The following is a 72,089-nucleotide window of genomic DNA, read 5'->3' on the forward strand; positions in this document are numbered from 1 at the left end:
CCATTTAAGCAAGGTTCTAAAATGAGTTGATAGATCTTTAAGGTGATAAAACATTATTATTCAACAACCAAAGCCATGTGTTTTTTTGTTGTTGTTGTTGTTGTTGTTGGATATAATTATTTGTATGTTGCATTATAGTGAATATTTGCCCACAAGGCCATTGTAAATTTCAAATACTTTTATTCTCTCTTTGATTTTCTTTAATAAATTTGGAAACAGAAACATGCTTTAGTGGAAAAAAAAAGGAAAAGGAAAGTTTAATTAAAAAATCTAAATCTTGACAATACACCTAAAGTGCTCATTTAAAATTTTTTCTTTATTATGTACTTAACTTGAAACTATATGGGACAGAAATCCTTAAAGCCTGCAAGTTACATGTGATTTTCAAGAATATCTGCGAAATAGATACATATTTTTTTTTTATCATTTGGTTTCGCTCTTTCTGTACATCATTTGTTTTTATCCTTGACTTATCTGGTGTTTGCTTAAATTGATAAACTGTCATCATATCTTAAAACTTTTAGTTGTATTTTGCGAAATTATATCATTTTTCAGAACACTATTTGAAAGTATGCTGAGCTTTTGTTTCCGAAGAGAGCAGTAAGAATTGTTTCGTTATAGCAGGCATCATAATGCTAACCATTATCTGCAATTAGACAAGACTCCCAATAGGCAAACGAGGTAGGCACATGTATGCTTGAGGAGTTTTGCTGAGATTGATAGGGTTTCCATCCAATCGAATATCCTCTAGCGCCTTACGGATATAAGTCAAATTTTTAACGTTGCAGAAAGTATCTTCATGCATCTCCAAAATGTTGTTATTCTAAAAGAGATGATAATAAATTATAAGACAAAATATAACATATGCCTAGTATTGATTAATAACATAGTGCATTTTGCCTCACCCCCATTTTTATTCTTTTGTTCTTTCTCTTATCCAAAAATGCTTGTTAGGGATCATTATGCATTGAACACTTTCTAGACAGTGGGGATTAAATCATTGAAGCACAAAGTAGACATGTGCTTGCCCTAATGGAGCTTACATTTCAGTAATAGAAATGTAAAATAAGAAAGCGAGAAAACAAATTTAAAGAAAATGTTATATCTAAAAATGATGAGTAGGGAAAAGGAAGGGTGGTCACTGTGGAAAGTCATCTTAAGAGGTAGCAATGGAGCTGAGAATGGAAAGAGCCAAGGTAGGAATATTGCAGGGAGAGAGAACACCATGTTCAATCTGAGTAATTACCATGGAATGTTCAAGAATGGGAAAAAAGTCAAAATGGCTGAAGTCAATAAAGTGAGGGAGAGAGTGAGCAAATCTTAGGGAGATACGCAGGGCCCAGAAATATGTATTTAAAAATAGCTTTATTGGATATATTTTACATAACGTAAAATTCATTCACTTTAAGTGTGTGGTTCAGTGGTTTTTAAGATAGTCATGGAGCTATACAACCATCACCATAATTTAATTTAGAACACTTTAAACATCCCCCCAAATCCCATAGATGTTAGCAATTACTTCCCCCCCACCCCCCACCATTTTTCTCTATCTCTAGCCCCTGATGACTTCTAATCTACTTTTTGTTTTTATGGATGTTCCTACTTTGATATTTTATGTAAATCAAATCACATATCATCCTCTGTGACTGGGTCCTCTCATGTCCAATTGTATTTTTAAGGTTTATGTATTTTGTACCGTGTATCGGCACTTGTTTATTGCCTGGTAATATTCCATTGTGTGGACATAACCACATTTTTACCATTCATCAGTTACAGAAATTTGGATCGTTCATACTTTTGGCTTTTATGAATAATGCTTCTATGAACATTTGCATACAAGTTTTGTGTTGACAGATGTTTTCAGTTCTCCTGGATATATGCCTGGGAGTTGAATGGTGGGTCATACAGTGACTCTATGTTTAACATTTCAAGGAGGTATTGGACTGTTTTCCAAAGTAGCTGCACCATTTTAGATTCCCACCAACAATGTATGAGTGTTCCAATTTTCTCTGCATCCTAACCAACACTTGTAATTATCTGTCTTTTTTATTTTTGCTGACCAAGTGGATGTGAAGTGGTACCTCATTGTGGTTGAGTTCATTGCTAGTGTATTGAGCAATTGATATTTTATATTGATTTTATCACCTGCCACGTTGCTGAACTCATTTAAGTTCATTTTTTTTAATTTTTTTAAACGTTTATTTATTTTTGAGACAGAGAGAGACAGAGCATGAGTGGGGGAGGGTCAGAGAGAGAGGGAGACACGGAATCCGAAACAGGCTCCAGGCTCCGAGCGGTCAGCACAGAGCCCGACGCGGGGCTTGAACTCACGGACCGCGAGATAATGACCTGAGCCGAAGTCGGACGCTTAACTGACTGAGCCACCCAGGCGCCCTGAACTCATTTAAGTTCAAATGGTTTAGTAGATTACTTTGACTTTCTGTATAAAAGATCTATGGATCAATTTGGGGATTATTTCCATCTTAATATTAAGTCTTCCAAACAATGAATATGGGCTATCTTTCCTTCATTTAGATCTATTTTTCCTCAGATAAAATTACATACATTGAAGGTTTACAGCATAATGTTTTGATACATGTATACATGGTGAAATGATTACCACAATCAAGCTAATTAACGTTTCCATCACCTCATATGGTTACCTTTATATGTGTTTTTGGTAAGAACACTTAAGATCCACTACTGTCAACAAATTTCAAGTACACAGTATAGTATTCTTAACTATAGTCACCATGCTGTATTCCATTATATCTCCAGAACTTAATACATTCTGAATAACTAAAACTTTTTATTCTTTGACTAACATGTTCCCATATCCCCCAGCCCCCAAGCCCTGGCAACCACCATTCTACTCTCTTCTTTGAGTTAGACTTTTTTAGATTCTACATGTGACGTCTTATAATATGTGTCTTTCTGTGTCTGACTTATTTCCCTCAGCATAATGTTCTCACCCATGTTGTTGTAAATGGCAGATTTTTTTTTCTTTTTTGAATTTTTTCTTTTTTTTTTAAGTGTATTTATTTATTTATTTTGAGAGAAAGAGAGAGCGAGCTGGAGGGACAGAGAGAGAGAGAGAGAGAAAGAGAGAGAATCCCAAGCAGGCTGAGCACTGTCAGCAGAATCCGATGCAGGGCTCAAACTCATGAACCGTGAGATCATGACCTGAGCCAAAATCAAATTGGAGGCTTCACCGACTGAGCCACCCAGGTGCCTGGTGAATTTTTTTTCTTTTTTAAAGAATTAATAATTACCCATTGTATACATATACCAAAATTTCTTCATCCATTCGTCCATTGAGAGACACCTAGGTTGCTTCCATATCTTGACAATTGTTAATAATGCTGCAGTGACCTTGAAAGTGCAGATACCTCTTTGAGATACTGATTTAGTTTCTCCCTTGAATATATATCTGGAAATGGGATTGATTGCTGGATCATATGGTAGTTCTGTTTAACTTTTTGAAGAACCTCCATACCATTTTCTAGAATGCCTGTACCCCTTACATTTGCACCAATAGCAGACAAGGGTTCCCTTTTTTCCACATCCTTGTCAACACTTGTTATCTTTGGTCTTTTTGATAATAGCCATTCAACAAGGTGACATCTCACTTTGGCTTTGATTTGCATTTCCCTTATGATTAGTGATGTTGAGCATCTTTGCATATACCTGTTGGCTATTTGTATGTTTCCTTTTAAGAAATGCCTATTTAGGTACTTGGCCAATATAGTCGATATTTTATTGAGTTATTTGAGTTTGTGCATATATTTTGGATACTAACCCCTTATCAGATGTATAGTTTGTAGATATCTTCTTTCATTCTATAGATTATCTCCTCATTGTTTCCTTTGCTGTGCAGAAGTCTTTCAACAATATGTATTCCATCTATATATTTTGTACTTTTTTATGAAAATTATTCTTAGGTGCTTTATTATTTTGTGATTAATATAAAATGGAATTGTTTTCTTAAATTCATTTTCAAATTGTTCATTTATAGTGTATACATATACAATTAATATTTGTATATTGATTTTGTTACCTACTACCTTGCTTAAATCATTTATTGGATTTCTTTTTTAACTCATTGTTAATTAAGGAAAATGTTGTTAAATGTCCACATATTTGTAAAATTTCCCGATTTCCTTTGTTATTGATTTCTATTTTAATTCCATTATACTCAGATGTACTTTGCATAATTTCAATTCTTTTCAATTTGTTGTGGCCAGTTTTGTGGCCTACCATATGATCTATCCAGGGAAATGTTCGTTGAGCACTTGAGAACCATGTATATTTTGCTGTTGTTGGGTAGAATGTTCTGTAGGTGACTGTTAAGTCTGGTTGATTTATAGATCAACCAGATGCTGCTAAGATCTTCTTGAACTGTTTCCTAGTTGATCTTATGAGAGGCATTCTACCCATTATTAAAAGTGAAGTATTGAAGATCCAACTTCTTGTTGAATTGTCTATTTCTACCTTCACTTCTATTCATGCTTCACACAATTTGAGGCATACTGTTTATAATCATTATAATAATGTAATAATGATTAATAATAATAGATAGGAATATATAATTATACATTGTTAGGTGCATATATGTTGATAATCATTTTATCATTCTGTTGAATTGACCCTCTTCTCATTACAAAGTGTCCATCAGGAATAACAGATTTGGTGCCTATGTGCTATACTATTTTCTTTGATAGGTAATAGGTACCTGCTGTTAATAATAATTGTGCCTCACATGTAAGAACTTACCGTGTTCCTATAACTGTGGTGCAGGGAGGTTCAGCTATTTTATCCAATCTTTAGACAGTGTTGGGAGTAGAATTTCATCCTGGGGAATCTGCTTTTGCCAGAGCCTTCATTCTTAATTACTATATATATATATATGTATATATATGTATATATATATATATATACACACACATATATATATATATATATATATACACACATATATATATTTGGCAAACATTTGAAATGAATCAAAATTGGAGATTTTTATATAAGCATTAAAAATAAATACAAATGGAAAACAATGTAAATTAAAATAGTTAGGCGTGTGTAGGTGGCTCTCTTCAAGCGTCTGACTTCAGCTCAGGTCAAGATCTCGTGGTTCGTGGGTTTGAGCCTCGCATTGGGCTCTACCCTGGTAGTGTGAAACCTGCTTTGGATTCTCTCTCTACCTGTCTCTCTGTCTCTTCCCCACTTGCATCCTCTGTCTCTCAAAAAAAAAAAAAACAACTTAAAGAAAAACAGCTATATACTGCATGTTGATAAGGTGGTCATGAGAAGAGAAATGTTTTAAAGGGTGCACTTAATGATGCCCTTTTAAACCTTAGAGTAGGGTATGTGAAGCCAATTACTTTTTATTTTTTAATGTCATATTGTATATACAAATCCATTGTGTTTGAATGCAACATCAGAGACCCATTTACTTTGTAGGGTCAGTATTATCACAGACAACAGTAATAATCTCTTAATCCAGAGAGATGGAAGTCTGTCATCCCTCAGCAGAGAGGAATGTCCTAGGATTGAATTTAATTCAATACATAAAACCTAAAATCAAAAGCTAAAATTGACATTTTTTTTCCTCCTGAAAGCCAGGAATTAAATTAAAAATTTCTTTCCGCCTTTTTCTCTTCCATTTCTAATTCTCACACATTTCTTCAGGAGATAAAGGTTTTGATTTTTTTTTTCAAAAGTAATTTCATGTGCCAGAAAGGTGTATTAGGATTTAATAAAGACTGAAAATCTTTAGAGACTATGGTTATCAGAAATAAATCAGTATAGACAGAAGCATGAATATACAAAGACCTTGCACTCAGATAGAGAGTGAGAGAGTGAATAAAGGGAGAAGAAGAAGAAAAATGGTGACTGTGTGTCAACAGGACATTATAAACAGTTTTTGCATCCCAGCTTCCTCCTCTTTGCTTTTGTTTTCCATGGAGCTATTGAGTGTACCTTACTAGTAGAAGCTTACCTGGAGGTGAAGGGCCCGTAGGTTTTCTGGGAGTGGCAGAGGGATGTGGTCCAAATTGTTATCGGTGAGGTAGAGATGATGGAGATCATACATATCCTGTAAACATTCCAAATGTAGGGACTTAGTGGAAATTAGCGGTGCCACAGTTGTATTTTCCATTCCCTGTTCTTTCAACTACTTGTAAAATAACACATGCCCGTCCAGGTCTTGTTTTGCAAGGGTGAGGCAGATTAGTTCTCTAGTTGCTAGACAATTCAAATGAGTTTTGTAAGAATTAACTGTAAACAAATCTTTCTTGATGAAAGCGTAAAGTGTTTCTGGATCTGTAGGAAGAACCTTGCTTTGTGCACTCTAACTTCTTCAGTTTAAGCAAGGCAGTGTCTTCCCATGGAAGATCTTCTGCAATAAGGTTTTGAAGATTTGGGTAAGGCGTAGGAAGAAGGTCCTTTATTTTTTATGGATAGAGAAAAGAGTTTCTCTCCAACAATATCCTATTCTTTCTAGTTCAAATAACAGGAAATGGGCAGTGTAACAAGATAAAAAACAAAAAACAAAAAACATTTAGACAATAAGAGGTCTACTCTAGCCAAATACTACAGAATAAACCGTGACTCACCATCACCCATGCCAACAAAAGCTGAATGGGGAGACTGAACTTTGACCCTTGGCAGACTACATACAATAAGGTGTCCTAACTCCAATGCCTACCAGGGTAACGTTATGGGAGAGCTAGTGGAGAAATGGAACTTTCGCCATTGCTTAGTGCTAATGGGTCCACACAGCTCTCTGTACTCTCCCTGGGAATAACATGGTGTCTCTTCAAGTAGTATTTTAAATTTGTTTGTTTGGCATAGATTTAGAAGAGCAGCTTGAACAAAGAGAGGGTAAGAAAGCTGGTTGGTGAGTGTTCTCATACTCTATGCTGTTATTCTAGCCTCAGACTTGCTTCTTTCATTTAGAAAATAAAATTTCTAAGATTAACTGAATCCATCCTTTTTACAAGGTGATTTAGAAGACTTCTCTATTCAACGCACCTCCCTCACCCTGCACAAGCAGTTATCCTTTAAGCCATGTAAAATATTCGCCTTGAGCGGAGTTCCTGGGAAATACAAATTGTCTGGCTTACACCATTTCTAGGTGAGCCTTGTAGACTGGTGTTCCAGGGAGCCACCAACTCCTTATTCTCACTCTGCTTTCTGTTCTTGTTGTTTGACTAGCCTCAGAACTTACCAGAACACAATGTTTCCCCAAAACTTGATAAGTAGTACTTAGAGGTTTTGTTTGTTTGTTTGTTGTTTTGTTTTGTTTTTAGTAGTTAAAAGTCTCATAAAATTGACACTTTCCTTATGGAAATAAAAAAGCTAGTCAATGACAGCAAATGAGGTGGAAAGATTAAAGTCTTCCATATCCAAACTTAAAACTCACTTTAAACGCTTCTTGCTTTATTCCTTTCCTCCCCAGCCTATTGTTGCTAATATCAATAAATGTCAAAGTGTTTGGCAATTCTGGGAGCTGCCTTATTTTGTTGTCACGCAGGACAAGCTCTCGGAGTTGAGGTAGCTTTCTGAATGCATCCTCATCAATCTCAGATATTAGATTTGATGTCAGATCAATTCTTTTTAAGTCATCTAGAAGGAAAAATGAAAGAAGTAGTTAAATAGTGTTGAATATGTTGTGCTCGCATAAAAATATGAATATAAATTAACAATGAATTTAATTATCAATGGACAATTAATAAAATAATTATTTCTAACTACTTACATACAAATTTAATTGCTTCCACCCAGTGCTATACATACTTTTTTATACACTTATAAGTAAGCATAACTTTAGGGGTGCCTGGGTGGCTCAGTCGGTTCAGCTGTGGCTTTGGCTCAGGTCATGATTTGTGGTTTGTGAGTTCCGGTCCCGCATCAGTCTCTGTACTGACAGCTCAGAGCCTTGATCCTGCTTTGGATTCTGTGTCTCACTCTCTCTTTCTGCCCCTGCCCCTCCCTGACTTGCACTCTGTCCTCTCTCTCTCTCTCTTTCAAAACTAAATAAACATTAAAAAATTTAAAAAAAAAAGCATAACTTTAACAAAAGTATTGACACATTATATTTAAGATAACTTGTGCTTTCCCTATATTCTTCATAAGCTTTGTCTAGATTTTACCATTTAAAAGGTTTTCCTCACTGATGCCAGATTGCTGTATTTTCTAATAGTCATAGATACATTAGCATTAAAATACAAAGGCATTAAAAAGAAATTCTCAAATGATCAAACCACTTTATAAAGACACTTTATAAAACACTTTATAAAGTTTTGTAAAAACTTTTCTAAGTTGCCAAAATTATTAAGTCAGAATGTAGGCTTTTATGCATCAATCGTAAAGCAACTGTGCTTTAATGGGAGTCTATTCAAACAACCCAAATCCTAGTAAATATATGACCATGACATTTTACTCAATGTCATAACATGATAATGAATTTTAGCCTATAAAATGTACACACTTATGATTCTATTTCTTGAAAATAGCTCATTTGAAAATATCAACTATGTAGTTTCACAATGACCTTTAATTCTTCATCATTTTTAATATAATTAAAAATACCTTCAAATATTTAAATAAGAAAAGAGTTGTTTATGGGCCAATTTTCATATCCAAGGTTCATTTTTAGTACCAACATTTTATAGTGCAAAAATTTTGGAAAAGTCTGTAAAGAAGAAATGGTATTAATGCTGTCATCCATACTTAGGCTTGCAAAATCGTTTTTGTTGATCTTTTTAATTCTGTTGAAGCGGGAATAGAAATAAGCGGTGTTCTTGGGCAGCGGTGGAATAGCATCAAGTTCATGGTCATCACAGTATACGGTGGTACTTATACATGTACACAGAAGGCAGGTTGGAAAGTCTACAAGGTAGAGGCAAATAATTATGTGTAAGTAACAAAAGCAATTTCCAAGAAATAATGTGATTAGATGTTTGTTAAATAATATTAGGGTCTCATATAGACTACCCTGGGATATTTCATATTTTATCACAGTTTTCTATAAATAGAAATTAAAGTCAAACGTACCAAGGAAAGCTGCCATGATAATTAGTATATTCTTTGTAATGTTGTAAATTTTATTTCAAATTACTGAGTGGATAAAGTGTGGTTGTTGCTTTTATGCTTATTAGAAATTCTCTTTTCGAATGTAAATAGTAAGACTGTGGTTTTCATAAAGTTAAAACATCACACATAATATTTTTATTAAGTCTTTGGTTTAATAATTAAACACCTCACTGAAACAAAATCTGCTTCAAGAAAAATGACAGAGTAATGATCATTAATATTAATTCATTCAATATATTTATTGAATTCTTTCTATGTAAATGACACTATGCTAGCTGGTGAAATAGTGAGGAGCACGAGGTGACACAGTTCTATTTTATGATCTTCTGTGTAAGATCATACATGTTTAATTTCCCTGCTGAAAACTTTCTGCTGGATACTTACGTTTCCCTCTATTGTGTGCGTATCTGCATGTTTTTATTTGTAGAATGCTCTACTACTCCTTAGAATGTTAGCTATGTGGTAAGAATATAATGTATTCATTTGAAGTATTGGCTTAGGATGTTAATCACACAAATAAATAAAATGGTAACTGTGAAAAATGTCATGAAATATATGAGCATAAAATAGGGGAATCTGACTCAGTCTGACAGTCATGGTTCTCTGAGGAGGTGATAACTGAGTTGAGATCTGCAAGAACAGAAGGAGTTAACCATGCAAGTGGGAGGAAAGAGTACCCAGGCAGAGGAAGCAGCATTTGCAAAGGCCCTTCACTTTGGAGGGACTAAAAGATGGTCCATGTGTCTATAGCACAGACTACATTGAAATGTATGGGGCAGACCATGCAGAGGCCTTATAGGCTGTGCTATTACAGGTTTTGTTCCTTATCCTAAGGATGGGCAGGTCATTACATGATCAGATTTGCACAGATTAAGAAAACACTCTGCTTGAAGTTGTCGTAGAAGACTGAGGGAGGGCAAGTGGACAGAGTGGAGATGACTTGCTGTCTAGATAAAAGATGATAGTTGCTTGGTTGGGGTCATGGTGACATGTTGAAAAGGCAACATATCCAAAAGGTATTTGTGAAGCTGCGTTATGTCTCAACATATTGATCTATATTTCTCTATCACATGTGCGCACACACACACACACACACACACCCCTCCTTCACTCTCTGTTTAGGGGTCATGTAGAGGACAGTGAGCTTCAAAGGAAGATAGAAATGCAATGACCAGAAGGAAAGGAGCAAGATAAGATGGGGAGATATTATGGAGGCCAAATGGAGAGAGAGAGTTTAAAGGAAAAGGGAATAGAAAACATTCTAAAGCTGCTGAGATGTCAGGTAATTTAAGGACTGAAAATGTCTTTTGGGTTAGTTACTACGGTGGTTATATACAACTTCAGTAAGAGCTACAGAGTGATGGGGCTAGAAGCCAGATTAACAGCCAATTGAGGAGGGAGTTGAGGGTGAGGAAGTAGTTACAGCAGATATAGACAATGCTAGTGAGATGTTTAACTGTGAAGGAGGAAAGAGAGATGGTGATAAGTATAAGCAAATATATATGCAGTGTGTAAATTGACTGAAGCAGGAGAAATTTGTAGAAAGAGATCCAAAGTAGAATTTGAAGATCAAAAGGATCCTGAGAGGGCGGTAAGACATGGACTCAAAGCCACAGTGGGCAAGATCGCATCCTGTATTTGAGAGGACAGACAGTCTATCTGTTGGGAAAGGAGGACAGGGAGATAAGGTGCGTGCAAGTCCATGTAGGTAAAGATTACATCTCAAAACAGAAAGACCAAGAGCTGCTCACCAGAAGATTGCATTTTCTCTGTTGAGCAAGAGGCTTGGCTCTCTGATGAGCTTGAAGAAAAAAGGGAGGAGGAGGAGAAGGGTGGTTAAGATGTGAGATGAATGGAGAATGTGAAATAGCCATGAGCGAAACTAGACGAAAGTGATGGAAGAGCTTCCTTGCAATCGCTCAGTGATCAGTTCATCCCAGTTTAGCTGGGACTTTCCTGGTGTTAGCCTTGAAACCCCCCCACTATGGGACGCCTCACTCCCAGGCAGACCCGGACATTTGGTTGCCTTCGCGGAGGGATCTACTTGTGGTTTGTGATTAAGAATTATTAGTGCGCTTACTAAGGTCTTATTGTTATCATTAAGTAGGGAAATTATTTACAATAACAGCTCTGGGAATGAAAACTATTTTAGGAATGGAAATCTAGGAAAGAAAATTTAAGGGGAACTATAAAATATTGAACACTTGCTAATTTTCAATTCATTATAAATTAATATTTACCACATATTTATCTTTTTAAAATAAGTATTTGATTCTTCTATATTTTCATTGCCTTGCTAATTTAGCAGTAATTGCTTAAGGTAATTTATATATATTCACACCAGTTATATTTTAATTCTAGCTTTTCCACTCACAACCCAAGCTTATTTTATATGGCTTCAGAAAATTATTTTTAGAAATTTGTATTCATAGTAAAAAAATATGATATTTTGATTATTAATGCTCTAAATAGTTCCTTCCAAGCTATTTAGCTATGATGCATGTATAAGATTTAAATTTAATTTTAAAGTTTAGAATTTCTGGTGCTGATTTTTCTGTGGAAATTAAAATGTGAATTAAAATTTTAACTTCATCGCTTCTCAGCCTTTTGGCTAAGGTCAAGTGTAAAATTTTAACATCATTACTCACCCTCAGACTACTTTGCAGATAATTTTTTTTTCTAAAGCCATATATTTTTTTTATGGGTTCAAACCTGACATTATTGAGCCATAATTTCAAAAACTAAACACAATTTTCAAAATCTAAAGCTTTTGAAAAGATTGGGCGTTATGTTTTTCTGTTGTTCCTGGCTTGGCTGAAAGACCTGAGTATAGGTAACAGTGCCAGATCAGTCAACGTCTGACGGATCTGAAATAACTTAAAAGTGAGTAACGTTCTATGTATGTTTAATTTCCCTGCTGAAAACTTTCTGCTGGATACTTACGTTTCCCTCTATCGTGTGCGTATCTGCATGTTTTTATTTGTAGCGTGCTCTACTACTCCTTAGAATGTTAGCTATGTGGTAAGAATATAATGTATTCACTTGAAGTATTGGCTTAGGCTATAGGGGTCGCTATTTGCATTTCAGCACAGCTAAGTACCACGGCCATGATCTTGCACAACTTTTATCCTATGTTGGAGTTTTAGTTGTCCTATTTGTAAAGCGGAAATAATAATACTTAGTACAGAGTATCATTCTGACTCTTCAAAGGGTTGATATACATAAAATGTTTTAGCGGTTGGCGTATAGGCAGCATTTTACAAAAGACAATCTTTTACATCACTTACTGGTGAACAGTTAAAACCCGGTAGAGGCAGAGAGTAGGTTGATGCCTACCAGGGGCTGGGGAGTTGCTGCTCAACACATGTAAATTTTCGCTTATGCAAAATAAGTCAGCTGTTGAGGTCTGCTGTACAACATAGTGCCCATAGTTAGCAAACCTGTATTGTACACTGAAATATTTGTTGAGAATTTTAAAAAATAAGCTCTTTTATCAATAGTGGAGTAACGAGAATAACATTTATTATGTTACTGTGGGTCAGGCACTAAATTCATTCATTCAATTCTTACAACAACTCTATGAAGAAAGTTGTATTATTTGTTATCCCACATTTTGGATGAGGAAACTAAGGCAAAATATAGTGAATGTCTTGCTCAAGATTGTGTTCCCAGCAAGTCCCAAAGCTGGGATTTGAATGCGCTCCCCTGCTTTCTCTCTCAGTATGTTCTGTACAGCCTTTTGTCATATTACCTATTACACATTATTGCCTCTCCATTTGTTTACACGTCTGTCTCCCTGTACTAGAGAAAAATATCCATGAAAACAGCAGTCCGTTTTAAGATAAGTTTCGTAGCTCCAGAAGTTTCAGTCCAGAGACACTCTCTGTACTAAATAAACCTTTGCAATGGGAACTCTGCTCATTTTTGTACACCCCCTCACTATGCCATTCTCTCTGTGTGAAACTATTCTGGTGGGAGTCCACTTGAGTGCCTCCAAGGGTGACACGGACGAATTCTAACAAGAAACATAGATCATAGAATCACATCTAGCCTCAGGAACTCCTGACGGCCGTGGCTTAGGTCACCCTCAGGCTGTACAAGATGGAGTTCAGGGCTATGGAATGCCTTCCTCTCTGCTGCTCCCTAGGACTGAGTGAGAGAAGAAGACTGTTCCAATAAGTACACAGACAAGAATCAGAACAGGCTTGCTTTAAACTCAGTGTGTGACACTAACAGCTGCGTGATCTCCGACAAGTTCCTACCATTTTTGAGCTATTAACAATGAAAAGATTAATCCTCACACCTTTACACGCAGGTGGTGGTAGTCAAGTGAGAGAATATGAAGCGCTGAGCCTTATGGCCCACAGGTAGTATGTGCCCAGTCAATGTAAAATATTAGTATTATTGCCGTCAACCCAATCAGCTGTCATTACCTTATCACCCTGAACTGCTGTGGCCTCATCTGTCAGACATCGATTCTCATCTTGCTAACAGTATACTCTTTGTTCTAGAAATGCATTCCACCACAAAGATTTTGAGTAACGATGCTAGGCCAATATTTTCGTCCCCAGATTTGGTTATTTGATCATTTCTATCATGCCAAAGCGTATTTAATTATTAAATTAATTATCAAAACTGCTTTTTATGAATTATTAAAACTCCTTTGTATTTGAATGCAAAATACATATCTCCTGCTTCAAACCTAGCCTGTAGCAAAACTTTCTTTGTGAGTCATGTGGACTGCCTATGGCCTTGGAGCTTGACGGTGTTGCGGTATGACCAAGTGGACTTCATTCACATCAGCTTTGATGGACCTGACCTTCATTGGTGTGTGGGCCCAGAACCCCAGTGAACTCAGGCTCCTGTGGGGAAGAGCCATCGATAAGTCTAGGGGTGGACTCTTCCTCCTCTTCTTCAGCCTCCTCTGGCTGTGGGGGTGGGGTGAGAAGCTCTCTGTTCCCAGAAGGCATCACTGTGGCTATTTCAATCTGGAAAAGAAACAAAATTTCACCAGGAAGCCTCAACCCCCCTGTGTGGTAGGGACACAAATTTTAAATGTATCCATTTTTTTTGCCACAAGAGGGCACTGGTGTTCTGAAGTTCAACACTACAGGACAGCTTGCCAGGGAGGGCACATGTGGTTCTAGTTATTATTATTGTTGGGTTTAATTAATTTTGTTTCTCAAATCTTAGTAATAATTTCCAATGCCCATGGTTTTTTTTTTGGGGGGGGGTGATTATCTTGCTCTTTAAAACATTCTTATATGATTATTTATTTTTTAAAAACCTCATTTATTGTTTTATAAATACATAGCATTGCAAGAATGCATTATTGTTGTGGAAGATTTAAATTAATCCAGGAGTGTGCAGAATAAAATCCCAAAGTCCCCTTCACCCTGAAACCCTGATTCCACTCTGCTTGAAGATAATCACTATTAAGAAATTAATGTGTATGCTCCGGTCCTTTTCATCCTTAGTTTCCTAGATTCAAATATTCTGTTTCTTTACAATTTACACTTCCAATAGTTTTACTGAGAAGTGTCCTTTCTACTAAAATGAAAAAAATATGTATGGATATATGAAAACGATATGATTTTATCATGTGCAATTTCTCATATACTTTCAATTTTAATTTGAGTAACAAGTATTACCAACAATATTTGGGTTTGTTAAAATTGGCCTTTGTGAGAGTTTTGACAATAGAAGGCATCTGTTAAAATTGAAAAAAAATACTCAAATATTTTTTCAGAGATTATATTTTAGATTATACATGGTGTTCTTTTCTTGACTATTTTAGGTAATGAGTTACTACTGCTTTTAAGAACACCATTTGCATTTAGAATAACCACTTACTCTCAAATCCCTCCCCGTGTCTCAACGTCTATTCCTTTGCATTACTTAATAAATATCTACCTTCCTAACAATCTTATAACCTTAGGCAGGAAATCTGCTCAAGATAGTTCATTGGCAACATGAAGGACACACTTTGGGAGTCTACTTTCCTGATGGCATCCAGAAATCTCAGATTCCCCTTTTACTACCCTTATATGGCTGCTTGATTCTTCCCACCTTTCTTCTTTATTCACACTTATTAAATAAGCAAAAAAAAAAACCCCACAAATTACCTTTTAATGTATTTAATGTCAAATGGTATGCACAATATTACTTTCATGTATGAAATAAGTATGTAATTAGACCAGATATTTTGGTATTTTAGATAGCTGTTTCAGGTAATCGTAATACACTTAAAATTAGATACATTTATTATTTAATGTTATTTTTAATAAATTTGAATGCGTGGCTTCACAGATGAAAATTAAAATTACTCTTTTAAAGGAACACTAAACTTTTTTGTCAGTTCACACTTCTGAATTGTGTCTTTTCTGTTTCTGGAGAGTCTGTCCCTTTCAGCCCTTCCTCCCTGTATTGTAGTGACTCCACCAGTTTCCTGCCTATCCAAGCCCACTACATGGTACACTCTGAGTTACATATTTTATCTTTGTAACTCAAGGCTGTAGCGTAATAGATGATCAACAAGTACTTATTAAATATAAGCTTGCTTGTCCAAACTATATCTAAGTCACAGCTTTATATTTAACTTCAGAGATTTTACTGATAAGAATCATGAATGTGTTAATGCCCACTTTAATGCATTTTAAAGCATGAAATCAAACCAAAAGCATCTCATACTGTATTTGGTGCATTAGGAAGCCATACATGAAGATATTGTAACTCTTGGCCAGAAATCTCCACTTGAGAAGATTGGGCACACGTCCTTAAGCAGGGAGACATACGGTTTCCATCTGCAGGATCAGAATGAAGTAGATTTAGAAGGAATAGATCTGCAGAGACCAAAAGGAGGCTCCAGGAAGAGCGGAAATTGAGACAGATGTTTCATGGAATGGAGGCAGCCTAAAGGGAGAAACACATTCCAGACACGTCGCCTTGAATCTTTAGCTTTGTAGGAAAAATGTTTGCACATACTTTCTACAGATAATTGTTTTTCCACTGATTTGATGCGAAGCCGTAAGATCTCACTTGCCATCCAGTATAATGAGGCAAAAAACAGCTTTTGTGCTTATCAAAACCCGTTTTGTTCATGCTTACTTGCTAATAAAATGTGAACGTTGAACAATTTTGAAGACCAAGGGAAAGGAATGCCTTTTCAGTTCAGCAAAATTACAGAACTATAAACTCAAAGTGCTGTTCCTGGTAAGCTTTTCGCATTGCAGACCCATTTATTATCACTATTGAATAGAAATGATTTAAGCTTCTGTCTTTTTTCCCCCTTTCTTTTAACAATTTTCATACTGCGATATGAAGTTGTGAGGCAATGCGTGCAAAGAAATGTGGCCAGGGAAGCACAGCCACCTGGCTCTCCATGTGGCTGACTTTTATGCTTATCCTGCAGAAACCTAAATTTGGGAATAAACACAAATAGCCAGAAAACATCCCTGCCCCTTTTTCTTAGGCTACAACTGGCAACACTCAAATGCAAATATAACTGAGCCTGTGATAGAAATCTTCATTCTTCCCGAATATTCCTCCGTTGTTTTTCCTTTTACCTCCTTGTTTTACTCTGACCTGTTGTTTTTGTCTGTTTGTTTTACTGTTTTTTTTTTTTTTTTTACTGAATTCTTTTGATCTGTTTATTATGTTTACCTGGATTTTACAAACACAATAAATACAAAGGGTCACTCCTGCACATGGCCTCGAACTTAGCCACCACTGTGCTTGCATATCTTTTTTTTTTTTTAGGTTTATTTATTTATTTTGAGAGAGAGAGAGAGGGAGAGAGAGAGAATTCCCAACCAGGCTCCACACTGTCAGCACAGAGAGCCTGATGTGGGGCTTGAACCCACGACCTGTGAGAGCATGCTTTTCGCTGAAATCAAGAGGTGGACACTTAACCGACTGAGCCACTCAGGTGCCCCTATATCTTCTTGACATAACACCAGCAAGGCACGTCTCTGAGTTGACTGGGGTGCAGTAAGCTTTTTCTTTTTCTTTCTTTTTCTTTTTTTCTTTTTGAAAGAGAGAGAGCTCACACAAACTAGAGAGAAGGGCAGAGGGAGAGAGAGAGAGAGACAGAGAGAAGAGAGAGAGGGAATCTTAAGCAGGCTCCATGCTCCTCACAGAGCCAGACACAAGGCTTGATCCCACGACCCTGGAACTATGAACTGAGCTGAAATCAACAGTCAGATGCTCAACTAACTGAGCCACCCGGGAGCCCCTAAGCTATCCTCTTGTTTACCTGGCTTTAGAACTGTAGTCATGGTGGACATAAACTATCTACATAAAAGAGTACATCTGTACCAGAGATGACAAATGCATAGCCCACAGGCAGTGACCTGGGTAGAGTGAAGTGTCAGCAGATGTCAGGTTAGAGCGATAACAGTGCGAAAAAGAGTCATCAGGCCTACCTTGGCCTCTGCACCTTTCACAGCCTTGACTCCATGTAAGCCCAATACAATCCCTGGGAAAAGGGGTCTGAAATAACTCACAAGGGTCTTAGATGAGGTCCCTGCCCCCTGGAGTCATAAGGACTCACAGTGAAGAATGATTCAGTTACATTTCTTGGACCAGGTTATGTGTACTGAGACTTTTACCAGCAATATTTATCTCATTATCAATAATACTGCAAAAGATTTCAGACTTTCATTCTCCAATAATCAGAAGAGGTGTCCACAGAAAAATCTTCTAAAAGCACTCAGCACCATTTTAAGTGATAACATTTGGTTTTAAACAAATTTAATCAAATCCACTTGTCTCATCCAAAAGCACATCTAAATGACCTGGAGGAACATTGTTACCATTGAGTCTACTTAATGTATTTGTCTTAAGTTCATGGTAAAAATATGAAAAAAGAAGTGTGTTCGGAAACAATAGCCACACTTCTCTTCCTAATTGCCTCCTTTGCCAGGAACCCCGTCACTACAGACTCTTGCTGAACATGCTGCTTATACTTGTTTAGGATGATGGAGAGTCATTTGCTGCTGCTAAGCATGTGTTTCAACTAAAAAAACATAATGTATGTGTGTGTGTGTGTGTGTGTGTGTGTGTGTGTTTTAATATTTTGATATCTTTTGATCTCAGCACTTAAACTGAACTTAAGTTTCCAAAGAAACACTTAATGAAAATGTCACTGATGTGTGACGGAAAGAATGCTATGAAAGAATTCAGGATACTCAATCGATTGCTACCTTCATGAATGGATGAAAAGATCACTGAATGAAAGAGTGAATTTGTAAATGATGGAAGTTTTGCCAGTCTTTACGGTTACCTAAGCAACCAGAATGAATGTCTATGCCAAACATTACATTTAAGTAATGATCATTATGTCCATTTTCCCTGTCAGTATTATTTTCTCAACATCTATAAATACCATTATTTTTTTTTCTATGTCTACCATTATGGCCAGAATCTAAGTCGCTACCTGTCTTGCCAGGAATACAGCAATAGTCTACTTACAGGAAGTTGGCATCTCCTCCATTATATGTTCACTCTCTAATGAGAATAAGCTCTTTAAAAGACAGAACTGATCACTGCCAACCTCTGCTTAAAATCTTTAAATGGCATCTTATTGTTCTTAATAGCCACAAGACCAGTGGCCTTGCAGAAGCAAGGTAACATATTGGTTTGACTGGATGAACTTGACACTGGCCTATCTGTGAGATCTTGGGTGAGGGACTTTGCCTCCGAAACCTCAGTTTCTCTACCTGTAAAATCCTACCTATATATATAGTATATAGTACAGCTGTGTTAGGATGAAAATGTTAATACACAGAGTAAGTGCTATGGAAATTTATTATTAGTAGTATTTGCTATTTTTATTTTTGCTGTTTTTATTTTGTTTGTTATTATTTTTTTAATTTTTAAAATGTTTTTATTTATTTTTGAGACAGAGAGAGACAGAGCATGAGCAGGGGAGGGACAGAGAGAGAGAGGGAGACACAGAATCCGAAGCCAGCTCCAGGCTCTGAGCTGTCGGCACAGAGCCTGACGCGGGGCTGGAACTCACGGACTGTGAGATCATGACCTGAGCTGAAGTCGGACGCTTAACCGACTGAGCCACCCAGGCGCCCCTTATGTTTGTTATTATTAATAAAATAAATTCAAAACTCTCTGCCTTACAAGGTCCTGCATGGCTTTGCCCTTCTAGTGTTGCCTTCTTCCATTTCATACAAACTCTGTTCTTTTTCTGCATTGCCCATCTTTAATTTCTTATGCTCCTTTTTCTAGAAGACATTTGCATGTGCTAGTTGTTCTGCTTGGTATTCCCTCCATCCCTTAGCTTCCCCCCAATATTATTTTATTTTATTTTATTTTTTAACAGCTTTATTGACACTACAGTAAATCCTGAAAGACAAAGAAAGCAAAAGCATGTGCACACTGAGATCCCTGGTGACTCATTGATATTCACTTAAGAATGAAGATATAATTGTTCCTATTGCAATACAAAAAAATAATGCATATTTTAGTGTAAATACTGATAGGGTCAGGGAGAGGGTCGCAGTGAGGTCTCCATTCCAAGAAGTCACTTTAGATTGTTCTCATGATGTAAAACTGACCTTAAAAATGCACAAGAAAAGACGTTTCACCAAGGCTTTGAGAACAGCTTCCTGACTCTTGACTTTTTAGTGATAATAGTATAGCTAAAGAAAAAGTAAAATGAAGAGAGTGACAGCCTAAAAAAATCAAGTTCAGGAAAGAATGATTTGTTGTGTCCAGCATTGTTTGGAGGAGAGAGATATTAAATTTGTTGGCCATAAGCAGCAGTCACTAAAGAGATCATCTCTGGTATGGAGAAGAGAAGTTTTACTGGATCTCATAATCTGCTAGATAAAAATAACTGGCATGGACTGAACATTCACTCTATGTGAGAAACTGTTATGTTCTTCCCATTGATTCACATGTAATTATCAGAGCAGCTCTTTGTAGAAGGTGCAGTAATTGTGCACATCTAATAGATTTGTAAACTGAGAATGGGAGATGGGAGGGCTAAAATGAATTGTCTGAGGTCACACAAATAGTAAGACCAGGCTTTCAATCTAATTAGTCCTGCCACAAGACTGCTTGATTTACTTAATTTTGAACCTGTATTCAGCCAAATAAGTTTCTGCTGAATAATCTTGTTTCTTAGGAAACTTCATTCTGAGAAAGAGGGGATCTGGATCAGGGAAGTGAGCCTTACCACTGGGAAATGGCTTCACCTTATACATTCATAAATGGACTATCTTGTCAAAATTTCAAGCCTCATATAGTTTTTGCTGGGCATCATTCATCAACCTACAATCTGATTTGATCATCATTGATTATGTTAGTCAGTTGCTGATCCTGAAGGCGAAAGACAATACCAAGGCCACATTGCCCTGTGGGAGCTCTTGACAGTCATTCAATCCTCCCCTGAAATTGACAAGTGTGAGAAGCATCATATAATATCAATATAGGTGGATTGTAAAATTCAAGCAGCATTTATTGTAATTCTAACTTTTTTGAGAAATAGGTATTATGTCAGAATGAAGCTTTAGTCTGGTTAAACTTGATGGCTAACACAATTCCATGCATTCACCACAGTTTCATTTTCCTCCTGGGCATTCAGCTAAAGTTCATTCTCTACTTTCCTTGAATCTAGATCGGGTCATGTGGTTCGTTCTAGCCAATTGAATGGGAAAAGAAGTAATGCACCACATCTGGTCCAAATTAGTGAAGCGCAAGTATACTTTCTCCATCTGTCAACAGAAGATACTAGTGTGACCTTGAAGTCCCAAGGTGAAGATGGTGAAGTTCTAGCATGAAGGAAGTTTGAATCCCTAAATAACTACCTGGAGGACAGTAAACCTATTGACCTGCATTGGACAGTCATGTCAGCAAGATATAAATTTTTATTGTGTAAAGCCACTGGGATTTTGGAGTTGTTTGTTACAGCTGCTAATGTAACTTGCCTTAACATAGATCTTTTAAATTTTTGTTTTCTTATCCATATCTTAATCATACTGAGGGAACAATTTTTAATATTGTTATGGGTTGATTTACCTGGCACAGATCACTGAAATTCGAAAACATAAATGCATTTTGTGTGCGTGTGTCACTCAATCCTCTCTGATTTCTTTCTTACAAACAACTGTTCTTTGATTTTGCTTATTTGGTGGAATACTTACTGAAATGGTATACTACCACATTTGAGTGAATTCACAATTATTTCAATTCACTTATTTTTAAAGCTCAGTGTTTTATTAACTAGATTAAATCAGAGTTTATAAATATATATTAGGAATAAATCTCTACAAGTCCAATATCAAAATTAGTTAATGGCTTTCTATTTACTTCAAAAAAGCATAAAATCATATTTGATATTGACTTGCTAGGATGTATTTATGAAAACATGTAAATTATTTCATGCTTTTAAAAAATCTATCCTAATAGATGGTGATTCATCATAAATTCATAACTCTGAATGGTAGTGCTTCTTTGTATTTAATGCAATGTTTAGGTGAAAATTGTAATGCAAGAGAGATAAGAGTTGATGATTTGAGGGTTTCATTTAATAATATCCTCTCTAGTCTGTATCTCTTCTGGGACCACAGCATTTTGTTGTTCCCATGTTTATTTACTCATTTCCTTTCCTTATTGTCAGAAAGTGGCAATATTCCATTTTTAGTTGCCAGAAAAAAATTTCTACTTTAGTTTTATCCCAGTTTATTAAGGACTCCATTCACCACCATTCCATTAGGCTCCAGAAAAACTTAATAGATTTTCAATATCTTAGTTCTCACAAAATGTATCATCTAGTTCTAATTGAATGTCTCCAAATAATATTGGAACTTTGGCAAAGGCTTTAGAAACATTTTAGAAACATTATCTAATAATAAAGTCAGTTCACATTCCCTTTCCCCTTACCTCCCTTATTCCCCAAGTAGGGATGCCAGAAGGACAATTTAGTGTAGGCTGAAATCAGTAATCTCATGAGGATAGGGGGAGAGAGAGAGAGAGAGAGAGAGAGAGAGAGAGAGAGAGGTGAGAGAGAGAGAGAGAGAGAGAGAGAGAGAGAGAGAAAGAGTCAATCACAGTAATTGAAAACAAAGAAGTTGGACTGAAAACCAAGAGATTTGGAACCTTATAAACTCTAGCTTTTTTTTTTGACAGAGCAATTTAGTAATATTTTAAGTTTTGATCTTTCCTATCTTTACACAAAGCAAATTATTCCTTCTAGCACAGACTTTATTGATTCACAAAGTATAATAAGCCATGCCTTTTAATACATAGAACTTATCTGCATAAAATTGCTATTCACTCATGGTGATGATGATGATGATGATGATGTATATATTATCAGAGGGTAATAATAGACATTTTGAATAGGAAAACGTGCAGCAGGGAGGACCAGATAGCTAATAGCCAATTAGCTATTAGCTAATAGCCAATTCGCTTTGAAATAGATAATTATTATGTTATTTATTTCTACTGTTTAGTTCCAGTGGTAAAACCTTAAAAAATTTTTACAAATTTAGAAACCTGACTTTATCTTTTAGAGACAGAATTTGTTTAAACAAATGCAAAAACTGAACTAGACCAGAATGCTAACCTGAAGGCACTTACTGCCACCAATATATCCCCTGTAGCCTCTGTAGTCTCACCTGGGAACCTAATCATGATCAAAAGATTGTTGTTGACCATAGCACCAGAACAAAAGACAATAGGTAAGTCAGCTTTGTAATAGCATAAGGCGAAGGAGGTGCTGTTTTTCTAGGGATCAAAATCTTTAAGTTTGTTGATGGCCATAAATTTTTACTATTAGTTTCAGGATTGAATCATCCTGCCAATTGAAGGCTGTTAAGTAGTAGTTGATTGGCCTTGAAAATATTTGATTTGATGATCTTCCTTACTTCTCTCAGTATCAGAATGTACTGATCCTTTTCAATCTCCTTTATCTCTCTATATATTACAGATTCAGTATAGTTTTAGTAGGAGGATTTTTTTTTTAATTTTAAATATCCTGGATTTGATTTCTTTCACATTTAATACTTTAATCAGAGTTTTGATATCATAACTCCAAAGATAACTTAATAAGATAACTTATGAGAAAATTTGATCCAGCCTCAATATCTTATATATTTATTTTCTTTGTTATTCTTCTCATATGTTAAGAAATGGAGTGTATAATATATATTTGCATCCATACCGTTTACCTCTTTAAAGCCCACACTGAATGTGAGCAGAGAGACTGGCATGATTCACTGTGATTACCCTTTAGATCTCACTTATTTGCATCTCATATTGGCTGAGTTGACATCAAAAGCTAGTAATTTTACAACCTAATGAGGGACAACATTACCAAGCAATGATTCTTGAACTATTTCCATGCCTGTGAGTGTGTACCTTAACAAACATAAGGTAAGCCTCTGTATTCCTAGCAAACTCAAGACCAGTTTAAGCAGGACTTGTCCATATGAATATAGGAAATTGGGGAAGATCTAGTGAAAATTAGGCATATTGAAAGAGAGCTAATCAAGACAATAATAGGTCACTTTCAATCTCAGGTTAGAAATTAGTATGATGGGAGAACATGGTCAGGGTAGGATTACCCAACTCTAAAATATAAGATTTCCAAACTTTTTTTGAAAGATGTTATTTCTGGCATATTTATAATTTACTTTTTTTTTTAAAATATATGTCATTATGTGAGATGCCACAAGGCAAAATCTACAGGAGTATGTTAGAAAAGCAAAAGTTTGGACTGGACAAAAAATGAGAAGGCATACATTGCATGGGCACCAAAAATGTAAAACAATTTAGAAAAAATAATTTAGAAAAAAAATTTAGAAAATAATTTAGAACTATTAAAATAATTTAGAAAAAAAAAAAAACAACAACAACAAACCAGCAACTGACTCACACTTCCCAGCTGAGGGAAGTCAAACACTGGATCTGGGCCTATCCCAAGAGATTCTGATTTCAATAGTCTGGGGTGTGGCCTAGGTGTTAGGATTTCTAAAACCTCTAGCAGTGATTCAAATATGTGGCCAAAGTTGAGAACCCCCACACTAAAAGGGAAATGTACTTCACTGAATAGCATGTAGGAGACAGAAATACTAATTAAGTCCTGGAACTTTGAGAGTTTAGTAAATTCTTGATGAGAATGTGGTAGAAGGATTGTTTTTCACTAGGCTCCCGGGGCCAGAAGCTTCACAAACATCCATGACAGTTCCAGTTCAAGAATCTGCTGAGGTTGATTCTCCAGCTGGGGAAAAAAAAAAAAAAAAAAAAAAAAAAGGGGAAGAAGGGAAAGGTCTCTGGGAGGTAAATTTCTTGAATTCCATAGCAGGAAGCCATGGATAAGCCACTGGCATAGCTTTCAAGCTGGAGAACCCTACTGGCTGAAAATTCTTGTTCACAAGATAATCTGTCACCTGACAGAATACACAATGCAGAATCAGGTGCCAGAAACCCAGAATTTAGCAGGAAATTAGACACTCAAAGGCTTTGAGTATGCAAAAAGAGGAAGAAACTTTGACCTGGTAACTGGGCCGGCCGCCATTGTATGTTTTAAAAAGATGCTGGAAAACAAAAATATCTCAAATGCTACTCTGAGAAAAGAGCCATTATTTTAGGGAGTGTTTCCTAGTTCAGTGCTGCTCACAGGTGCATCAGAATGACAGAGGAGTTAAAATCGCTGATTCCTGGCTCTCTCTAGAGTTTCTGACTCAGTAGGTCTGGGTTGGGACCTGAGAATTTGCATTCCTGACTAGCTCCCGGGTGATACTGATACTGCTAGTTCAAAAACTACATTTTGAGAAAAGCTACTCTGAGAATGGTAAAACTGTGCCATAATTGAACTCCTGATGGAAGATTTCTCCCCGTGTTTGAGCTCAAAATTTGCAAACTAGGGACAATAAACACCAGCTGACCAACATCTGGATGAGGCTAAACCAAGGTTTTTTGTTTTTTTTTTTTTTTCCATCTCCTGATTTTTCTTAAGTAGCTCCAGGTCTCTTCTTGAGTATCTGCCAACACTATGTACTGGTCTGGGGGAATACCCTTTTGCTTGGAATAATTAATTTTGGACACTCGGGATTAATCTGTTCTTTAAATCTGATGGGGGTTAGGGCCATTTTTGTGATAATACTGCATGCACACTTAATGCTTCATTCTCTTAAAATATCAAAGTCATGGGAGACTGTAGTGAACTACTAGCAAAGTATGTGCTTCTGAAGGAACTACACCTGTATCTGGAAGAAATCAGTCATGGTGTTACCGAGAGAGTCCAGCTTGGCCCAGGTAAGATGAAGAGAAGCAAAAAGAATTAGGAAAAGGAAGTTCTTTGGCTTTTTCAATCAAAGTCAAACAATGCTGATTTTGTACTGTAATCTCTTTGGATTTAAACAAATTCAGACTTTAATTTGCAGGAGATGGATATTAATCTTTGGTCCTTTATTTTTCCACACAAGCTTCATAGAAGTAGGGGAAATATACACAGATTTGTGTTATCTTTATGTTTCTGGATTTTTTTTTAATGTTTACTTATTTTGAGAAAGAGAGAGAGAGAGAGAGAGAGAGAGAGTCAGGGGAGGCATAGAGAGAAAGAGACACATAATCCAAAGCAGGCTTTACGCTTTGAGCTGTCAGCACAGAGCCCGACATGGGGCTCAAACTCAGGAACTGTGAGATCATGACCTGAGCCAAAGTTGGAGGCTTAACTGACTGAGCCACCCAGGTGCCCTTGGAATTGTTTTATTGGAGTATATTTACTCAGAATTTCATTTCATTTCAGAGTCTTTCCTAAGCTCTATTATTAATGTGGCTTGATATAATTTTAGGTAGAACATACAAGTGAGAGTGAGATATCAATCTCAGGTGCAGGACGGCCTTTGAGATAAATTCACTGATGCTCTTGGATCATTTCAGAGCTTTTGGGATCAAAATCTACATTCTACCATTCTGCCATACATGCCTAAGAGTGCTGACTGTCATGGTGGTAGGTCTCATAAAGATGGGAGCGTGATTGTCCTAAAAATGGGAAGAGCTATCTTGAACTTAACAGTTAAGCCTAATGGCTTGAAGGCCACCATCCTGGGAGGTGAGTGCATCTTCTGTTGGCTCTTTCATTCACTCTTCCTGAAAAAGAATGACTAGGCTAATTGGTGGATGGCAGAAGATACTAGGACTGAGTGGTTCACCCTCCCTTTTGGGGAGAATTGTCTGCCTGTCAAGAACATACATTGCTTTGTCCCTCCATGCACTAGGATTTACTGAATCAGGCACTAATCTGACGACTGTGGTTAACCACAGTTTTGGGTTAATACCCAAAGTTAGTGGTTTGTTACATTATTCTTTGTAGTGTGTGGTTTAATAATTTAAATGCCCAACCAAAGTCAGATTGGAAAACAAATGTCCTCACCTATGTATTCATTTTGATTAAGATCCTCACTCTGCCAGTCAATTCCTAACCAGTAAGTCCAGGCCTTCAGCAGAAAATATTTAAATTACAGATCTGCTTCTCATTAAAAAAAAATAGAAATCCAGAATGTTATTTGGATTTTATATTTGCACAGAATAAGGTTTTTGTTAAACGGAATGGAATTTTAAATTTCTCTTTTCTCAAAATTGTCCCACACAGTTGATAAGAAATCTTGAAGCCATTCCCTGTTGTTACCATTATGTCAACAATTGGCTTCCAAAGGTGTTAAAAGGTTCTCATATATTCAGCCTGGGTTACTAGCGAAGCATTCATAAGGATTTCATAGACTGGCATGTAGATATCTTAAGCGTGGTGGAATTCTTCTCTAAATATCAGCCTGGTGTACAAATTGATTTAACTGATCCATATTAATTATCTAAAAGAATGTGACCATGGACACTGGCAATGAAAGCTGTATCTTATTTTCTATTTTATCTTGAAAATGGATGAGGAAGAAATGTGTTTGGCGAAGATTGCTCAATCCTCACATTTCTCACAAAGCAGCTTTCAGTTCAGAGGGATTGTCTTACCTCTTGCTCCCTTAAATACTTTGACAGCTAAGACAGATGCTTAGATATTGTGTTAATTATAATCACTTGAATTCTTGCTTTTCTGATTCCTAATAATCAAATTACTTAATCTCAGAGGAAAGAAACCTCAATATTGGACACAGCTAAAAGAAGTAAAGATTAAAGAGAAGAAGAAGGAAAATAATGGAAGCTTTTAATGCCAAAGTCTCTCTGGTTTGGCATTAAAACAATCTGGTTTAAATTTTACTCTGAAACGTACTAGCTGAATAACCTTGGGCAAAATTCTGATCTTCAATTGTTAATAATAATAATAATAGAATAATTTATCATTTCAAAGGATAGTTATGAGAATTAACTTAGGCTTGTGGTCTCATAAATAACGTATAATACAAACACAAATAAGTCACTGGCAAAGACTATCAGTGTTCTTTTGTTTCCTGATGAGCCTATATGATTGTATGTTTGTTGCATTTTCTTAAAGTTTTCAAATAGTTTTAAAATGAGATTCAAATAGTTTAACACTGTTTTTAAAAGAAGCATATGGAAAGTCAATCAGACAACCATATTAAAAGCTCATCAGCAAAATTCTACCCCCCCCCCCCACTTTCTCCAGAGTGTCTTTGGTGAGGAGGGAGGGTGAGGAGAAATATTAGCTTTTATTTTTTGCCAAATTCTGAAAAGAACATTTAATTCAGGCTGAGTTTAAGTTACCTCTTCCAATAAAAAGTATTTTATATGCAAACCATAAGTTTGAAACTTTTAAATATATTTCATAAACTGGCCAAAGTGAGACATCATTCCAAATATAAAGGTAAAAAAAGATAAAAGATAAAAGTATTCCATATCTTTATTACCAGAGGAAATAATTACCAGTAGAAATATTACTGATTAATTGCTTTCTGTTCAGAAAATACAAAGATGTTATCTGTTAGCATTACCAAAGCTCTATACCAATTTATCATATTTAGATAACCTAATTAAAATACTTTTTATATATCATTATCTGAAGTGGACATTGATTCTATGAGTAGCTCAAAGTTAATGTCATTTTCTTAAGCAATTTCTAGTGTTACAGGGCACCAACATTTGTTCTAAAATTATTCTGCATGGCATCATATTACCATTATGGCAACTGAAAAGAAACCATTGTTCAACTGTTCCTGGATACAACTGCCTTCACTGAATACTTGCCCATTTCTACAACTCCACTAAATTTAACTTTCATTCCTTTGATGAATCTTATCGCTTCTTCATCCCTGAAAGCTATTTTTTAAGCTTAATTCATTTCTTTCAATGGTGATTTTCTTTGGGATGATTTTAAATAAGTTCACTACTTTTTCTCCTTATGAAAAAGAAAACAATGGCCTAATTTTAAGATCAATGGAGAGTAATAGCAAGGAAGGCACCTCTCATTCAAAAAAATCCCTATGGGTCAATTATTACTGATATCCCTTTATTAGTTATTGCCATTTAGCTATGAATGCTTACTCCATCCTATTCCAGAAAGAATATGAGGCAGTTTTAAAAGCACGTATGGTAATTCTTCAAACAATCTACACGAGGAGATTAGGATGATGGGAAAGTAAAGGTGGGGGAAGTAATATAAAATGAGGAAAGAATGCAGCAAAAATTCAGGGCCCAAATTTCTGAGCAAAATGACAAACACAATTATTTACAAGATGTAGAGCCCAGAAAATAAGCACATTCCTGAAAATTTGCAACCCATTTGGGTACTGAGGCCTGAGAGAAATGTCTACCCCATATCCTCCTGAAGAGCATTGTATGGCATCACTGTAAGTGCCCCTCATGCTATCCCACATTAAGTACAACCAAGTGCTCCACAGGGCTCTGTGATACAACATTTATGGTGTTTATTAAAGATGCAGAGACACTGCAGATGCAATTACGTACAAGTAATTATATAAGACTAGAGTGAGGCAGGATGGGGGGGGGTAAATCTGATTGGATGGAGCCAAGGAAAGGTTACTGCAGGAACGGAAGTTCATATGCTCCATAAATACTAATACTGCCACTGAGTACTTTTCTGGGCAAAGGAAATAACTCATGGGCAGGCCAATGTTTTTCTGAGACCTAAGAGAAATGATTAATCAATAACCCCAAAACTATACCATGGAAACAGAAGCATCAAATACCTAACTTAATCAAAAATACAGTCTCAGTTTAAATCACTCAAAGAATATCAAATTTTTAACTGTGTGCTGATGAAAACTTTAAGGCAAATAACAAAATGTTTCCGTGGAGTCTAAACCACCAAATATTTATGATTTTATATATCTATCTATATTTATATTTGTATCTATATCTACATTGGATGGATGGATAGATAGATGTTAGATAGATAGATGGATAGAGAGATAGATGGATAGAAATAGAGACATAGAGAGATAGCTATAGGCAATTCCCCATAGCATAGATATACTATGTTGGAGGATGACTATCTACAATTAATCTTTGAAGTAGTCTTTTTTTATTTTAATTTTTTTTTACATTTATTCATTTTTGAGAGAGAGAGACAGAGCACAAGTGGAGGAGGGACAGAGAGAGAGAGGGAGACACAGAATCTGAAGCAGGCTCCAGGCTCCGAGCTAGCATCCGACGTGGGGCTTGAACTCACAAACCACGAGATCATGACTTGAGCCGAAGTCAGGCGCTCAACCTACTGATACACACAGGAGCTCCTGAAGTAGTTAGTCTTAAGCCATTCTTTCTTACAAGTTGGGTAAGTCAACTGTCTCTAAAATTTACTTCTAGATGACATTATTCACCCATAGAACAAATGCTTTTAGCAGTGTTGGAGCACCAGCATTCAGTTCTACTAAAACAAGTATCAAGTTAAAAGGACAATTTGGAAAATGGTAGAAAATGGAGGGAGGATAATATATATTTTTTATTAACCTGCTGGAAATTATTTTCTGATACGAGAAGATAATATCACTATAATTATATGTCATTAACAACTATGATCTTAATCAAGTTACTTAACCGCTCTTTATCGCAATAGTCTCATGTATTCAATGAAAAGAACAATATCACTTCCTAGTTTTGTTGTGAGTAATGAGATCATGCATGTGACAGGCCTAGAATAGTACTCAGCACATAAAAAGTGCTCAATCAAGGTTAGCTAATATTCATCAGAAAGCAAAAAGTTCATATTTTTGTCTTACGGCTTGTAACCAATTCTCACTTGTACCATTAAATTAAAATAAAGGCTAAGTAAAAGACTGAAAAAAATTTATGTTATGCCAGCAAGTTTATCCATTATCCACTGGGTAACATAGAGCATTATGATGGAATTGCTGAGCCTAAGATCTGCTTCTAACACAGAATCCAGCAGAGTCTGAATATTCTAAATCATCAGAAATCACTTAAGTCAGCAGTCTGGAATACTATTCCTGCATGTCATTTTCAAAACTAGAAATTCTTTCATGACCCTTTCACTCACTAGGGAGGTAATGAATATACTACCACCAGTAGAAATCGACAAAGCTCTATTGAGATTCTAACTCTGGGGTTGGAGGGGTGGTTTGGCTCATTGCTAGATAAATCACTGGATTCACAAATGCAAGCCTTGCAGCAGTACAATTCAAATTTGGTTTTCAGAAAAAAATTTACATTATTACATATTGTATTAGTTTTCTATGGCTGCAAAGCAAATTGCTGTACATTTAGCAGCTTAAATCTATACCCATTTTTAACTAACAGTTTCTGTGAGTTGGAAGTCCAGGAATGGCTGGGAATGGTCAGAAGTCCAGGAATGGCCAGACATCTGCCCAGGGTCTCACAAGGCTAAAATCAAGCTAATGGCCAGGGCTGTGATCTCAGGTATACCTCTGGGTTCCTTATATCTAGAGGACTGTGGTTTCCATTATGCTCTCTGGCTGTCAGCCACTCTCAAAATTTAGAGACTTCCTGCATTCCTTGCTATGTGGACCCATCCATCTTTAAAGCCAGCAACAAATAGTTTTCCATTTCCTTGAATTCATTTCATGCTTTAAAATTTGTCCCTGACCTCAAGACACTGTTTTAAAGGACTCATTAGTATAGATCAAGCCAACCAGTAGAATCTCCCTTTTTAAATTTCAGTTGTGCCATATAAAATAACCTAATTATAAGCCTGATATCCCAATACAGTTATGATGTTGAGAATTATAGAGGGCATGGACACACCAGGGAAGGAGTCACTTAGGGGACATCTTAGATTTCTGCCTACCTCATATGTCTAAGGCCTTAAGGGTAAATCATTCAAAGTCTAGAGGGTCTATTATATTGGCCCAAGATGCAAGTCTTAAAATTTGTAAGAAAGAAACTGGCATATATTTTAGAAACATTGCTCGGTTATTCTATAAATTTATAATTCTAAAATATAAACTTGCCTTTTCTAGAAATGAAATAAATTCTAGACTAACATAGTCAGAACCACACTCTTGGGATTGAAGACATAAAAGAAAAGAACCTTATCTTACCATTCTCCATGTGCTTCATTTACCATGAATTTTTTTTATCAACTGTACCTTATATGGGTAAGTTACCAGTGTGTTCACTCAAAAAGTGTCATACAGGAATAAGAAAATGTAGAACAACTGTTCTTAGTTGATAAATATGAGATAAAGAAGCTTATCAGGAGTTGTCAGAATCTGAATTTCCATGACTAAAGTCAAGAAATTCAGGTAATGAGTAACTACATTCTAGAATCCATGCAGCATGGCTGGATCTATTGGCTTCATTTCACATCTTCTCATAAGGAATTGAATATTAGTTCTTTGTTTCTAAAGAAATTTACATTAACAACTTGTTAAGATCTGAGCTTAAGTTCTGAATTTTATTCCTCAGGTCATTTTATTTATTATATTACATTGTTTTTGTATTTTGTTTTTTCATAGGTGGTGGGTGGGTGGATTGGTGAATTGGTTTTTGCTACTGGACCAACTTGGTAAAATTAAAAAATTATGCATAGTTTGTTTTCAAATGTGTTACATTTTCATTATAGCACAGGTATATGTGTATATGTATATCATCTATCTATAAACTGGTTTTCTTCATCACAAAAGATTATTAAATCAGGGATGACTTATGTATTTCAGTCATCAACAAGAGATTATTTTGTGGCTCTCTGGAGAGAGTTGTTAAGGATGCTGAGTTTGCCTACGTCAGTGTGAAAATTAAGCATATTTGAATGAAGTAACAGGATACAATGCCACATATTTGGTACCTTGCAAGAAGGTTGCTCTTCCAGAATAAGCAAATACTGAGGAAGGGTTGGATACGAAACCATCTTTATAGAGATACATTTATCACCTTAAGCTTCTTGATGGCACAAAGAACTTCAGAATCTCTTGAGAATGTCTGTGCAGCAAAAAGGGATTCTGACATCAAGGAATGGCTTTAAAGAGGTCTACAGATAAAGCTCATCTCCTTCAAAATTTTATCTAGGGCAGCCTTGAGCAGTCTCTAGAACCCACTCCACAGGCCTACTCACAACAGAGGATTCACTGATGATACTCATCAAACCTCTTTGATCCTATGAAATATCTTTTGGAGGAATGACAGTACATTTAAAACTAAAATATTTAGCTTGGTAGATAACTGCAGATACATACTGAGTCTTTTTTTTTAAATATTTATGCAAAATGGGAAAAGGAGCAGAGCAGAGGAGTTAAGCACTGACAAAGTTTCTCCTTATATTCTAAACTGATGCATTAGATTGGAGATCTAGAGAACATGTATAGCAAGACTAGTGTTAATGACTATAAACTCTACAGAAAATTCCCTTAACATAGTAGAAGTCATACAGCAAAATGAATCAAACAATGTATAAAGACTTGGAAAACAATCACAACCAAATGTGCAGAATACAAGTGGTCTTCTGTCAAGCCTAAAACTTTACTAAAAATAAGGAAAGAGGGAGACAGAGAAGGAATGGGGTGGGAAGAGCGTAAAAACAAAAGAGAGGAGGATGGAAAGGAAAATGGGGTGGGGAAGAAGATGTGAGAGTCATCGCATTGCAAAAATTTGATTATTAAATTTCATAAGGCAACATAAACAATAATGAGAATGCATATCCTCTTAATAAAGATATAGCTACGTCCATACAATTTAAATAAATGCTTTTGTCAAAATATTTTATTTCCCTAGTTACCAAAAGTAATTATTCTAACAAGACTTACACTTGAGTGACTGCCCAAAATATGTTATGATCCTGTAAAGGTGATGTAACTTCCCTTTTGGTTGATTTATGCTTAATTAGTTTTTGTCAATGTTGTACATTAATTACCCTCCAACATTTCAAGGTCTATTTGTGTTTTGATTTAAAAAATTAGTCTGTATCCTTTAGTTATGTAAAAAGTCTAACATTTAATTGGAAACATGTCATATCAGATTTATGTAATGGGCTGTAACCTTGCCAATGCCTACATTAGCTGAGAGATAATCCGTCATTTAGAAAAGCACACTCACTCTTGGAACACAGTGGAGTTCCAAATCACTGCCCTTTCTTTGCATTCTTATTTTATTCAAATTTATTTTCCTCTTTGTCCTTTGCCCCAAACTTCCCCAACTTCTTTATTATCACACGTGTACTATTTCCACTCTTCTCCTCTAATGCTCTCTGTTCTAACTTGAAAGAAACTCTTTTTTGTTATTGTTGTTTTAATTTGTGACAAGATATAAAGAAAATGAAGTGAACCAGGCGAAAGCAAAAGAGTGTCCCAATGTTAACTTCCAACAGATTGAACAGATTGTGGAGAAAGGGTTCATATGAAACCATTAAGCTAGAACATCTCTATTTATAAATAAACAAAAATCTATTTGAAGAGAGCAAATCTCAATAACTCCCCATATTCATGCTTTTAAAAGTCTCAAGAGAGGCAGGAATCAGTTACCTCAGCTTGACCAATAGGTATGTTTTCATAGTTGTATAAATTATCCAGGTCGTCCAAAGTGGCATCGTAAGTTTCTGAGTCATAGTTGATGGGGTCCAGAGTGGGAGCAGTCACAGCAGCATCAAAGATGACAAGTCCCAGAATGAGTCTTGCTAACATTTTCATTTTTCAAGCTTTCCTAACAAAAAATACTTAAATGTATAAATATCTAATTGATAATAACTTAGGAATAGTTTCCACTAACTAGGAATGATAAATTCACAGTTTGACACTGTGAAACTCAAGCTGGTAGCTTTCTTTATATGGATCATTTATAAACATAACACATGAAATTATACGGATTCTGAAGGCTATTCATAGCAGATGTTCAAATTAATTCACAAACCTGTCCACATTTTTACAGTAGATATAGTCAGTACAGTGAAATTAAGTTTCTTTCATAGAGAAACACAGGGAAAAAGGGGACACAGAAATATTGTGATACACTTGTTCATGAAAGCCTTTGCCTTAGAGTTTTACCTTTTACTAAACATTAAGTTTCTTTCATCAACTCTGGGATGTAGGAAGGAGAAGGAGGTGGCGGAGGACTATAACCGTAACTCCATTTTACAGATGAGGAAACCGAGGCAGAGTTGACTAGCGATCTAACTAGGACTCATAAGTGTTTCTTGCACATTTAAGCCTATGGCTTTTTCCAGACAAAATAATGAAGGTTTTCTTTTTTTGTTTCTTTTTACCTCCTTGTTGCCTCTGGGTATCATTGATGTATACATAATTTAATATGTGTATAATTTACTATTTCATGCAATATTTTTCAAAACTTATTCTTAACCGAATGAGGCAGAAAATGATTTTTCCTTTAGTCCTTCGTGTTTTATTTCAGTTCTTCATAGCTGTCTAAGCTTTAAACTCAGAATCAGTCAGAATACATGCCTAAAAGACACTATAAGGCAAGATTTTCTTGGAGGAGGATTTCCACACACATAAGATTAAGAAGTTTTTGTTTCGTAATTCTTTGTTAAGCACAATTCTTATTTTCCATGGTAACATCGTGGCGGGGGGTTTCGATCAAGATCTTACCATTTTAATTATTTTAGTTCTGTATGTACTCCTTTGAATACGTTCTAGTTTTAGGGGAAAAGAAAACCTCTCACGTTTAATTTTAAACATCTAAATTGGGCCTATCAAAAATGTTACCTGGTAATCATTTTTCGAGGAGGCAAAGAATCTGGAAAACTTTTCTTATCAAGCATGTCTAATTTTAAAGGTGTTGTATTTTGGATACACTTCTCAGGTTTACTTCAAGAACAGTGCCTATGGTGTTTTGTACCTATACACACGTATAAAAGGGAATTCATGACAAATATTACTTTTAAACTTGAATGCACTGGCAGACAAACTGACCTTCAGTTACTTGAAAGAAAGTCTTTATGAAGCAGATTTAGGCAGAGGCATATGAAATTCCTCTGAGAATAAGAAGCAGTACAAGGAGCTCCTTTTTATTCCCTCCTATGATTTCTTCAAGTAATTTTTTTATCCATCCTGGATAAGCCAAGCCTCTATGTCACTTGCCTTTGCAGGGGTCTTTGCAGGATTGCAGATTTCGAACTGTTGTACACAATCACCAGCAAAGTCCTACTTAATCAAACAGTGTGATTTACAAATTTTCCACAAACCATTCTTCCATAGTCGAGTGGAAAACATTAACTGTGGACCCCACTAACCTAGAGAAAATCTTTTCTTTTTACATTTCCTTCTACATTTCTGGCCACTTTCATTGTTCAAAGTAATTATGTACTTGCTGATGATTTTTTTCTCACTTCAAACTATAAATGTGAGTATGTATCTACATTCTTAGAGTTTATTTGCTTTGGGCATATCCCTCAAAGTTATCAGCAATGAGACAGTCTGTGCAAACCCCAGAAATATGAAGAACACCTATCTATGCTTAGTTTAAAAAGTACATTTCTTCCTCCAAGTAACTATACTAGTATTTAATGTTGTATCTTTGAACTTGTTGCCCACTTTATACCATTTCATGATATTCTGAAAATTATGCTTATAATAAAACTTTAAAATATATAGCTTATAAAGACATTCTAAATGCATAATTGCCATATAATCATCAATATATTTTTAAACGCATGAAATCTCCCTTTTTCTTCTTTTGCATGCATGATATTTCAATCAATGCTAATCAATAGTGCATGTCTATAATGGCAAGAAACATGGTCAATGTCAGGGCACTTGACTTAAGGAATATATTGGAAACTACTACAATTTTATTGGCATCTCTCCTGGCTATTAAGATCAACCATTTTACTGTGTGTTATTAATTCCTGAGCTAATTAAAAATTTGAGTTTTCCAAGAGTAATATAAACGTAAAATAACAAACTTAAACCTAAACCATTGAATCAAAGTTCACCATGAAATATGAAAGCAAGTTGAATTATTTCTCAAAAAGTTGTTAGAGGAGAAAAAAAAGTATCTCACCCAAGAAGAAAGCAATTGTAAAAACTTACCTTTGGCTCCTACTTGGTGAAATGGCACGAAGTGACTGAGGACGCCGAGCCAGTAGTATGTACCCCTGACCAATGGTTGTGAATTCTGGTCTGTGGGAGGTGGAATTTATAACACTCAATTTTCTGTTTGGAAAAGCTAACCTTGAGAAATGCTTCTCAGTCTTTAAAAACCCCAAATTACTTTATAGTCACTCAAAATAAGCAGTCGAATCCAAATGCCATAGTGTATAGAGTTCTTGAAATATGTTAAAGGAGTTCTAATTGCCAACATGTCGCCTTAAACATTTTAAATGCAAAAAGTTGGTTTTAATATATTTAATCTATAACAAGCTCACCAATTAAGAAAAAGTTAATGTATACAGTGATACTAGAAATGGATATTTTAGAAATGTTCTAATAAGAAATAATTTTCCTTGCGTGTCTAGCGTTGCTTTCTTCACTTTTCATTAATGTTAAATGAAATTCAGTAAATGTGGCAAAAGCCTTACCTGTTTAATGCCGGGAAAGTAAAAAAAAAATCCATTTTTTTATTGCTTGGAACATTCTGAGAGCAGAGAAACAATAAACCCTTTGCATTCCCATTTACAAAGAAAAATATGCCCTGAAACAATGCATAAATATGATCTGAGTGTTTTGGGGAAAAAAAAGTCTCCTTTTCCTCTCTTATCTATCAGAACCAAACAAATCAAATTACATAAAAACGTTTTTCCCACAGAATACAAGATTTGTTGTAGGCTCCTGGTACCTGACATGGTTTGTGAAACTGAGCCTTACTACAGGTATGGAGACAAAGTACATTTGTGTCAAATCTCCTTTCTCCACTTCCATTCACACTGCAAAAGTTCTAGAGGAAGATGAAACTTATGTCATGTATTCTGGCATGCTTTCATAAATCCAGGTGTCTGGTTCTAACCTGTGCATCAAGAATTCTTTTTCATTGACCAGAAGTGAATAGCTGTATTGAATTTTGAAAGCAGGTGAGGGCAAACTGATGGAGGAAAGTCTGTCTTCAAGACTCTCCTCTTTCTGCCTTCCCTCCTGTTCTCCCTCCTACCCCCAATTTTTGGGGATTCAGGGCACAGTCAGTCATCCTCATCACGCACCCCTGCTTCCACATGATCTGTTCTCAGTGTGAGTTATTTTTCTTGGGACCAGTTTTATTTGTAATGGAAGCAGGGATACTGGATAAAGTGCAGAATCTATCAAGACCTCTCCAATAGCAGAGAGGCCATCCTGGGGGGTAGGGACTCCTTCCCTGCATCCTGCAGTTTCACATCATGTGGAGGCTACTTTCAGAAGCATTTCTACAAAAAGGCATGAAGCTGGGTTCCTACACTGGCTGTGTTACAGCGCTGTCCCACAGTGCGTGCTAGATGAGTTTACCTATTGTTAACTCTCCCGACACGTTCTCGATCAGAGTAGTTCTCCATTCCCAGGTGGGTGGCACTCAATCATTTAATTCTCTAAGGTCACATGTGACACAAAGAGAAAATCAAATTGGGTCAAGTTCCCTGATGTTACTGAGCTCATCTGAGGGATATGGGTGAAGGTAAAAAGACAGTGGCATCTCTCAGTTTCTTAGATTCTAGGCTGTTTACCTGTCACCAGTTTTTAGCCTCTTCTAGGTGCTTTGGGATAAAAACAGATGAATAGACTATCCATGAAAATACCTAATTTTTTTCTTCTTCCTGCATTATTTAGTCTAATACTCTGCACACATTGTCAGGTGACAAAGGTAGCATCTACGGAGTCCCTTGTTTTCTGGAAGACTCTGACCGAACCTATAAGACTCTATTTTCAGAACTAGTATTTTCACACTGTCCTTTGGTCACCTGTTGGTTTAAGTGATGCTGTCCTTGGGCTTCATAACACTGTCTACTAATGCAGTTGTTTCGTGAGAAGGCAATAACTAAATTATTTGTCCTAATATAGGATTGAAAACAAAAATGATCATTCCTGAGTCTTCTCTTTTTCCAAATAAGTAGCTGTTTCATTTTTCCTTATAAAAAATGGGCAGTTTTTAAGTTATTCATCTTGGTCTTATTTGGGCTGTCTCCAATATTTCAAAATCTATTTTGAACTATGGGAGCTCAAATTTGTAACAATCCCATGAGGACCTAATCTCTGTTTAATAGTGAGAAGGATTAATTACCAGTTCTAGTCTTTCTTATCCTTGGTAAATATCTTTTAGTTTCATGATGATTTTCTTAATAGAGCCTGAGCTTGGTTATCAGAAACCCTCAGGGGATCAGTTATTAAGACTAGTTGCATTATCTAGTAACTAAGGCTTTCTGGCTTTATCTCTTTAAGCCCCCAAACATTTTACAAATCCTTTTGGCTACAACTCTTAACAAAATTAATTAAACATCATCCTGCTTGCTTAAATGGAATTAATTTTAAACAGAATGGTCTCCTCTTAATAATTCTCTTTGTTCTGCAGCAGTAACGAACAGAAAAGAGCACTCTGAGGACAGCATAGTGCTGCCTGTCCTTGTCCTCAATGCCAGAGGACCACATCAGTAAGAGCTACGTGAGGGTGTAGATATCCCCCTCCACCGATTATCAAGAATAAAAACAATACCTGAAGTGATTAGCTACCTTCCTAAGAATCTGCATGTTGCCATAAAGACTTTGAACTCAGTAATAGAAGTCCTGGAGTTTTAGACCATAAACCCACATACACTGTGCTGATGTATCCCCTAATCTGATCTGATCATCTCCTCCAGAATCTGTCAAGGCTGACCTGAAATCTGAAAACTCTCCTTTGCCTTCTGTTTCTTTTGGAAAGTTTCCCTTTGCTTATTTTATCTTAAAGAAATCTAAACATCATAAAAGCCATATATGAAAGGCCTACAGCCAATATGGGGAAAAACTGAGAGCATTCCCCTTCACCCTAAAGTCTGGAACACGACAGAGATGTCCACTCTAACCACTATTGTTTAATATAGTGCTGGAAGTCCTGGCCTCAGCAATCAGACAACACAAAGAAATAAAAGGCAAACCAAATGGCAAAGAGGAAGTCAAACTTACATTCCTCACAGATGACATACAAGACACTGTATGAGGAAAAAAACGAAAGATTCCACCAACATGTTGGTCCACCCCCTGAAAGACTCCACCAAAAAACTGCAAGAACTGATACATGGATTCAGCAGTTGCAGGTTATAAAATCAATGCGCAAAAGTCATTTGCATTTCTATACACCAATAATGAAGCAGCAGAAAGAGAAATCAAGGAATGGATCCCATTTACAACTGTACCAAAAATATAAGATACCTAGGAATAAACCTAATCAAAGAGGTAGAAGATCTATACGCTGAAAACTATGGAGAGTTTATGAAAGAAATGGAGGAAGACACAAAGAAATGGAAACACATTCCATGCTCACGGGTTGGAAGAACAAACATTGCTAAAATATCTATACTACTCAAAGCAATCTACACGTTCAATGCAATCCCTATCAAAATAACACCAACATTCTTCACAGAGCTGAAACAAATAATCCTAAAATTTGTATGGAATCACAAAAGACCTCGAATAGCCAAAGTAATGTTGAAAAAGAAAACCAAAGCTGGAGGCATCACAATGCTGGACTTCAAGCTGTGTTACAAAGCTGTACTCATCAAGACGGTGTGGTACTGGCACAAAAACAGACACAGATGTCAATGGAACAGAACAGAGAGCCCAGACAGAGATCCACAAATGTATCGCTAACTAATATTTGACAAAGCAGGAAAAGAGTATCCAATGGAAAAAAAAACACAGTATCTTCAGCAAATAGTGCTGGGAAAATTGGACAGTGATATGCACAGGAATGAACCTGGACCACTTTCTTACACCACACACAAAAATAAATTCAAAATAGATGAAAGACCTAAATGTAAGGCAGGAAACTAACAAAATCCTACAGGAGAAAATAAGAAGCAACCTTTTTGACCTCAGCCACAACAACTTCTTACTAGAAATGTCTCCAGAGGCAAGGGAAACAAAAGCAAAAATGAACTTTTGGACCTCATCAAGATAAAAATTTTCTGCACAGCGAAGGAAACAATCAATAAAATTAAAAGGCAATCAACAGAAAGGAAGATATTTGCAAATGACATGTTGGATAAAGCATTATTATCCAAAATCTATGAAGAACTTAATAAACTCAACCTCAAAAAACAAATAATCCAGTACAGAAATGGGCAGAAGACATGAATAGACACTTTTCCAAAGAAGACATCCAGGTGGCTAATAGACACATGAAAAGATGTTCAACATTACTCATCATCAGAGAAATAAAAACAAAAATCACAATGAGATACCTCCTCACACCTGTCAGAATAGCTAAAATGAACAACTCAGGAAGCAGCAGATGTTGGTGAGGATGAGGAGAAAGAGGATCTCTTTTGCACTGTTGGTGGGAATGCAATCTGGGGCAACCACTCTGGAAAATAGTATGGAAGTTCCTCAAAAAATTAAAAATAGAACTACCCTCTACCTTATGATCCAGCAATTACACTGCTGGGTATTTATCCAAAGGATACAAAAATGCTGATTCTAAGGGGCACCTGCATCCCAAAGTTTATAGCAGCACTATCAACCATAGCCAAATAACAGAAAGAAGCCAAATGTCCATCAACTGACGAATAGATAAAGAAGAAATGGTCTACATATACAATGGAACAATACTCAAAGATCAAAAAGAATGAAATCTTGCCATTTGCTACAACATGGATTAAACTAGAGTGTATTAAACTAAGCAAAATAAGTCAGTCAGAGAAAGACAAATATCATGTGATTCCACTCATATGTGGAATTTAAGAAACAAAACAGATAAACATAGGGGAAGGGAAGGAAAAATCAGACAAAAAAAGAGAGGAAGGCAAACTGTAAAAGATTCTTAACTGTAGGAACAAACTGAGGGTTGCTGGAGGGGAGGAACATGGGAGGATGGGATAAATAGTGATGGGCATTAAGGAGGGCACTTGTTGGGATGAGCACTGGGTGTTATACTTAAGTGATGAATCACTGAGTTCTACTCCTGAAACCAATACTATACTGTATGTTAACTAACTTGAATTTAAACAAGTAAATTAAATAATAATAATAATAATAATAATAATAATAATAATAGAATCTGGCTGCCTCCTGGCAAAGTTTTCTGCTGCTGTCCTTTAAACTGATGTTTTCTTTTTTTTAATTCTTCACTCACATAACTCAAAGATGGGGGGATTTTACTTGTTTTAGATTTTCTCTTTCAAATGACTTGTCCTCTTTACTCTTGCAAAAATTTTGCCCATTCTGGAATTCATGGCATTTGGTTTAACTATCTGTAACCTCTCCCTTGTCATCAACTGCTTGATCTCCTAGCCAAACCCCTTGCTGTTGATGACTTCAGCTCCTGGCTCGCTCATACCCTCTATTCATACCCGGTCATCATCTCCAGGGATGCCAACCTCCATGTACACGATCCATCTATTATGGTGGTGTGACGGCTGCTTTATCTCCTCAGATACAGGAAAGTTACCACATTCCTACCCAGCCACTCACCACCACTGTCATGCCTTTTAGCTCATCATCACCAGGTTTTACTTAAACCTACTAATGGGGCCCTATTATTATTTTTCTTTTTGCCTAATGAGGCCTTCTTCCATAGCTTCCATCACTTTCCCACAATTCATTAAATCTCCTGTTTTACTTCTCTCCTTACCTTTGGGTTGGATGCACCATTATCATATGCATACCTTTTCAAGTACTTTCTGCTATCTTTTTTTTTTTCTTCTTCTTCCCATCATACTCACCTGGGAAAACCTCAACTTTAGTTGAACACAACTCCCAGCTTTCTTCTCTCCTGTATTGGAACAGCTGTCTATTACCAGTGAATATCACACACAATGATGGGCATCACTTTAAATTCTTTAAACTAATCTTCAACCATACTATGTTTCTGATGATGATGATGATGCCCTTTCTGACATTCTAAGATGACTACTTTATAACATTTCCTCTGTTGTCAAACATCCCATATTCCTTTTAAAACAGAGTGATGGTAAAAATCATCAGAATAATGCTCAATTAACTTCGGCCATCAAATCCTCTTGCGCGTATAGGCACCCTCTGTTTTCCCTTCTGTGACAGACTAAGGCATTAAAAGTAAACCCCCCAAATGATGCCCAGGATCTTATACCCTTTCCTCCTTTCAAGCTCTGTGTTTCTTGAATTCTCTCCTCCCTCCCAGTATCTCCCTTTCCACTAGGTCAGTTCTACATACAGACACACATGTTCTGAACAAAGTTCAGGCAGGGGTTCCCTATAACACAAACGAACTGAATAAATGTCAAAAAATGATGGCTGTATAGTAGCATCTTTGAGAACACATGTGTAAAGCTAAAGAAATTTAAAATCAACTTATTTTAAAGCACTGCAGAGTCCAAAATTGTATCTGCAGACTTGATTCACCCTACAAATCTTTCGATTTTGACTTTTGAAATTATGCCTTAACTTAATAAAGTACACTTTCATCTTACTATGGTTTTATTTTCCTGCCTGGCCTCCTCCCCATCCTAGTAGACCCTCTTCCTTTGCATCATACTCTAATGCCTCACTACAATTTTTTTTCATAGCACTTGCCACAATCTGTTATTATATTTTTCTGTTTTTACATATATCTCCCCTGGGTGTATATAAACACCACGATGCCTAAAATTTATTGGTCACATTCACAATTGTATCCTTAGTGTCTAAAATACTGCTTGGCCCAAATCCATGCTCAGTGTTATTTGAATGAATCAGCCAATTAATGATTGACTGCCTGAATCAAATGCACAGTAATTCAAAGTAAGACATAATTACTTAATAAACTATGATTTGCTTGGGCTATTCTAAAATATATATCATAGGATTACTTGCATTTATGATAAGTGGGTTTTGGCCTTTCTTCTCTCTCTCTCTCTCTCTTTTTAATTGCATCTTTCTGTTTAGCTAACTGCCAGACTATCTCTCAACACTTTTCAAGCCACTGCCCATGGGCCTCATGCAGCAAGGTTTCATGTTTATTTGCTGCTAATGCTTCCTTGTGTCACATACAAAGACATATGGTACGGACTTGTGATGAGAATTTGAGAGAGTTTCCATACCGGTTAGGAATCCTTCTGAATAGAGGTATAGAGAGCCAAAACTCAAACTGACTTAGGAAACAGGGAATTCATTGACCCAAGTAACTGAAAAGTACATTTCTCTCTTTTCAGAGAATTTGCTTTTGGTTGACGTCATTCTCAGTGGGCCACCTAGCAAAGGAGGTGACTACGTCTGCTCCATATCTTACATCTTTTCAGGTGAAAATCCAGGGGGAAAGGGGAATTCTTTACTCTAGTAACCTAAGAAAATATTACTTTTTGCGCTATTAATTCTGATAAAATCAATGCACATTACTTAAAAAAATGGAGTTGAGAGAATGTAGTGTCTATTCAGCTGAGTCCTTGCCTCATTTGAGGCTCAGCTCAAATGTTACCTTTACGATCACTCCTTTTCTGACCACTCTGTCTAAAAGAGAGCCAACCTTCTTCAGAACGCTTCTAACTATTTGACATCACTGCATAAATGATTACTTTCTTTATTTTCTTCGCCAGAATGCTATCTTCACAAAACCACGATACATTCGTTTTATCGCTGCATTTCTAGCCCATAATCACACAATAGGCGTTCAACAAATATTTGTTGAATAAATTAATGAACCAACCTAGAGCTCCGGCCAAATGCTTTACCCTTGAGCCTGCAATGAACTGAGAAAGGAGGGGTTCCCAACAGGGACTAGTAAAAGATGAGTGAATAAATCATGAGTGGAGACAGTCTTTGAACATTTATGCATGGACTTTCTGAAAACTATTTTGTATGATCTGAGAGTTTTCTGCTAAATTTATTATTTTTATATGTCTTCCCAGTAAATTGTTGTAAGGTATCAACAAATCATTGACAAACAACATGTGATAGTAGTACCATTAAATCTCTGCTTCATGGAGAGCTTATGGTAGATCATGTTTTCTGTATCATTTTCACATTGCTCAAGCCTAATCGGTAATACTTATAATAACAATTATAGACACAGTTGAAGCTTTTTTATCATAATTTGGACTCTAAAGTATTATATTTTATTTGCTTTTTTTATGTTGCATCTTTTTAAAAAGCTTATTATTTTGGTATAAATTATATATTTTTGTCATTATAAAAATTCAAGGACATTTTGAGAAAAAGGGAAGGTAACCATCCAAATGCTCAGGGCCCAAAATGTTATCTCTGTGTATCTACAGATAACAATGCTTTTAGCTACATTTGTTTCCAGATTTTTTTTTCCCAAAAAAACATCTCATATGTGCCAAATTCCCTGAGGCCTTGCATGTTTGAAAATGTCTGTGAACTTTTTACTCTGAGGACAAATTGTTTGGTAGGATATTCTTAGGTCACATTTTTCTTGGGACATTGAGACATTGCTTCATTGTCTTCTGGCTCTAAAGGTTGCAGTGGAAAAGTCTGAAGCCAGCCTAATCATTTTCCACTGTTTAGGTCATTTTCTTTTCTCCTCTGGAGGCTCATAAGATGTTTTCTACACCTTGAGCCTTGGTAACATCACCAAATGATGGCTTGACATTTATGTTCTGTATTAATCTTTCCAAGAGAAGAAAGTGCATTTTTTACTTGCAGATTAGTTACTATTCTTAATTTTAGCACAAATCGCTTCTAGCTTACCTTTGAATTTTGATTTCTGTTTAATTCATTGGAATCATTTTTCTCAAATAACAAATACATCATATTGAGACATTTTGTTTTTTTCTGTCATCATCTCTTTTCACTCTAGTCAAAGTTATTATTTTTCCTGTATATGTCCTTAAACTGGCCACTCTTTTACTGTTTTTAGTAAATATTTTGAATTATGCCCAAAGGAAAATTAACAAAGGCCTGTTGTCCATGGGAAGCTACTTTACCAGAGGCCTCTCTGACTTGATGGAAGGGCAACCAGCCAACTCCAGCTCCTGTTAGCCTCTTTGTCCCACATAAAGAGAGAGAGAGAAAAAAAAAAAGCACTAAGGCATACTTCCCAGGGACTAAGTTCTACTCAAAACCTGAGCTGTAACTATAAAAATATATAATGCTTACCCTCCCCAGCATCTTACCAGCACATCAACAGGGCTTCAACTTAAAAACAACAGATTGGAACTGAGAAATATTCAAGATGTGGAATCTATTTAAGAAGGGGTTCTTAGGGGAAACCCATAGGCAATGGGGGGAGGGAGTAAATGTCCAACAAGGAAACTAGAGAAAACTAAAGCTTCTAGCATCTACAGCCATGGTGAACATTAAACACAACCCAACTCTTGGCCGGATTAACATAAAACCTCACACTAAAAGCCTAATTACCCCGGTGCCTAATACCCAATGCATCATGCCCAGCTTTCAACCAAAAATTACAAGGTATGCTAAAAGACAAGAAAAACACAGTCTGGCAAGACAAAGCAGGTATCAGAACACAACTCATATATGACACAGATTTTGTTTTTTTTTTATGAAGTTTATTGTCAAATTGGTTTCCATACAACACCCAGTGCTCATCCCAAAAGGTGCCCTCCTCAATACCCATCACCCACCCTCCCCTCACTCCCACCCCCCATCAACCCTCAGTTTGTTCTCAGTTTTTAGGAGTCTCTTATGCTTGGCTCTCTTCCACTCTAACCTTTTTTTTTTCCTTCCCCTCCCCCATGGGTTTCTGTTAAGTTTCTCAGGATCCACATAAGAGTGAAACCATATGGTATCTGTCTTTCTCTGTATGGCTTATTTCACTTAGCATCACACTCTCCAGTTCCATCCACATTGCTACAAAGGGCCATATTTCGTTCTTTCTCATTGCCACGTAGTACTCCATTGTGTATATAAACCACAATTTCTTTATCCATTCATCAGTTGATGGACATTTAGGCTCTTTCCATCATTTGGCTATTGTTGAGAGTGCTGCTATAAACATTGGGGTACAAGTGCCCCTGTGCATCAGCACTCCTGTATCCCTTGGGTAAATTCCTAGCAGTGCTATTGCTGGGTCATAGGGTAGATCTATTTTTAATTTTTTGAGGAACCTCCACACTGTTTTCCAGAGATGACACAGATTTTGAAATGACCAGACAGAGAATCTAAAATAAATATGATTACTATGTGAAGGACTCTACTGGAAAAAGTGGACAACGTGCAAAGACAAACAGATAATGTAGTAAATTGACAAGTAAAATGAATGGCAGCAGCGCTATAAAGAATGGGAGGAAGGAACTGAGAGCATTCTGTTTATAGCAGTTTTATTCATACTCGCCAAAACCTGGAAGCACTCAAGATATACTTCAAAGGTGAATGAAATTGCAGTATACCCATATAATGGAAAATAATTGAAATTATTTTTTTAAATTTTTTTTAACATTTTATTTATTTTTGAGACAGGGAGAGACAGAGCATGAACAGGGGAGGGTCAGAGAGAGGGAGACACAGAATCTGAAACAGGCTCCAGGCTCTGAGCTGTCAGCACAGAGCCCGACGCAGGGCTCGAACTCACGGACCGCGAGATGATGACCTGAGCCAAAGTCGGCCGCTTAACCGACTGAGCCACCCAGGCACCCCTCAAATTATTTTTGAAAAATGAATTATCAAGCCATAAAAAGACTTGGATTAAAATTGAATATATATTGTTAAATGAAAGAAGCCGATCTTCAATGTCAACATATTGTATGATTCCAACCATATGGCATTCTGAGAAAGGCATAACTATAGAAACAGTAAAAAGATCAGTGTTTGCCAAGTGTTTAGAGGGCGTGGATAGGGGTTAGCAGGTGAAGCACAGGGGATTTGGGGGGGCAGGAAAACTGTTCTGTATGATACTGTAATGATTGATACATGACATTATGCATCTGTCAAAGCCCATAGAACAGTACAGCACAAGTAGCAACCCTTCATGTCAACTATGGACTTGAGTTAATAACAGTGTATTAATATTGGTTCATTAATTATAAGAAATGTCCCATACTAATGCAAGATATTAATTATAAAGGAATAGTATATGGGGCACGGGAGGTGGGAACCTGGGAAGTTCTGTACCAGCTGCCCAATTTGCCTGCAAATCTAAAACTATTAATCAAAAATTCAATCTTTAAAAAAAATTCAGTCTTTTAATTTCACCACACACACACACACACACACACACACACACACACGATTAATATATTAATTGGCTCACTAATTTGCCTTATTTTTGGTGTGCCTACTACAGACGTACCTCAGAGATACTGCAGGCTTTGTTCTGCAAATAAGGCAAGTTAAATGATTTTTTTTTAATTCCCAGTGCATGTAAAATTATGTTTACACTACCCAGTAAAGAAAGAAAGAAAGAAAGAAAAGGAAAATGCAATCGTTGCGAAGTTCAATGAAGTGAAGGGCAAGAACATGAGGTGTGCCTGTGTACCCAGGCACTGTACTTGGGCATACAACTTTATGGAATTCTCCTGATGTAGGGAGCACCTAAAGTAAACATACAGTATTATACTGGATTAAGGATAGACCATATTTTAAAATGTGGTAACTATTACTATGGCTACTACAACTCCCACCGTTACTACCTCTGGTTATGGATGGGTTCCTGCATTAAGCTGCAGGGATAACCCACACAGTGTGTACATTATATGTATATGTATATATATATATCATATATCATATATATGAGAAATTTTTTCTCCTTTAGCAAATATTTTCCTCTAAAGGAAAACCATTGAAATAAAAAGGAGGCTTTTCTCAGAGCAGAGAACTGTTGCACACAGTGCATTGATGGTGTTCTTACTGCAGAATATAGCCTCGCTTCTAAGTTTATGTCTACACACGGATATAAATGCCAGCAGTCTTAACACTTTGCTCTCTAGTTTTCTGACTCTTCTGTTTGTTGGCTCTGTTACAGTTAACATCCAGTCTTCGCTTGGCTGAAATGACTTTATGTTGTCTAACTTGGTTAACTCAGTCGTTCCGAAATGAATACGTTAATTCATGTACTTGTTTACACGGCGATACGTTTTTCGTCTTGGCCTTCACAGCTCGTGTAGATGGCTTTTTGCTCCAAACTTGATTCTCATCCCAGAACATCAAACTTTCACTCTTTCTGTGCTTTAAACAATTTTACTCTGATGTTTGCAGCTTGAGATAGCATTTGATACAGCTTTTATAAGTTGCTGCTATTTTTCTCTCCTTATAGTTTCCTTCGGTTATAATCATATTTTAGACTTCAGTTTTTTAATATATAATTGCCAAAGCCATTAACAAAATGATAAATGATAAAAGGAGAAATTTATATACCTAAGAAAGAGAGTTAAAATGGAATTTTTAGGGGCATCTGGGTGGCTTAGTCTGTTGAGTGTTTGACTTCGGCTCAGGTCATGATCTTGTGGTTCGTCAGTGTGAGCCCCACATCAGGCTCTGTGCTGACAGCTCAGAACCTGGAACCTCCTTCGGATTCTGTGTCTCCCTCTCTGTCTCTGCCTGTCTCCCACTGGTGCTCTCTCTATCTCTCAAAGATAAGTAAATAAACATCTAAAAAAGAAGATAAAATGGAATTTTCATAAGCTTATTAATAATTGGTGAAAAATTTGTAAAAGCAACTACACAGTATATTTGGTGATATGAATCCCAAACCTAAAGATTTAATTCTATTTAGTCTTTTTTATTATTTTTTAAAGCTTTTATTTTAGTTCCAGTTAGTTAACATACAGTGTGATATTAGTTTCAGGCGCACAATATAGAGATTCAGCACTTCCATGCATCGCCCAGGGCTCATCACAAGTGTACTTCTTAATCCCCATCTCCTATTTAACATAGCCTCCTACCCACTTCCCCTCTAACAATCATCAGTCTGTTCTCTATACTTAGAGTCTGTTTCTTAGTTTCCCTCTCTCTTTTTCCCTTTGCTTGTTTGTTTTGTTTCTTTTTTTTAATTTTTATTTTAGAGAGAGAGAGTGTGAGCAAGGGAGAGGGGCAGAGGGAGAGAGAGAGAGAGAGAGAAAGAGAGAGAGAGAGAGAGAGAGAGAGAGAGAGAGAGAGAGAATCTTAAGCAGGCTCCATGCTCAGCGTGAATCCCAACACAGGGGTTCCCAACCCCGGGGTCACAACCTGAGCTGAAATCACAAGTCAGATGTTCAACCCACTAAGCCACCCGGGTGCCGCTGCTTTGTTTCTGAAGGTCCACATATGAGTGAGATCATACGGTATTTGTCTTTCTCAGACTGATCTACCTAGCTTAGCATTATACTCTCTAGCTCTATCCATGTCATTGCAAATGGCAAGACTTCATTCTTTCTATGGCTGAATAATAGTCCATTGTATATATGTACCACATCTTCTCTATCTATTCATCAGCTGATGGGCACTTGGGATGCTTCCATATCTTGGCTATTGTAAATAATGCTGCCATAAAAATGCGGGTGCGTGTATCCCTTTGCATTAGTGTTTTTGAATTTTTTGGGTAAATACTCAGTAGTGTGATTGCTGGATCATAGGATAGTTCTATTTTTAACTTTTTGAGGAATGTCCATATTGTTTCCACAGTTTGCATTCCCACCAACAGTGCACAAGTGTTTCTTTTTCTCCACATCCTCGCCAACATCTGTTGTTTCTTGAGTTGTTTTTTTTTTTTTTTTAGCCGTTTTGACAGTTGTGAGGTGATATCACATTGCAATTTTGGTTTGTATTCCTAGTCTTTTTATTATTACTTAAAATACTAAGTAAATGCCTCTAGGAATCAAAAATGCTTCTCTTTTATAAGAGAAAACACAGACAATCAGTTTCTTTAAAACTGTCTATAATGCATCTTTTCATACTGTTGTTCTTTTTAAAAATCTGCTGACAACATTGTTTATATCTACAACAAAGCAATGACACTTTCTTGTGCTTGGAAATAAGTAAAACATCATTGATGTAGCTGAAATATGCTTTCTGTAGAGGCTTGGTAACTTTCCAACCTCATCCTGTCATGTTCCTTTAAGATTCAGTCACATTAATCTTTCACTGCCTCCAATATACCAAGTTCTTTCTATTTCGACTTCTTCACCGCTGTCATTTCCTTTTGTCTCATATGTACTTTCCTCCCTCTCTCAAAACACCCCTGTCAATCATTTGTGTCTCAGAGAGGCCTTCGTGATGTCTCCAAACCAAAATTCTTATTGTTATTATTATAGAATCTTGCTTTCATTTTCCATATTTTTTCTTATTGAATATTTTGTGTTTATTTATTGTCCTCTTTAATTCCCACAAAGCAAACTTCCATAGGGGCAAAAATCACGTTTTGTTTCCCTATCTTTGGATATCCACTGTCTAGCTCTGTCTCTGGAACAAAGGAGGACTCCGATAAATGTAGGGCTAAAGAAAATACAGTTTCAAAATTTATATCGTGTGGCCATTTGGTTTCATTGAGTCAAATTAGTATAGAACCAGGTCAGACCCAAGTAAAATACAAGAAGACCATCTGGAAGACTTTTTCCTCATGAGGTCAAAATGTCTATTGGTGGAAACAGTAGTTGGTAGTGGCCATTATTCAGTATGTCTTGTGTCAGCTTTTGAGCTGGTGCCTCTTGACCACTCGGTTGTATGACATACTGTTCTAGTCACTCAGTGGGTGATTGCTGTTGAGTTTTCCTGACTTCCCTCTTAATCCACATTTCATAAAAGCCTGCTCTCCCTTCATTCCAGAAGTCTTTATGCGGTCCTGATATGCCAGTCACCCGTAAGTATTAGGGAATACAAATTAATAAACCTGACAAACTTCAGAGCTGAAGAGGCAGACAGAATGGACCTCTTGAGAATACTCTACCAATTCCTCACTCTGCTTGTGCATATTTATACACCATGTACATGTGCATGCACATGCACATCCAAGACTGGAGGGAAATACATCAAGATATTATTCATGTTTATCTCTGTGTGTTAAAATTACAGATAATGCAATATTTTCTTTCTTTTTTTCAGGTATGCAAGTTTGTTTTATTTTTGTTTATATTTTTTATTGTAGTTGACATACAATATTATATTTGTGTCGGGTGTACAATGTAGTGATTCTACAATTCTATACATTACAAAATGATCACCCTGATAAATCTATCAACTGTCACCATACAAAGGTGTTTGGTGCATTATTATTAACTGTATTCTCTATACTGTACATTTCATCCTTGTGACTTATTTATTTTATAACTGGAAGTTTGTATCTTTTTTCTTTATTTTGTATATATTTTTTTTTTCAGAATTATTATCTCTTAAGTTAAAAAGTGTTATCTCTCATCAATCCTCACCATCCCTGGGTAAAATGTCTTTTGAACTATGCTATCTGGAAACACCAAAGCCCTTTAAGTCAGCTTTTATGATTATAATTTGTTAGAGTATTCTTATCAACATTAAAGTAAAAATGCTGGCAATTATGAAGTATTTTATCAATGTTATTTACCATTATATTAGCAAATGTGATGTTTTACCCTTTTGTTTGATTTACTCTGTAATTGTATCTCTCAATTACTAGCAAGTGTTGTCAGATTTAGGAACTAAAAATATAGCAACACAGTGAAATTTGAATTTCAAATGAATGGCAATTTTTAAAATATAAGTATGCCTCATGTAATACTTGGGACGTTTTTATACTAAAAACTTGCTCATTGTTTGCCTAAGATTTGAATTAACTGAGTGTTCCATATCTCATAGTCAACTCTAATTAGTTTAGAATTTGAGCAGTGAAAACGAAGAATGGATCTCTTCAAATTCCTACAAGTCATTGCAAAGATTCCTCATCGAACTTCAGAATCTGTAGAATGGCAGGTAACTCAAAGGTCATGAAGGAAAGTAAAATGTGCAATACTTAAATACCTCTCATGGGGTATTCAGATGAGGTTTCATTGAAGGCATCTGAATCTACCTCACTCAAGAAGAACTTGGGAGCGCGTGTGTGGGACCTTGGGCCAATGTGAATGCACCAGGGTAGGTTTATTTATCCTTTGAAATCTAAGGTGATAATCTTGAAGCTCCCTGAAATCTTAAAGGCATATGCAGTTTCAAAGTGGAGCTAGGACTTTTGAAAGTATGCATGAAGAATTTTCTTTGGTTTACAATGGTCATCACATAAGATGTCATGTATAGGTGTTGCTATGGCAGTCTATTTTACGCAAGTTCTTGACCCACACCTCACCTGAAGTGTTAGCTGTGCACACACTATAAGTTAGGGCAGGTGTCAGTACCCCGAGTATTAGGGTTCTCCAGAGATACAGAACCAGTAGACTATGTGCACATATTCCATAGAAATTTAGATCACACATTGTGGGGGTGGGGGGGGGTGGTGGCAAGGCCAACATTCCTAGGGCTAGCCCTCAAGCTGGAAATTCAGGTGGTGGTTGATGTTGAGGCCTTGAGTCTGAAATGTGTAGGGCAGGATGGTAAACAAAGCCCATGCTAGATTTCTCTATTTCAGTCTTGAGACTGAATTTCTTCCTCCCTTGGAAATCTCAGTTTTTCCTCTAAAGACCTTCAACTGATTGGATGAGCCCCACTCACATTATCAATGGTAAATCTCTTTTACTTAAGGTCAGCCAATTGTAGATGTTAATCACATCTACAAAATATCTTTACAGCAACACCTAGACTAGTATTTGACCAAACAACTGGGTGCCAGAGCCTAATCAAGTTGGCACATAAAATGAACTGTCACATCCCCTTTTAACTGATATGCATTTAAAGATTTCAAAACATTTCATTCCTCACACAGTGTGAAGAATCTTGGCTTTGGGGTTAGATGGCTCCTAAAGTCAGCATTTACTGGCTATGTACCCTTGAAAAGCTCATTTAATCCTTCTTCATCTCAGATTATTGTTCTGTAGAACAAGAAAAGCAAAACCCTTATAGGATTAACATGAGGATCGTATATTTAAATGATCTATTGAATGTAAATGCATATAGCAAATTTCCAATGTACGGGAAGCATTCGGCATATATAGTAATTTTTGTTTACTTTGATAGCTATTGTAATTATTTCATAATTCACCATGGGTTTTATTAGAATTAATGCTGTTCTCTGGATTACTTAGCTAGATATCCAAGGAATGCTGACATTCTGCCTTGACCACTATTCCTCTTCCTAGTAGATTTTCTTTTTTTTAATTTTTTAATGTTTATTTATTTTTGAGAGAGAGAGAGACAGACAGAGGGTGAGTGGGCTGTCAGCACAGAGCCAGATGCAGGGCTCGAACTCACAGACCGTGAGATCATGACCTGGCTGAAGTCAAACTCTTAACTGACTGAGCCACCCAGGTGCCCCTTCCTAGTATTTTCTAAGGGACCTCCACATACAAAGTATTTCAAGACATAAAAAAAATTAAGTACAATTTCACTTAAAAAAATTAATGTTTATTTGTTTTTGAGAGAGAGAGAGCGAGAGCACTTGCGCACAAGTAGGGAGGTGCAGAGAGAGAGAAAAAGAGAGAAAATCCCAAGCAGGCTCCATGCTGTCAGCAGAGAGCCCAATGTGGGGCTTGAACTCACAAACAGTGAGATCATGACCCGAGCCAAAGTCTGACGCTTAACCCACTAAGCCACCCAGGCACCTCCAATTCTATTTTCAGCCAGTCTTCTTCCTGACATATTAAGGCAGAGTTCTTTGGTAAGCCTTTTAGGTAATCTCAGTCATCATCCTGAAATGTGACTATTTAGATAACTGATCACCTGTGGGGAAAGGGAGGTGTGGAATAAAGTGTGGGAAAAATGTCAGATGCACATCCTTAGCAGAGACATCTGAATGCGGGTCTCATCAGGAGAAAGAATCTGTGCCTGAAGGGAAAGTGTGGAAAAAAATTAGAAACGTGCAAAATCCAACTCAACTCTGCTGACCTTTCTCAAATCTGCCACTCCTTTAAGAAGAAACTAAACTCAATGCAAGCAAACACAATAGGGACCAGCTTCCTCCGGCATATCCCTTTTAGGTCACCAGTGTGGAGATGCCTCAGGAGCCCAGGTGAGTTCCCGTCCTCCATGCTGGGGGCAGTGGGTAAGCAACATGCAGGACAGGCACTCATCAGGGATCTTTGGAGAGAGAAGCCCTGGGAGGAGGCTGTCTGGACAGGTAGGAGATTGAAGTCATTGCAGTTTGAATGGTTAAGAAAAAGTCACCTGATTTCTAGCCCCAGGCTGGCACAGCCTAGTAATTACTGTCTTGTTCAAACATATGAAGCAATACAGTATTTTCCAAACTTCCATTATTACCAGGCTGCTTTGATGAGGTTTGTCATATCCTTATAAACTCATTCCATTACTTAATATTTTTATTAAATCAAATGCAACTTGATTCGTTTAAACATATTATCTCATGATTTCTGCGATACTTCAGAATGTCACAGAAATTTTACAGAAATCATAGTGCTTTTGTTTTATCATGTGTATCACATTAAAAATAAAATTTAAAATTACCTAAGTAAAACTGCTGTGTCTCGTACAACCACTTGCTTGGAAGTGTATCATGCTTTCAAAAATAATTAGTTTTATTCTGGTGAAAATATAGGCTTTCAACAAATATTACTGAACTCCTATTGTTTCAACAAATATTTGTCAATTATAATGTCAGGAGCTATTCTATGCACTGTAGATGCAGAAATAATTGAGGCTGTCAAAACTGCTGCAATCAATGAATTTACTTCCAAGTGGGGGTGTCAGACAAATAAAAAGGAAAAAAATACATTTGAAATAATGACATGTATTTGGACTCCTGTGTGGCTGTTGGTCAAGCCTCTGGATCTTGATTTTGGCTCAGGTCATGATCCCAGGGCTGTGGGATCAAGCCCCATGTTGGGCTCCATGCTGAGCATAAAGCCTGCCTAAGATTCTCTCTCTCTCTCTCTCTCTCTCTCTCTCTCTCTCTGTCCCTCTCATGCACTCTCTCTTTCTCTCTCTCTAAAAGAATAAATAAACAAACAAACAAATAAATACACATGTTACAAAGACAACAAAATAGGTTAAGAGGAAAGAAAATTATTCAAAGGGTGAATTCTTATTTTTATTTATTTTTATTTTATTTATTTTTTTGATGTTTATTTACTTTTGAGACAGAGAGAGACAGAGGGTGAGCCGAGAACGGGCAGAGAGAGAGGAGACACGGAATCTGAAGCAGGCTCCAGGCTCTGAGCTGTCAGCACAGAGCCAGACACAAGGCTTGAACTCCTAAACTGTGAGATCGTGACCTGAGCCAAAGTTGGACGCTTAATTGACTGAACTACCCAGGCACCCCCAGAGGGTGAATTGTGTGTGTGTGTGTGTGTGTGTGTGTGTGTGTGGCTGAATATAATCAGTGTGCCCTTCTTTTTCTTGGCAATCATCCAGCGGCAACAAAGAGGATAGAAAACAGATACATAAAGTTCATTGTATAATAAATAAAAATAAATGAATAAAATCTTGGAGGTTATAGTAAGTAACGCTGAATTATTAAATAAGAGAGAGGACTGTTCAAATGGTGAAGACCAACGGGATATAGAGAGAGGATCTTTGTGGCTGCAGAACTCAATTCAAAGGCCATAAGCACTTCTTTGCAATCTAGAGATTCAAAAGCAAGTTTCTTTTTTGCAAAAATGGCAACAGGGTGTCTGGGCTGATGGGGGAGCTTCCTTGGGCCTGGCTCTGTTTTGAAGGAAAAATTACACAGACAACCTACCTGTAGTTCAGTCCAAGGAGAGGAGAGAAGTCCTTCATGCCATTGGGAGCTGCCTGCCAGTTGCTAACCTCAATATTTTGGGGATAAGTAAGAGCTAATAAACTTCTCACACACATCAACACAGGGATGGGAATAAAAATATTTCTCACCATCCTGAAATATACCACTGGCCCATCCATCAGGAAAACCTCATCCAAATAATTAGGCCAGAAAAAAATCATCTTATTCAAACACGAATTGTCAAAATGGAACGAGCTACAGTGTAAAATCTAAACAAAGAGAACTCCAGCAGGAGTTATTCTAATCTAATCCCTAGACCGATCCCTAAAAATATAACGAAAAGAGACATATAAGAGACAACTAACAAGTAAATATATGTTAAAATAGAATTGTAAAAGACAAATGATAAAAACAAAAAAACAGAAAAGAGGATTACTATACTTACTGTGGCGAGCATTTCATAAGGCATATTAATTTTGACTCATTGTGTTGTATACCTGAAACTAATATAATATTGTACATACATTATACTTAAATTAAAACAACAACAGCGGGACACCTGGGTGACTTAGTTGGTTAAGCGTCCGACTTTAGCTCAGGTCATAAACTCATAATTCCTGAGTTCGAGCCCCATGTCAGCTCTGTGCTGACAGCTCGGAGCCTAGAGCCTGCTTCGGATTCTGTGTGTGTCTCTCTCTCTGCACCTCCCCCACTCATGCTCTGTCCCTCTCTCTCAAAAATAAATAAATATTAAAAATATTTAAAAAATGAAACAACAGCAACTAAAAAATGTTAATAATATGATATGATAGAAGTGTTAGCTCATGCTATGGTGGTAATCATTTTGTAATATATAAACATATCAAATAAACATGTCGTACATCTTAAACTTACGGAATGTTACATGTGAATTATATTTCAATAACAATACTTTCTTAAAAAAGGGGAAAAAGGGAATAGAAGATCAAAACACAGTATAAACAGAAAACAAATAGAAAAATGATAGGCCTTAAACAATGAATATTGATAATTCCATTATATGCTAATAAACTAAACAAAAAAAGGCAAACGTTACCAAAATAGATAAAAAAGGAAAAGAGTACTACATAGTAATTAAAAGAAAGGGGCAATTGATAGACATATGATATAGATGGATTTAAAAACTCTTCTGAGTGAAAGAAGCTTTATACAAAGGATACATACTCTACGATTCCTTTTGTATCAAATTCTAGAATGGGCAGATGAGTCTATAATGGAAGAAATTAGAACAGTGGATGTTTGCAGGAGGATGAGGTTAAGAGTTGACTTTCCAGACTGATATTGATGTTCCATACCTTGTAAGAATTTGATATAACTGTCTTTGTTTGTTGAAACTCAACAAATGAATACTATTTACATATTTCTTTTCATTTTTTTTCATGTCAAGTATACTCTTTAAACACTATCCCCTATTTTCCCCATGCCCTCCCCTGACTTCTGCTCTAGTAACCATCAGTTTGTTCTCTTTGGCTAAGAGTCTATTTCTTGATTTGTTTTTTTTCTCTCCTTTTTTTCTTCCTTTGCTCATTTGTTTTGTTTCTTAAATTCCACATATGAGTAAGATTATATCATATTTGTCTTCCTCTGACTTACTTATTTTGCTTAGCATTATACTCTCTAGCTCCATTCATGTTATTGTAAATGGCAAGATTTCACTCATTTTTGTGGCTGAATAATATTCCAGTATATATATATATATATATATATATATATATCCGGATACATCTTCTCTATCCTTTCATCAGTTGATGGACACTTGGGCTGCTTCCATAATTTGGCTATTGCAAATAATGCTGCAATAAACACAGGGGTGCATGCGTCTCTTTTAATTAATGTTTTTGTATTTTTAAGTAAATACTCGGTAGGGCAATCCCTGGATCATAGGATAGTTCTATTTTTAACTTTTTGAAGAAACTCTGTACTGTTTTCCACAGTGGCTTCACCAGTTTGCATTGTCACTAACAGAGCACTAGTGTTCTTTTTTCTCCAAGTCCTCACCAACACTTGTTGTTTCTTATGTTTTTGATTTTAGCCATTCTGATAGGTGTGAGGTAGCATCTCTGTGTGGCTTTGATTTGCATTTCCCTGATGATGAATGATGTTGAGCATCTTTTCATGTGTCTGTTGGCCATCTGGATGTCTTTTTTGGAGAAATGTCTGTTCATGCCTTCTTCCCATCTTTTAATGGGATTATTTGTTTTTTGGGTATTGAGTTATATCAGTCCTTCATGTATTTGGGATCTTAACCCTTTATTAGATATTTCATTTGCAAATATTTTCTCCCATTCTATGGGCTGCCTTTTGGTTTTGTTAATTGTTTCCTTCGCTGTGCAGAAACTATTTTGATACAGTCCCAATAGTTTATTTTTGCTTTATTTCCTTTGCCTCAGGAGACATTTCTGGAAAAACATTGCTATGGCTGATGTCAGAAAGATTACTACCTGTGCCCTCTTCAAGGATTTTTACATATTCCATTTTATCTAAATTTTTAATAAAAAGAGAATAACAAAACAAATATTGAATTCTACATAATGAAGTATCTAGGAAGAAATATACTGATATCCACTATTTATTTTGAGAAGTGTCAAATAATAAATGGATGATGGGTGGCTAGAAGTGTTTATATATGATAAGTATTCCATAAATATAGTAGATTAGAGGGTTAATTGTGGAATCATGGTGGTGAATGTATGAGTATCCAAGGTAAAATGCTTTCAACTTTCCAATATGCCTAAAAATTTAGTAATAAAATGTTAAAACACAGTTGAACCAACCTGGAATCTATAGAAAGAGAACATTTGGACATGTTGATAAACGCAATGACCAAATGCATTTCTGTGAATTAGATCAATAGAGGGAAAAAGACAAATATTAGTAAGGATATCAAAGATGTGACCAACATACGTAATTGCAAGAGCTAAGGTATTTGAACAATTACCAAGTACCTGAATCCTTGGTCCAGAGCCCTGTTCCTGCAGAGCGGGAAGCTGCTAGAAGTTGACCTTATGAGCCGCATGGCAGTGATGCTTATTTATCCATGGCCTGTTGTTGAGAGTGCACAGAGAGAAGCACCTCCTTTACTGCAATGTAAAGCACTTCCTTTACATTGTGAAGAGGTGAGATGGAGAGCAATGTCTACGATACTAGATAGCAAAGAAAACACGAATGTACTGTCTGCCTTCCACTTATTAAGGGGCTGGATAGAGAAGAACGAAGCAATGGGCACGCGAGTCCTAAAATCTGCTCTGCCTTTGGAGAACATGTTAAGCGCCGTTCGGTAGGGCCCGGAGATCTTGGCTTCTGAGATCTGAAGCTGGTCTCAGGTTTCCTGGGAGTTCCTGGATAAAAGATGCAAAACATAGACTATCTAGATTACCGCAGCAGAAAGAGGCCTATTGAAAAGGCTGCTGAGGCATCAGATGAAGTGACTTCACTCCTGAAGGCAGCACAGCGTGTCTTCCCACTGGATGTAGTAGGTTCCAGAATCAGACACTTCAAAGTCTTAATTTCCATTTTCCTGAAGATTGCTTCCCTTTTTACCTAGTATCATAATCCTCTTTGTTGTACACGCAAATAAACATGCTCTGCACTATGAAAATAAGTAGACAAATGATTTAAAAGAGATCAGTCTTTGCCAACAGATGTAGCTCTTTAGATGCTTTTCTGGCCTTTGCAGTTACTGTTCCGGTACAGTTCATATTGTGGGGGACTTTAAAGGCACAGATTCCACTTCGGAACTAAAAAATAAGATACGGGACGTATTAGGAAATCATCCATAATTTTATGTATTTAATCATCATGGGCAAGTGCTGTTCTGGCTTTTAGTTGCAACAGATACTTCAAACCAAGACTCATTGTCCTCTAACACATCACTGAAGTCACAAAACTTAAACCACTGGGTAGTTAAGATTTTTACAAATAATAATCACAGAACAGGACACAGAGCTGGAATAGTGCAGTTTGGGATATAGAACATTCCCCCACCCACCCACCGTCAGTATTTATATTGATCTTTCAGTCTTTATTAAAATATAATCTATGTCCCTTGTTTGATAGTTTGGTAATGAAACTAACCATTCACTCAGTGTAAGTTATTTGCGAAATGAGTCTTTGTTGTTTCATAGAGGGTTTTTTATTATTATTAATAAAAACAAATGCACCTCTTTAATAAAATTCGCCGTTTTGCAATACATTTCTTTGAAAAATATTTATGGTTTTCAATTAAAAAACAAAAGCAAACCTCTCACGAATTTGGCAACTTAAAATACCGGTTATTTATTCTCCTGGATCTGAGCTTGCCGAGGCACTTCTGCCTCAGCTTGGCGTTAGTGGCAAAGTGTGAGGAGAGGAAAAGAAGGGCAGAGAATTGGGCCTACTTGTAGAATATGCTACAGAGACAGCAAACGTGCCACTCGGCCCCCTCGAACTGCAGAATGCAGTCTACGTTTAGTTTCCTTGATTGCGTTTATAAAACTGGATCGTATGCGGAGCTATCAGGCATGACTCAACACGTTTCCAAGGACTAAAGTCAGTGGGATATAATCTCTGACCAAAGGAAGAAGCTACAAATTGGTAACAAAACAATTACTAAGGCAGTCACACATGAAAGAATACACTTCTATGATGAATCAGTGAATTCTACACCTGAAACTGACATTGTGCTATATGTTAACGAACTGGGCTTTAAATTAAAACTTGAAGGGGGAAAAAAAAAGAAGTATGCTTCTAAATAATCCATAGATCAAAAAAGAAATCACAGTGAAAATTAGGAAATATTTTCAACTCAATGACAAAATACTGCTTCTCACAACATGTGGAATGCATCTATAGTAATTCATAGGAGAAAATTTGTGGCCTAAAATGGACATATTAGGCCTGAAGAAAAGATAGAATTTGAATGATTTAAATATTCACTTAAAGAATTTAGATAACAAGACAGAAACGTAAAAGAAAGAAAATAATGGAATAGTGAATTTAAAATAATAAAATAGAAAATAAAATTAATAGACAGGATTGAGAAAGCCAAAATTTAGTATTTGAAAAAGCTCATAAAATTGGTAAATCTCTTCTGGATCTAATCTAGGAAAAAAAGAGAGGTATAATATAAGGAATAAAAAAGAAAAAAAAATTACAATCCCATAGACATTGAAAAAACTATAAATAAGGATATTTTGAGAAAACTTCTGTCAATAAATTTTATTCACATCTGTTGTCATTGAGCTTAATAATTTTCTGAATTGGACTATACTTTTAGAAAAATGTTTTAAAAAACAACAAAGTCATCAGCTTAATAAAGTACTAATAACCAACATTTACTGGATGCTGATTTTGTGCCAACAATACTTCTAAGTGTTTGGCATACATTATTATCTCATTTAATTCTCATGGCAAATATGCCAAGTGGGTACTTTTCTTATTATTTTAACATGAGAAAAACCGAGGTATTAAGTAGCTTGAATGACTCAGAGCTCAGAAAAAATGTAAAAATAAAATAAACTTAGTACATAAATGAAGACACAGTGAAAGCAACACGAAGCAGAGCAAAATAGAAACTCTAATGAGAATGGACAGAGAGGAATAAGAAAAATGTGAATATGAAAGCGTCACAAAACCAAGGAAAATTATTCCATACAAAGGACTTTATGAATGATAAAGTCAGCAACGAGGTTGTATCAGTTAAGGATTACATTATACTCCAGTTAAGTCATTTCCTTTCCTCCAAGCGATAGTCATAAAACAGCTCTCCACCTCGAACTTTCTGTCCATTAAATACAAGCATAAAGAAGGTAGAGGCAACCAAACATTGGATATGGTGCTTGTATCAGGAAATCCACACATGCTCCAAAATCTCCTGTAGGCTTCATTGTAGGCAGTTCATTGGGCAGACTTGTCAAATGGGTAAATACTGTGGTGTGGAAACCTAGAAAATGTAGGTTTTCTGTGTGTGTTTCTGTGTATGTGTGTGTGTGTGTGTGTGTGTGTGTGTGTGTGCATGTGTGTGTGTGTGTGTGTGTGAGAGAGAGAGAGAGAGAGAGAGAATGAGAGAGAAAGGAAGGAAGAGTGAGAAAGGGAGACAGGACATTGCTACAGCAAAGAATATTGCTATTCGATTAGCACAGAAGGAAAGAATGGATATTAAGTAGGGAACAGACATTGCCACGGGGCTTATATTAATAACTGAATTTAGTAACAAGGATGTCCTTGGTGACAATGGCAAAAAAAAAAAACCCAAAAAACAAAAACAAAAACAAAAACCATTTCAGTGATACAGGAGATCAGAAGGCAAATGTCAGTAACTGGAAGTAAATTAAAGGTGAATGAAAAAGTGGAAAAAGGGTGTGAGGACAAACTTCATGAAATTTGATTCTAAAAGAAAGAGTAGCTAAAGAGTCTAAATACGGGATACACTACACAATTATAGAGACTTGCAATAGTTTATTTTTATGAATTTTAATTAGGTTTACAACATTTGGAATTAATATTCATTTATTTAAGATTCTCAAATATGTACATTTACATATGCATATTCCCAAATAGGGACATGAATATGAATATTTGTATGTATCGACATTCATGACTCAGATGTTCTCATATGGCAATGACTTTCAAGTTCTTATATTCCTTAACCTGTGAAATGAGAGGAAAGTCTCATAAGATGATGTAAAGCAGAAGATCATGGTTTAGCTGAAAACCAATTTACCACAAATGTTACATTGGAAGACTCCAAACCCCGCAGTGGCCACTGGCCTACCTGTGGACTCCAAAGAAGGTGGTCTATTCTGGAATCACTTTCAATGCCTCATTTGTGGAGGCTTAGAGGAGTCCTTTGCAAACACTAAATTCAAGAGCCCAAATGATGAATTTGGCACTACTGTTGTTGTAAAAGACTTGCACTGAATGAAGCAAAGTTGAAACTACCATGGCAAAAGTTTCTAGTGACAGTTTGATCTTTCCATGGCTCTTTCTCAATGAAAGGAAGGGTTGTGGAGTTTTTCAGACATGTGAAGCTGGGTTGGAAAGTAGGATGAACTTTTTGTGAACTTTACAGAAAAATTGTGTTTACACAAGTGTTTGTGATAAGGAGAGGAGTCCAGCCATATCTCTTATTATGAGGAATGCAGAGGAATTTTTAGTTGAAGAAAGAGAATTTCCTTTTAATTTGACTGGGAAAACTTCAGTATTATTGAACATTGAATTTAGAATTTACATTTCAAAGTTAAGCCTTTTCCTAGCGTGAGAGATAGAAAGGAAGGGAACATTCATTCTGTTTTATGTTTAGTTTTTTGAATGAATATAACTTTTCATACTTTTTTGGTATTCAAATCATGCACGTCCCATTTTTTTACTGAAAACACTTAAAGACATGAAGCACGATTGTGCCCAGTTGGTATCTTATTTTTTGTTAAAACCAGACAATTATATATGGCATTTTTCTCCTTACTTAATTTTTATATGCAATATTTCTGGACTTACTTTGAACATTAAAATACTAAGTTATAAGGACATTCAGAATTAAAGCATTCACTGAGGCTTAGTCCAAATAATAATATAGAGACTATTCTGGATGAAATTTGTTTCATCCCTTTCTGTGTCTAAATGGTCATTTTTGCATAAACGTTACCCTTGATTTCAATAAAGATTCATAGCCTCTGGAATGGTTTAATTTTATGGAATGAATCATAGTCAGTCGAGGGGTCGGTCCCACTAGTTCCTTTATAAGAGATAATTTGCGGTTAAAATTCTCCTAGTGTCTTCAGCCCACCTAAATAATAAACTTAATCAAATACAGTATATGCCAGCATATTTACAAATATGCCAAATTTTATAATATTTGTCACCGTGATAAGAGCTAAGAGATAGATTTATAGACATATGAGGTGAAAAATAAGAGAATAAGGATTATTTTGGTGTCTATAAAAGTAAGGTAACCAACTGACTTTCTTCATCTGAAATAATAGTTATTTAACTATTATTAAATATGACAATTATGATATCTTCCAAACCCACAAACCCACAATTCTAAGAAAAACAATTTCATTCAGAGCTTTTATTACAGGATTACTCTATACACCTGACGTCAGCGTGATGCCCACTCTACAAGGGCCTATGACTGCACTTTGACCCCAATGTCGCATCCAAGAGAAGTGCATCCTTGCCAGACTGAGACTGCTCAGTGGAAACTGCCCTGAATGACAGCACAGCTGTTGTCAGAAATCTGAATTAAGAACCGTAGAGTGTGCTGGCTTTCTTTGTGTCTATACCCAGTAGTTCTTTCCACAATTCTTCCAGGAATAGAATTATCTTATTTATTGGAAACCTATGGGATACGATTCAGGAGGGGCTGACACCGTTCCTGTCTCCACGGCCACTGACACAAAGATTGGTTCAGAGATGGGCACATAATGTAAGTTATGTTAATTAGAGACAATCAGAGTACTCTTTGTGGATGTTATGTTAGAGCCGTTGGATATAAACTCATTTCCAACTGGATCACCAAGATGATAGGACATACCTCTAGGACTAGTGGTGTCAACATGGCTAGCACATGGAACAATTTGGTCTGAGACAGAGCCACAGAGATGAAGAGAGATAGCAAAAGGGGCAGAGTAATATTGTTTGAGCCCCTGAATTAACCATTCCTCAATTCAATGGGAAACCTTTATTTATCGGTTCTATACAACAATAAATTATATTTTATGTTAATGGCAATTTCTTTTGGATTTCTATTAATTATAATTAAAAGTAGCTCAATTGATGAAAAATTTATGCACGGGGAAAAAATCTCCAGCTTAAAAGAGAGAAGCATGAGAAATCATAAGGAAATCAAAATTATGAAGGAGCAAAAGCTATGAGGAAATAGATTGGTTTGGGGAAAAGAATGAAAAGCAGATGTTTGGAAGTTTGTAAAAATGCATTAAAGCCTAGTCACTACTGAATCACCTTGAGCTACTGAGAATCCAGCTCCAGCCTTTGTAATACTAGGTACTGACATGGTTTCCATTATTCCCCAGGTCTGGTTGCATACCTAAGTGTCATACTTTCTTATGTCCACTTGTATCCGTATCCTTACAATAAGTCCCCCACTATTTGGTGATAACTTGAAAATACTATTTTACTTGGATCCACAAGGGACTGATTAAAACAAATTATTTTAAGCTTTTCAAAAATGTTTATTTGTTTTGAGAGAGAGAGATTGAGCACAGGGTAGGGGCAAGTAGAGAAGGACAGACGGAATCCTAAGCAGGCTCTGCGCTGTCCGCACAGAGCCCGATGTGGGGCTTGAACCCACAAACCGTGAGATCATGACCTGAGCTGAAATCAAGAGTCAGGTGCTTAACAGACTGAGCCACCCAGGTGCCCCAACAAATTATTTTAAGCTCTTTAATGAAATAGTCACATTTTCTATATTTCTCTTTCACCATCACAGATTGGTGACAGTTATGGAAATAGTGGAAATTGGGAAATTGCTATTTTCATTTGAAAGATTTTATTTAACGTCAGTGTATAAACAAAGTGAATTTTTAATGTAAAAATTCTGGATCTTAGCAATTTAATTCTTATCAACATTTGTTTACATACACTCTTTAGTTTGGATGTTTGCAGATAGATAAAAAATGAAAAGTATCTGAATTAAATCCATAATATGATAAGGTAATATTAAATAATCCACAACTCAGCATTCAAACCCAGGGCATGCACCAGACTCTTTGTGGTATATGACTCAATAATATAATAAAAATTTCAGGATGTGTGCCAGTAAATTTCACGAAGTATATGAAATAAGCAAGCACTTGCAAAATACAATGTATAAAAGATGAATAAAAAATAAAAAGAAAACCTAATATGATAAATATCTAGTTTAAAAAATGTAACTATTATTAAAATTTCCTCACAAACTCTTATTCTTGTAATGGTAGAGTAGCTTATATATGACAAACCTTCGTGCAGATAAAAATTGCAAATGATACACAAACTATTTGAAGAAATAGAGAGTGGCCAAAGCAGACAGAAACTGGATGGAGTTGACACATGAAAGCAGGGAACTACACTGGCTCAGGTGAGGGCATGCTCAAGGTTGTACACAAAGTGGAATTTTCCTGGGTGGAGGAGAGAAAGGAGAGAGGTCCCGTAAAGGAGGAATGACACAGGGGAGAACCCCAAATTTGTATCAAAATTTTACCTAAGTCTTGTTCTTTTTTTTTTTTTGAGGAAGTGGGGTAGGGCAGAGGGAGATAGAGAGAGAGGCTCTTAAGCAGGCTGCACACGCAGTGCGGAGCCCATCTTGGGGCTCGACACAGAGCTTGATCCCATGACCCTGGGATCATGACTTGAGCTGAAATGAAGAGTCTGGACACGCAACCAACTGAGCCACCCAGGCGCCCCAACCTAAATCCTTTTCTAACCACTGAACTGCATGCGCTCAGTGGAGACTTTCGAGTTCTCCATGAAGAGCGACAGACAGAAGAATGAGATAAATGAGTAGTTTCAGCCAATGCCTACTTCCAGGAACACATAATTTTGAGTCTGAGTCAAGTCAGTTTAAGCGCCTACCAGAACAAAAATCACTGATCTTCAGAAAAAGCAGAATTCAGTCTCTACAATGTATCATCCATGCTACCCACTGTACAATAAAAAGAAACTGTTAGACAATGAGAGGAAACAAGACATTGTGGCCCACAGTCGAGAGAAAACCAATCAACAGAAAACAATCATAAAATACTCTGATTATTAAAAGGAGAATACAAAGATTTTAAGTAAAAAAATTATGGATAAGGTTGGGAACTCCCAGTAAAATACGGTCAAAATGGATAGGCAGATAGGGGATCTCAGCAGAGAAATGGAAACTCTAGAAAATAGCCCAATGTAAATTCTGTGAGCTAGACTATATGTCATATTTTTTAAACGTCCTCATATATGGTAAACTAAGTGGTTATTAAGTTTGAGGCTAGATCAATAGGAAACATACAGTTTTAATAGAGAACAGAGAGAAGAGAGTTTGAAAATAAGTCAGTATATTCTCAGTGATCTGTGAGATTATATTAAGAGGTCTAAGATGCATGTAATTAGATTCCATGAAGGAGATGAGAAAAATAATGGGGAATAAAAAATATTTGGAGGGGTGCCTGGGTGGCTCAGTTGGTTGAGCGTCCAACCTTGGCTCAGGTCATGATCTCATGGTCCATGAGTTCGAGCCCCACGTCGGGCTGTGTGGAGCCTGCTTCAGATTCTGTGTCTCCTCCTTCTCTGCCCTTTCCCACTCATGCTCTGTCTCTGTCTCTCTCTCTCTCTCTCAAAAAAAATAAACATTAAAAAAAATTAAAAAAAAATATTTGAAAGATATAGTGGTTTTCTCAGGCCACCATAACACAATAGCACAGATGGAGTGGCTTAAACAATAAAAATTTATTTTCTTATGGTTCTGGAGGCAAGCCCACCTGCTCTCAAGGTACCATCTGGGTTGGTTTCTTTTAAGCTCTGTCTTCCTGGCTTTTAGATGGCTGATACCTCTCTGTGTCCCCACATGACCTCTTGTTTGTGGGCATGTGGAGAGAGAGGGAGAGGGGCAAGGAGAGAGAGAGAGGATGAGGGAGAAGAGGGAGGGAGAAATCTGGTGTCTCTTCCTCTTCTTATAAGGACTAGTAAGTCCTCATCTCATATGATATTATTTAACCTTATATAACCTTATTTAACCTATTTCCTCCTTATAGGCCCTCTCTCCGAATACAGTTCCATTGGGGGTAAGAACTCGGACATACAAACTTTGAGGGGCTAGAATTCAGTTTATAATAGAGGAATGATGACCCTGAATTTCCCAAATGTGGTAACCAACATCTACTGACACATTCAAGATTCTCAGAGAACTCCAAGCAAGATAAATATAAAGGAAAAAAACTCGTTTCATCATGAATAAACTCAAAAAAATCAGAAATAAAGAGAACATCTTAAAAGGAAACAGGGAGAGGGGCGCCTGGGTGGATCAGTCGGTTAGGCGTCCGGCTTCGGCGCAGGTCATGATCTGGTGGTCGCGAGTTCGAGCCCCGCGTCAGGCTCTGTGCTGGCTGCTCAGAGCCTGGAGCCTGTTTCAGATTCTGACCTGACCCTACCCCCGTTCAGCCTGACCCTACCCCCTAGTCTGATTCAGACCCTCTCTCTGACCCTACCCCCGTTCATGCTCTGTTTCTCTCTGTCTGAAAAATAAATAAACATAAAAAGAAACTTTATAAAAAAAAAAAAAAAAGGAAGCAGGGAGAAATGATGCATGACCTGGAGAACAACTCAAAAAACACCTGGCATCAAAAACAATGGAGGTCATATGACGTTGGAGTCACATTTTTAAAGCGCTAAAAGTATGTCTACCGTGAAGTTTATATTCAGAAAAAAAAAATTCTTAGGAAATAAAAGTTAGGTGAAGATATTGTCAATAACGAAAAATAAGAGTATTTGCATCCAGTGGAACAGATAAACTTTTATGGGAACTGTAACATAGGTAGATGCAATATATATGATACTAACAGCACAATGGTGAGGGTCAAATGGAACTATACTCTTTGGAATGTGAATCTAGAGTTTAGACAGGCTACCCTTTCATTTTCTCCATTGTTTTGACTCTGCTTATGCTATACCACTGCCTTTGTTTCTATCCTGGAAAATTTCACCCACCAGTCGAGATTCAACTTCAAGGGGTTCTATCTGAGGCATCTGGAAAATTTGCAGAGTAAAAAAGTGCTCTGGGCTTCATGGATAGCAATTATAGAATTTCTCCATTTTATGACAACTGTCTTCTGTGATCATCCCCTACTAAGCCCCTCAATAGCAGCCGCTGTATTTTAGTGTGTTTTGTACCTGCCTTAGCTCCTACCAATATATCTCCTCCTGGTAGACATTTGAATGAAGAAATTATAAATGAATGAAGCTATGACTGAATGAAAGAATACATCGTTGAATAAAGGGGAGATGGCAGAAGAAAAGAATTTCTAGGGAGAAAAGTTTTGAGCATACTAAGTTGGTGGTGCTCAAGAAGCAATCAAGTAAAGATGTTACAGAAGCTGTGAAAAGTGGATTTGGAGTATGTAAGGTAAAGGCAGGGTTTGAGATAGGGTTATAAATCATAGATGAAACTCTTATCTCATTGTGGAAAAATAAAATCAAAAGAGGAAAATCTCCCAGAAATCTCTCAAGATGTAACTTTTTGTGCACTTATCACATGACTACTAACCTTTAACAATCTAGGACTTATCAAAAAATTATGTTTTTTATCCCATAAAAAAGATTTGACTATATAAACCATAGTTAATGGAAAATGTTATAATATGTTACAGAAGGTTTATTGGCTAACCAGACGTACACTGACTCCTTATTTTCATCAGTTCACATCCTACTGTTTAAAATGGAACTTTCTCTGTGCATAAGTTCTTTATCTTCTGTTTTTATGATTAACATCTGGCATCAATAACATGGTAGTTTAGGAAACAATTTTAATCATGAGAGGTTTTTTTTTTTTGTTGAGGATTTGGTTTGTTTGGGATCCTAAGTTTATTGCTTGCACATGTGTCATTCTCTTTAAAATTCAAAATTAAACATTGACGAATTTCTTTCCAAATCTTGAAGTAACAGTCCTTGTACTAAATGGACCATCATGAAAGTTTGTGCAAGCTATGTACAATTGCTTTAACAGATAATTCGATTTCTCCTGTGGAAGGATTTTGTTGTAGCCATGTTAATTTACTCACTTTACAGATGGCTTTCTGACATTGGAAAGGCATTCTGTATTCTATTTAATGAAAAACAATAAATGTGGTATGTAAAGTTTTAAAGCCTGACCAAAAATGAGTAAAGTTATTATAAATATCATAAAAATGTATTTAATCACAGACTCTTGGGAACTGGAACTGAAAATCTGTTGGTTTCATCAATATTTCAAGCTCATCATTTCTCAAATCACAAAACTCTAAGGCCCAGTCAGAAAGACTATTCTGTTTTGTTATCAGCGAATGAAAAGGCAGGATGGGATAGAACTCAGGTTATTTTTTTTACCAAATTGTACAGTTTCTACCACCAAGACAAAGTAGTAATACTGCACAAACACATATTTTTAACACGACATTTTTCAAACTATACATGCATCTCCACAATTCTTAATGATGCAGTCATGTTCAGGTACCTATGTTACGGAGATCAAACAATGAATTGATAAGAACAGGAGTAGTTATATAAAAGCCCCAACCCTTTCACCCCTCACTTGGATCATTCCAAGAGGTCTTCTGAAAGTCTCCCAGAGCCCCCGTAGTGTTTGATCCCCACTTGCCCACCGTGGTCATTGTTCATGAACACACTCTTACTTCACTGCCCTTCCATTTTTTTCCTCGGTTGACTTCCACCTGGTATTTATACCCAAATCCTTGTCTCAGAAACTGCTTTAGGAAAAACGGAAATGAGGACAGCGGGGAACCGAGGAAGTGTTTAGCCCTTCCCGTCTCTATGGAAAATTGGGAAATAGAAAATAGGATTCGGCAGTGGCAGAACCGACTGCTATAGCAACTCTTACCAGTCTCATTTAATGGACGAGAAAATGAAAGTCTAGGTATTTTGCAGTTGCTTGAACTCCTGCAAGAACTCAGTGGTGTGACTGACAAATACAGTCTGTTATTTACGCGACACCAGCCATACAGGATGTGAAAGCATGTTCTCTGTGGCTGAATGAAGCACATACATCAGAAGTGGAAGCAGAATGAACTTCTTTTGCCTTCGTTGATTCTGCAAACTCTTTTCTCTGCTTCCCAGACTGAGAAATAACATCTTTGATTTTTCATAAACCATTAAGTTTACTCATCTGTTTACATAATTGAAACTCCTAATATTTACTGTTCAATATATATTAAATACTGTGTGTTTATAATGTTATCAATATATATCTAGCAACTTACTTTTGATGATTCAAAAGTCATTTTTTTTTCTTTAAGGGTAAAGAACTTCATGAACTTCAGCAGCTAGATTATTCTCTCTTAGATAGTGGGCTGAGTGTTTCCAGGCTGATCCTACTAGGACCTAAGGCTTGGGCAGGATTTGAACCTCTAGTTCCTGATTTAAAAAAAAAAATCTCCCATAGAAATAGCATAACAATTTTGACACATTGTCTTCTACTCAAATTAGACTGATTTGGCACTTTGCTATCCTTGGCATGCTGACTTTTCAAAAAACCTTTTAGTTATGATGCTGTGCTGCATTTCACACTTTCCTGGAAGAAGTGCGTAGTCTGATAAACGTTAAAAGAATGGTGAGTGAGGGCTAACATTCTACTTAGAAAATAATATTAGTGATGTCCGAATCTTTGTTACTTTACAAAGATACTGCTAGATATCACATTACCAGAAATTAATACCATTGCCCCTTGCAAAAAGGAAAAAAAAAAAAAGACAAGGAGCGGAGCAAGAAAAAGCAACAACCAAAAAAGAAGGGAACTACAGAGCAGTGCTTTTGTGCAAGAGTTTTATGTGCCTGGAATCACACAACTTTTGATGGATGACATTGTGTAATGTGTACCATCTGGAATTAAAATACTTATCATTTAGGAAAGAAGATAAAGAAAGAACATTTGGATGTCTTTACAATATGTTCATAGAACAAGTTATCTTTTGACTGCGACAAGAGATACATATAAAACTTTTTTTTTTTGGCCATCATTTATTTTTCCTTATGTGCATGAAATATGAGATATTAAATGTAAAACTGGTTTCCTTGTGAACTTTTCCTTTAGGTTTGCCAGTAAAGAGATGATATAATTATTTCCAGATTTGCATGAGTTTGATTCTGTGTGTGTGTGT

The 72,089-nt window shown here is 36.4% G+C and overlaps 1 protein-coding gene across 2 annotated transcripts; it reads right to left on the bottom strand.

Annotated features, from left to right (window-relative positions):
• Positions 1-469: 469 nt before the first annotated feature.
• On the bottom strand, positions 470-36,653 carry EPYC (epiphycan). Of its 2 annotated transcripts, none has more exons than XM_015080840.3 (7): positions 36,510-36,653; positions 33,987-34,164; positions 13,919-14,087; positions 8,737-8,895; positions 7,427-7,629; positions 6,002-6,097; positions 470-823 (listed from the first exon to the last, which is right to left on the bottom strand). In XM_015080840.3, the coding sequence occupies exons 2-7, from the start codon at positions 34,149-34,151 to the stop codon at positions 653-655; spliced, it is 963 nt and encodes a 320-aa protein (XP_014936326.1). In that variant the 5' UTR covers positions 34,152-34,164; positions 36,510-36,653; the 3' UTR covers positions 470-652. The 2 variants fall into 2 exon arrangements, with proteins under 2 accessions (XP_014936326.1, XP_053082566.1); XM_053226591.1 differs by having other exon boundaries at positions 33,987-34,159; positions 36,510-36,593.
• Positions 36,654-72,089: the final 35,436 nt, after the last annotated feature.

The sequence above is a fragment of the Acinonyx jubatus genome, chromosome B4 (genome assembly GCF_027475565.1).
Source record: "Acinonyx jubatus isolate Ajub_Pintada_27869175 chromosome B4, VMU_Ajub_asm_v1.0, whole genome shotgun sequence".
NCBI lineage: Eukaryota > Metazoa > Chordata > Mammalia > Carnivora > Felidae > Acinonyx > Acinonyx jubatus.

Excerpts from the sequence above, each read along its gene's own strand:
- EPYC (XM_015080840.3), bottom strand. The coding sequence starts at position 34,151 with ATGAAAATGTTAGCAAGACTCATTCTGGGACTTGTCATCTTTGATGCT. Across the intron at positions 7,630-8,736 it reads AAACGATTTTGCAAGCCTAA|ATGACTTAAAAAGAATTGAT; the intron begins GTATGGATGACA and ends TTTTCCTTCTAG. Across the intron at positions 6,098-7,426 it reads TAAAGCAAGAAGCGTTTAAA|GATATGTATGATCTCCATCA; the intron begins GTGAGTTTTAAG and ends GAATGTTTACAG.